The sequence below is a fragment of the Ictidomys tridecemlineatus genome, chromosome 2 (assembly GCF_052094955.1).
Source record: "Ictidomys tridecemlineatus isolate mIctTri1 chromosome 2, mIctTri1.hap1, whole genome shotgun sequence".
NCBI classification, from domain to species: domain Eukaryota; kingdom Metazoa; phylum Chordata; class Mammalia; order Rodentia; family Sciuridae; genus Ictidomys; species Ictidomys tridecemlineatus.
The window spans coordinates 77,481,973-77,554,061 of record NC_135478.1 but is presented as its reverse complement, the minus strand read 5'-3'; the positions used below and the strand labels follow the sequence as shown (position 1 = coordinate 77,554,061).

The window sequence follows — 72,089 nt, the reverse complement described above, 5'->3', positions numbered from 1 at the left end:
TTTATTCTTCTACATATTCTACCATGCTTTTTCTGTGATAGAGTCAGAAGCTCATGGAGACCTGTGAAGCCATGGGCCAAAATTTAATGCTCCCTTCTAACTTGTTCCTGTTAGGTATAATGGTCACAGTGAAAAAAAGCTGACAACCACCAATGGGACAGTTACAGAGCACATTTGGGATTCTGGTAGTGCTACCCAGCATGCAATACTGAGGGGAGACCTAAGACGTAAAAAGGGTAAGAGATGGGAACTTGAGAACCTGAAGAATTAATATCTCTGCTAAAGGTACTTACATAGCTGATCATAAATACTAACAATGATATAGTTTTGTGCTTTAGTTTCTAACATATTACCATGTGAATTAAAGACAGGAGAAATTAAGTTCACAGTTTGAATCAATAATGGAAATGAACACAAGAATGCCAGTATGCACATCATACTTGTGACCACAGCATCATAAACAAGAAGGAATAGATGAGGGTAGGAGGAGAGGGAACATGGTAATAGAACTCAGGTAGCATCATTGCAAACTATGTTGATAATGATGTAAAGCATATAGAAACCACTGTAAAATTAAATTTCAAATAGAGATAAAAGGATATGAAAGGTAACAAAAGTGGTATGATGGGAAAAATAAAACAATCACAATAGAAGCTGCTAGTGGAACAGTGAGGAATCTAAAAAAAAGGATAAAACACATGTAGAAAACAGCACATTGACAGAAGTGTATCATTATCTGTGATGACATTAAATGGAAAACATGAGTCTTGGTTTCTCAATACCTAAAAAGCCTGCATCCACACAAAGTTTCACACAATTTCTCTACACTATTGCATGTGGGGAGATAGGCTTGGGTTTGACGGATTCTCTTCTAACAGAAACAAAGCATTTGGTACATGAACTTGACTTGCCATGACTTCCTATGCACTGTCAATGCCATCAATCTGATACACAGGACAGGGCACATTTTGGCACCACTGGCACAGAGTGAGGCTGGACATACTGAAAATAGGCTCTCCAGTGACAGAAGATTTGGGGTCCTCAGGAGTGGGGCTGCTACTCTGTGAATCCTCAACAAGCAAGTGTCAGTGGGAGGGCATTCAGAGAAATCCAGAAGAGAAGCTGGGGTTGCTTAGAGTTCAGGATCACTCCTGAAATGGGGGTGAAAAAAAGGAGTCCAACTATAGTCCCTGAATGAACATCAGGAGAATTTAAATTGTGTCTGGGGTTGCAGTGACATTACAGTGATATTCTGAGGGTCTGAGTAACACAGGGTCACCCCCAGGACACTGGAAATAGCCAAGGCACAAAAAGGACCTCACCTGGGAAATGAACTGAAGGAGGCTGATTGTATGTGTAAGCATGGCAGACCAGCTGGTTGAATTTCATAAGGGAGAGCACACTAAACTCAGATGCTGTAGGAGGGAGCACAGTGTGAGAAGATGGGGCTTCTAGGGTCTATTTCCTTCTCCCAGCATGACTGCATGTGCCTCCTGCTAATCTCAGGGAACTATTTACCACTGTCCAGAAGTCAACACTGGGAAGGCTTCTCTATCCTAGGGTCTTCCAAAGATGCCTACACAGTCTTTTCTGGCATTTCCTCCCACCTCCAGCCATACATACTTTTCCTCAGGAAGAATTTCCTATGTGGTCTTGCATGAGGGAAGGGGGCACTTGGTCACTTCTCCCTGCATGGACAGGCTCCCTGAGGAGAATCTCAGATTGACACTGACTTTCACCTGCCTCAGTTCATAGCCCTGAACCTGGCATTCACCTTAGTTTAGAGGCAGGATCCTCTCTGCTTGAGGAATACTTGACAACTCATTTTTAAAGTTCATCCATGGAAACTGTGACACTGATGAACTTCATAGAAAATAAGGGACCTAAATTTGTTTTGTCTGTTAGGACTAGATTGTGGTGCTTTTTAACATGTCACATAAAGCATGGAAAATTTAAAAATAAGAATAAATGTGGCCACTTATGGTTCACTGCAGAATGAGATGTGTCAAACACAATGTTTGAGACTAAAATTGGTGGTAAATCCACAAAAGTAGGCAGTTGATTAAGTAAAAAATATATAACATGTGAAATGCATAAAAGCATGTCAACAAGAACAGAAATATGAAATGAAATGCCAAAGATGAAACCAAAGTCCATGTAGGAGATACTGAGAGGACTATGAGGAATGTGAGAGTCCATGGTGACCTTATGCTGAGTCACTTGTCATCAGTGGTCTCTCAGCAGGGAGTTGCCTTACCCTTGAACAGGAACAAGAAAGGGCAGCAGCCCATCTGAAGTAGACCCAGATGAAAAGCAAACAAACAAATAAATGAACAACAACAACCAAAAAAAAAAAACAGCTCAGAAGAATTGGAAAAGTGGCAACAGGGTCAACACCTGGAAAGTGACTCTAACCAGCAGTCAGGAAAGTCAAGGGGATAGTTTGCCCAAAGCAGCTTGAAGCAAGTTGAATGCTGAACCTCCAACTCCTCAGTCTCTTCTTTTGTCCCCACAGCTGATTTGATGGGCTTCCTATTAGTAGTATGCCCAGAGGATTCATAACTTCCATGTTGACCAAACACACACTTACCCAAAAAATCTAGAGATGAACAAGAGTGCTCTCAGGGAGCCCGGCTGTAACTGTGCATTTGAGGAAAGAAACCAATGAAGAAAGTTGTCCAGCAAAGGCATCTCAGGGACTCTTATGGTTTGGATATAGGGTGTGCCACAAATACCATGGGGGAGGCAATGCAAAAATCTTGAGAGGAAAAAATGAAAAGGTTGTGCGGTGTAAACTAACCAAGGTTAAATCCAGTGATATAGGTGTTAACTATATGCAGGTAGACTGTGGTGAATGAGGTTGTCTTGGGATGAGACTTTGGGGTTTCTATTTTGTTCCTGGTTTCCCTGGGAGACAGAGGTCTCTCTGCTTCGTGATTGTCATGATTCAAGATGTTTTTCTTGTCTATGTCATTTGGCCATGATATTCTGCCTCAGTTTAGAAACAGCAATTGAAATGGCCATATATGACCTGTCAAATCTCAGAGCCTGAGTCAAAAAAAAAATTCCTCCTTTCATTTTTTCTTGTAAGATTTTGATAACAGCAAAAACCTACCTGACTAGTCATGAACCAGAAAGGCCATTCTATATTCAGAAAGCTGCTCTAGGCTGCTAAATTCCATGGTGAATATCCTGATACCCCATCTAGTACCCCTCATTCCTTGCGTTTTGTAAATTGAGCCAGATGCCCGAGTTATTCTGGGTTATGAAAGAGTTGAAGCGTCAGAACCATGCTGGAGGTGAATCCAAGGACATTTGAACAACCGGACCACTCCTCTCTATGTAGCAGCCTAACAGATACCCATATGCAGGCATGAGTCACACGATTGAAGGGATTCACTTCTAGTTTCCATGACTTGTATAACAGAAATCATTCCTCCTACTACCAGAAATATACATGTGATCAATTTTGAGAAATACACTGAAGCTATCACATTTTTAAATAAATATGGCACCATATTCTGTGTGTGTCAAGCAGAAACTCATTGCCACTTCCATGATCACTCAGTCTCCACCTATACATAATTATGATATCCAGGCTTCATGTAATAAGATGATCCATCAAACTGCCACCCCCCAAAATGTGCATCTTTTCCAAGCAAGAGAATACAATACACTTTTTGACCTCAAGTACGTTCATTGTCCTCCACCTATGATATCCTGTAAATTAAATATTGAAATAAAATGTTAACTTTTTTTTTTTCCTTTTGAACCAGGGATTGAACTCAGGGTCACTAGACCACTGAGTCACATCCCCAAGCCTATCTTGTGTTTTATTTACAGACAGGGTCTCACTGAATAGTTTAGTGCCTTGCTTTTCTTCAGGCTTCTTTCATAACATGATCCTGCTTCAGTCTCCCAAGCAGCTGGGATTACAGGCATGTGACACCGGTCTTGAATAGTTACATAATTTTAACACACCTATGTTAGTTGACACTAGAATCAATCAGAGGAAGGAAAACATATTCAAATACATTCTCATTAAAATAAATATTTCCATAGAATTCTAATTCCTGTGATTATCATTGGTAATTTCTCACTTGTCTATTCTAATTCCCTTCACCACCAAAAAAAAAAATGCTTTGGCTAGTGTTGATCTCTAGCTAGTACTGCCAGGTGGTAGGCACAAATCATCACTCCATACAACATAGGTGCACCAGTAGCCCTGCTGAGTTGGATTGTCTTGGTATTCTGACCTTAACTGCAGTCCAAGGAAGGACTAGAGAACATGCTTCTTTCCATGCATTGCCTCCTTATTTTGAGTCAGCAATGGCAAAATAATTCCCCTAATTATCAGGAACAATCATGACCTCATAGCCACAACTTGGTCTAATGATTCCTTGTCATGAGTAGCAAAATAGAGGCTTAAACCCAGGTTACAGCAGTCATTCTTTTGTCCTGTGTTTGGAACTAAGTCCTCTTCACTAGATCAATAATAGGGTTCAATTACTGAAATGGGAAGTAAACATTGTGCTAGTGAGTCACTAGTGTGTGGAGTCATTCCCAGTCCCAGGCCCTCATTCTAGCTTCAGGAATACTGCTTATTCCAAAAACATCATGTATTGGATATGGGTGTAACCACTCACCAAGATTCATCTTGACTCCTCAAAAGCCAGTCAACCTTTCTGTCAGACATGGTGTTTTAGGACATTGGGGAAATGTAAGAGTAGTAATGGCAGGAATATGACTTGATTGCTCCCCTTTATTGGCTGTGACATAAGCATTGTGCTCAGAAGCCCCATGTTGAATACCATGATGGTGGTTAAGGTGTTCACTAAGTCCATGAATAACAGTTTTGGCAGAAGCACTGCAGGCAAGGAAAACAAGCTCCCTCAAGGGTAAATGCATGTTTCACTGAGAACTAATGACAGTCTAGTAAGGTCTAGTGTCATCAATCTGCTCTGAGATACGTGGCTGCTTCCCATAGGAAATAATCTTATGTTAGAACTCAGGGTTGGATTCGGCTGTTGCCACCTGGTTATAGGCAGTTCACCTCTGTGAGTGGAAATCTGTTTTCATGACCACATGAATACTCTCTCTTCATGAAAGCATGGACATTGTGTTCATGACCTGCTTGGGAAAACATGTCTAGGGAAGGAAGCCACCTGAGACACATCAATTGAATTAATTCAAGAACCACCTCATCATCAGGATCATTTCCTTCTCTGTTCACTCTTTGTTGATTATGACCTGGCACCAAAATACCTTTATGACTTTGCAAACAAGAGTTTATTTTCTTTATGGTAAAACTGTGATGGTGAAAACGGTCACTTAAAAGAAACACTGAATTTCTGTGAACATAAATGTGGAAATAGAAGAAGCTTGTAACATTGAACAGTGAAAAACTGCTTTTTTATACCCCTATATTAGATTATTTATATAACTTCTGTCTCTATATATGAATACACAACCAGTGTAACTCTGCATCATGTATAACCAAAAGAATGGTAAATTATATTCCATATATATCCAAAACCACTCTACTGTCATGTATATCTAAAAAGAATAAAAATTTTAAACAATTATACTATATAGATTTAGAAGTGTTGTGTTAGTATACTACTTAAATTATGAAACAAACATTCATTTTCTTCAATGTTAAATTTATTCTAATAAACACAAATCAAATTTACATGACTGGATGTAAATATCAAAGGGTAAATATTATTTCTGTTAAAAACTCAGTGGTTAGAAAATTAGCAATCATACTTTGGTTATTTCATTAAGTAAATCTACCTTAAAAAATGTAAATGAGAAAACAGAAAACAGATAATACATTTCTGAGAAAAATTTACTGTCTAAATTGACATGTAACAAATATATAAAACTTATTTCAAAGAAATGACACGAGAAAAAGAATATGAATTATATCATAAATAAGTGTTCATCCAATCTTTGTTAAAATGATACTTCTTTGCTATAGTGGGTTATATAACATTATTAAAATAATTATGCATGCCTGTTTAATGTGGTTAAGAGACTTTGCAAAATCTGCTTTCATGGTATTATTATTAGACATTTTTGGACCAGAGTCCTCAGATAGCAGTAGTGTCACACTCACTTTTTACCCAAAGCCTCACCTCCTCCCATAGGACATACATATGGGACTCCTGAAACAGTGTCTGGTACTGGGAAGTTGGAAACATGGGGCCTTTACCATGTGCCCATGCAGGGTACTGGGTGGGAGCCCTGCTCTTGCTCCTTCCCAGAAGCAAATTATCCATGATGCTAAGTCTCGTTGACCTTCTCACTGGCAAATCACACAGTTCTGGCTTCATATTAAAGTGATGACTGATGTTGTTTTGTACCTATCAGCAACAGGCTTTGCACCATGAGCTGCTCTTCAAAAGATGTGTAATTCTCTACAGAAGGAGACATGACAGTTCCCAAACTCCCATGGTCTACATTGTGATTCTCCTAGGAAACTTTTCCTAAATAGCAGATTTTGTCTCCTACCACAAGTCCTCTATTAATATATATATATATATATATATATATATATATATATATATATATATATATAGAGAGAGAGAGAGAGAGAGAGAGAGAGAGAGAGAGGATAAGTTTAAGTTTGTCCATACAGCTGGGGACCAGAACCACTGTGGCATATGTCACAGGGTCTCCTCACACTGGAATACATACACATTCATCAACATTCACTGTAGCTCATATAGAAGCCTCCATGGGCCTCAGCTCTGTGCCCAGAGAAGGACCCAGTGCAGAGAGGTACACTAGGTCCTCAGCAGACAGTTCCCAGGTTTACCCTCACCCATAACTTCTTTCTGGAATTGGTGCCAAGGCATAGGGTAATGTGATCTGTGGAGACTGGAATATGGTCAGGGGAAATGGTAATCCCAGATAACCTGATGTAGTTGGTGAAAGACAAGAAGCTCTTGAGCATCCTGTCCAAATTCTGAGGGAGCTTCAACCACCTCGATAGGCTGCCAGAGAAAGGAATTAGCAGACTACATAAAGTCACGTACACACATTAAATGGTAGTACAGAAAAAAAAAAAGGAGTGCAAAATTTCCTAATTCTGTGGGGCCTATTATTCAGTTATGAGAGAAACTAAATGTGTCTGTAGAGAATATTCTGATTTTTGTGACTCCAAAATGGTGTGACCACTTTGGAAAGCAGACTGGAGATTCCTTAGAAATTTTTCAATGGAATCACCATTTGACCCAGCTTTCCCACTCTTAGATGTATACACCAAAGACTTAAAATCACACCATAGTGATGCAGTGACATCCGTGTTCATAGCAGCTTAATTCACAGTAGCTAAACTGTGGAAACAATCTAGATGCCCTTAAACATTTGAATGTATAAACAAACTGTGGTACATTTGCAGAATGGAATATTACTTAGACTTAAAGAAAAATAAAATATAGCATTGACAGATAAGTGGACAGAGTTGAGAATATCATGGAACAAAATAAGTCATTCCCCAAAAGCCAAAGCCCAAATATTTTCTCTGATAAGTGGATCAGGCCCATAATATTCTGGGGGAAAGTCAAGAGAATAATGGGAAATTTTGGATTGAGCAGAGGAGAGGAGGTGGAGGGGAGGGTGTATGGGGACAAGATGGTTGAATGAGAAACACATTACTACCCTTTGTAGGTATGATTTAATGAATGGAGTGACTCTGCATCATCTACAACAAGAGAAATGAAAATTTGTGCTCTATTCATGTAAAAAAAATCCAAAATATCTAGATTTTAATTTTCTTGGTAGGATCTTTGGCCCAGAGGATTCACAGCCAAAGAGCTACAGGCAGAAGCTGGAGGCAAAACAATGGCCGGAGGCAAAGTCTCAAAGATAAAGAGAAGGAGGAGCAAGATAGAGCAAACTGAATTGGAAGCATACACATGAAGATTCAGATGTACTAATCACTGTGGAAGTTGATAAGAATAGAGCAAAGTAAACTATAGAGGGCCATTGAAGAATTGAGGAAAATACTGGTACCTGCAGCAGAATGGGAAAAGTGTTCAAACTGAGTTAAAATTATAGAACCTTTATTTTATCCATCCTTAATAAAATTTTGAGAACAAAGTACATCCTCTTCCTCCTTCTCCTTCTTCTCCTACTCCTCCTCTTCCTCCTCCTTCTCCTCCTTCTCCTCCTCCTCCTCTTCCTCCTCCTCCTCCTCTTCCTCCTCCTCCTCCTCCTCCTCCTCCTCCTCTCCTCCTCCTCCTCCTCCTCCTCCTCCTCCTCCTCCTCCTCCTCCTCCTCCTCCTCCTCCTCCTCCTCCTCCTCCTCTGCATCAGATTCTATGTCTTCTCTGTGGATCATGGCCATGATGGTGATGATTTGTCCTTAGAAAAAGAAAAGGCAGAGTTATAGTCAAGGTGAGAACTTGAGTTGCTCCTTCTCCTGGTGTTCTAGAGCCAAAGTCAAAGCTCTCCATTTTTCATCTTGTCTGCACTCCTGTCTCCTGGCCTCCATCACCTCACCTCTGCAATGAGAAATAGATCTAGGATCCCAAGAGCTCTTTTCACGTTCAAATTCTGCCGCTGTACTCAGTAGGGATGTCTGTGTCATCAATTTTACTCCAAGAGGCTGCCACAGTCTCTCTGATTTTCTGGACTTACGCCTCTTGAATACAAGCACATTCAGATGTTCCTCCTAGTCCCAGGGCTTGAGAATTAGATGAAGACTGGAGGTTAGAAACATGTTCAAGGAGGAACTTCTCCCCACTCTTTTACAGGAGAACACAGTGACCTGTCCAGGGAGCACTGAAACAATTTTCTTTAAGTCCCTCCCAGTTGGGAGTTTATTTTAAACCAGGAGTAGACAAAACATAGAAGAGAAAGTGCTGCTCTAAGAAGAGAACATACAGAGGGAATTTGTGACTTTTTATTTACTGCTTAGCACTAGTGAGAGCTTCAATTACAGTTTCACAAAGTCACTTTATGAAAGTGTGTTCCACTAGATTCCTTCGGTTGTGCATCAAACCTAAAGTGCATATTAATTCTTTCATGCAAAATGCCAAAAAATAGCCAATAATAAAAGCGAAGCTACTTGATGCTTAGATGAGGCAAATTCAGGACAGAGTGGGGCTTGTATAGAAGATTGTGTATAACTATCAAAGCAGAAAAAATGTCTTCTTACAAACAGGATGATCAAAGTCATGATGACTATTAACTGTTATTTTTATAAAAGCAATACATATTTCTGTTTATTTCTATTTCATGCCCACTCCTCATTTTCCACATGAGTTAGGTGAACTAAACTCCTAGAAGAAAACTTCCCATTTTGTCATACCCTTAGGGCTGTTCCTACCTGCAGTCTCTTCCTCATCACTGCTGGATTCATAATTTTTGCTCCATGTCCAACCTTTAGAGACAGAAAAATCAGCAAGAGCATTACTTAAGATTGTCTCTTGCATTCTTTGTCACAATTAAGCTCATGATGGTAACTTGGGTTCATAATATTTGTACTGCACAGAATTGTGTGATTGAGGCTTGGTCCTTAGAATGGTCATGATGACAGTTGTGACACCTGTATGAGGAAGGGTTGGCTTGGAGGTTATGAGGTCTTTTAAGGGTATGAGACTCAGAAGTAGGAATATAGTTTTCTCAAACCCTTGTTAGATCCTGGTTATATAAGAAGAGAAAATGAATCATCTGATCACTGCTGGCTTCCTATCTCCCCATGTGATGTCTCCCTCCTGCACCTGCATCCATGCTGACACCACCAATCATGCAATGCAGCTAAGAAGGCATTCACAAAAGCCAAGTGTTTGCCAGCACCATGCTCTTGTATCTCCAGAACTGTAAGCTAAACCACCTGTATAAATTATTCAGTCTCAAGGGTTTTCTTATTAGCAAGAAAAACAGAGTCTTACTAATATTAATAGTCAGGATCACCCTGATCTCTGTTGTGGCTTCTTAGACCCTCTCTTAGCTCTGGGGAGTCAGAGGCCTCAAACAGGATGCTGCAAACAATTGCAAACCTTCAAGATTGAGAGTGGAACTGAAGGAGTCAAATTTTAACTACTTCCTTCCATTGGCACATTATTACTCTCTCCTTGAAACAGACCAAGCTGACATGCAAACTGTGATGCCAACAGTTTCAGGAATACAAACTCACAGAACAAATACTGTGCCATCATCACAGCAGCTGCTCACAAGAGAGTGCTCTCTGCCTTATGCACATGGGTCTGCTGGCCACTTGAAATGTGGAAATTGGATGAGACTTTGAAGGTTTTTAGTTAAAAATTAAATAAAATTAAAAATATATTTTAATAATAAAATTAAAAATATCCAAATAGTGATTGCTATTTTGTATGGCCAAGACCTGGAGTTTGAAAATGAAGCAAGTATGAATTTCCTTCCCCTGGGTTTCCTTGGACAGCTGTTTGCTAGCATAACCTCACTCCTCATTTGTAAGTAGATTATAGACTCATGCAAAAGGGCCAGGAACTCTCTGAGGGACTGAGGACTCTGCATCAACAAAATCAGCATTAAAATCCAGATGGCTCCCCACAAGATGAGGCTATCCCACCTAGAGCTGATGAGAAATGTGGGTGCAGAGCTTGGACACAATGCTATCTTCTAAACTTCCCTAAGGATTCTGGCTGGTTATGGTGAGATCCCAGGTGGATAAGTGGCTCACTGTGGAGCCCCACATGCTGGACAAGTGAGGTCTTAGCACAGAGGGGCATTCAACAAATACTGATAGGGACTAAGATGAAGACACTCTGCCCAGGGATGAGCTCAGAAATGAGGAGGAATGACGAGCACAGTGGTTCCACCCTCCCAGTGACCAGTCAGTGTCAGTATCCATATATGTGTGATTAGGAGGACCTGGATAGCATTTGAGACCAACAATGTGAAGACCTATCAGAGACACTGTCAATGTGATATCCTGCGGGGCACACAGGAAGCAGCACAGACCTAAACTGTGGGATCAGACACCACTGTTGAGCTGAGCTTGATCTTCACTGGAGCCCATCTTTAGCTCTGTAACTAGATGAGCTGCAGTTGCATTGGTCATCCCTGATGAAAGTCCCTCCAGTTTAAACATGTTTTCCATAAAGTGTTGTCTACCAAACGACCCAAAAGGGCAGGTTTCAATGTCAGTTGGAATATGCAAACAAATCCCTTCCTTAGCTACAGGAAACTCTGTCCTGTGCATCTTCCCTGTCTCAGATTCCTACCATAAGTGAGCACAGTGTGCTGGTGGACCTGAGAGTCACTGTTAAGGATTGACCCTGTCCAAAACTTTGTGCTTAGAATAGGATAGGAAAATGAATTCTGACACCTCTCAGAGAAAATGTATATGAACGTGAAAAACTGTCATTAGTGAAGTGTGATGAACAATCAAGTGCCCTGTCTAAATACAGGGCCTATAGACAAGTGAGGTTTGTTATTAAGTGAAGTTGCTACTGGTGCAGTGACAGGAATGAAACTGAGCTTTTTCTTATTGAGTGTCATGAAAATTTTCCAGGTTTGGATGGGATATATTTTGCAGGTTAATTGAGGTATTCTTGGCATGGAATGAACTGCACCCATGGAAAGTTTATCATTTGCTCTATTTACTCATATGCAAAATCATGATCTAATGGACATGGCATTTTTTGTTTAAACGTGGACTTTGGCATCTTGGTGTGTATATATCTAGAGAATCACACAAATGTGCAAAAACGAATGCACAGGCACACTCAGATTCAAGTGACATGGATGTACACAGAGCAACACATACAAATCTCTCATGGAACTAACCACAACATTCAACTCACACAAGTGCTATCAGGAAATATGGAGAGTGGCCATAGTTTTTTATGTTTTTTTTTTTGTGTGTGTGTGGGGGTGTCTGTGTGTTTGTGTGTGTGTTTTTTTTTAAATCAATTTGGACCACAATCTCCTCACTTGTCATTCTCAAGGAGGTAGTGGAATTACTTAGACTCTGCACTCAAAAAGAAGGGAGACGGTCTGACCCTTGGCATCATTTACATTTTGCATCAGGAAGAGAGTGAGGCCAGGATACATACCACTTATGGCTCCTCTTGAATCCTCCTGTGAATACAGAAAAGGAGTCACTATGAATGTCAAGCCATGCTCTGTCCTGTGTGTACAAATCATTTTTATTTTTAATTGGTGACATTAGAAAATCCAATGAGAAAATGGTCAAGTCAAGGGAACTCAAAGGCAAGGACAAAGCAAATGTGCATTCATCAAATGCAACAAGGTTCTATAGGGGAATTTGTGTTACAGGCCTAGATTAGGTGATAAATAAGGAATTCAATGGCCAGGAGGGAAACCACAGCCAGACACAGAGCTTGTTATCATACAGTGTGTTGCTGATATTCTTTCTCATTAATGTTGCCTTCAGTGTGGTCTCAGTTGGCCATAGACACCCCCATGAAAATCTGCACACTCAGAAAATTGTTTATATCATCTCCAAGAAATCATATGATATTACAAGGGAAAGAGAAACTAAAAAGCAACACTTGGATTTCAGAGGAAGATAAGCAAACTTACCATGGCTTTTGATGGGGACTCCTGACCCATGCTTTCCCCATAAATTAACTCCATCATGTCATTTGGGGGAACTAGGAGGATACAGAATGACTATTATTATACAACTTATTGCTTGTGAATTGTTCAGGGCATTTCTTGATATGGACAGCAGTGAAAATACACAGCAAAAAAAGAACAAGAATGAATGAGAAGCAGAGCCTTTGGTTTTCCAGCTAGACTAGAACCACGTGTGATATGTACTTTTGAAATTTTGTACCCCTAGGTGTATATCTTTCTAGAGATGACCACTGAGGCCATTTTAAAAGTATGGAAAATATTTCACATCTCTGTAGGAGCTATGAGTAGAATAATATATTGGAATAACCTGGAGTGTGATATATCACTAATGATGAATACATTTCCCTTTCCAAAGCATTACCGTCAGGAAAATTTTCTGAATTCTTATATCTTCTATAACTTGCATACTCAAGAACCTGGATCTTTTGACTCAGCATCATCTCTATCTACAGAGTAGGCCTAGTAACCAGAATTTAATATCTGGGTGTCATAAAATGTGAAGGAATTGTATCATAGAAATCATGCATTAGTGTGGGTTTTTAGTTTTAAAAAATGGAATTTTGTACTGGGCATGTTAGAACAGAATTTCTGAGGAAGCTCCCACAGCTTCACAAATGCATACACAATTATTACACAAGGACATGCTCAGAGATGCCTCTCCACCTTCATTCACCTAAATGCACACTACGAAAAAGACAGCTGTTTCAGGATCATGGTAGATGGCCATAATCCTTCACTGGTTTTTTGCTTTGTCAGCACATGCCAATCCTCATTTCCAAAAGAAATCTAAATCCAAGATAAATGTTTACATAGAAACAGGAAGGAATGTCTGACCTATCTAAGTATAGAGGTTTTCCTCAGCATGTTAGGGAGTTGAGAATACTTACATTTCTCATTCGCTGCAGAGGCTACCTGTAGTTACAGAAAGGAAGACAGTGTGAGCAGGAGATCATTTTCACAAGTCTACTGTTGGCTGTGGTGACATTAAATAACTAGATGGGAAACAGCAGTTGGGGCACAGATCACAAAGTAAGGCAGAGAGGGAACTTGTGAAAAGACTTGAGCTTTGCATGAGGGATTTCTCAGGTACAATTTGATGACATGCACAAAATTCATTTTCTACCAAGGAAAAGTGCCACTGAGGAAAATGCTCACTACAATCATTTGACAATGGTTGTTCTTATATGTGAATGTCATCTTGAATCATTCTCACAGGGAATAGATGAGCAGTTGTAATTCCACCACCTATGAGTCACCTATACTGAACACTGTCATATTTTCATGCAGGAATTTGAAGTAAAAGGAACAGAACAACAATTATATCTTAGACGAAGAAGGGTCACATTACCTCAGCTATATAATTTATTTGGTCTCCTCCCAAATCCATTGATGCTACTTGCATGATGACCTGATTGCAATCTAGGGAAATACAGGGTCATTGTCAGTACATTGGTTTGATGTTGAATTACTCCAGAGGCTTCCTTACTGTGGACATGGATCTAGCGTGTATGGAGATGATTGTTTAACACACACAGGCTCCATTGCTGCTGGAATAGGATTGTTTCTGAATGGCAAGAGAAGGAGCATACCAGGAAACAAAAATTAAAAATACGGAATAAATGGAAGGAACTACAATGAGAAATGAAATATTCTATAGATACACTAGTAGTTTCAGCATTCCTTCATAACACTTTACAGATCCATCAGGAAGAAAAGAAAAAGTATACTCTTGAATCAGTCAACTCTGTTGTGGGTCATATTACTTCCACCCCAATACATGTTTAAGTCCTAACTCCAGTACCTCCAAATTTTACTGGGTTTGAAAAGAGAGTCATTGTGATCGTAGCAATTAAAGTTATCTTCTTGGAGCAGGGTGGACCTATTCTCCAAATAGGGCATCTGTTCTCATAAGAAGATGGGGCACATTCATGAGAGACTAATGCCATGTGATGATGGAAGCAGAGAGTAAAGTGCTGCAGTTGAAAACCAAGCAGAAAAATGATGGCCACCAAACCAGTAGAAGTTAAAAGTGGGCAGGAAAAATTCTTCCCTAAAGTTTTCAGAAGTAGTATGTTTCTGCTAACAGGTCAATGTGGGATTTCTAGGGAATAGACCTCTAAGATAGTATAGTTGCATTAGTTCAACCCAAGAAAGCTGGTATTTAGATTTGGAAACCCTAGGAATTTACCAACACCATTATCATTCACATTGATCTAATTGGCATTTGTACAAATACTTCACAAAACCATGAGAGAATAAAATCTGTTTTCAAGTTCACCTGAGTTATTCATCAAGATAAGAGTATATTTTGGCCTTAAACATTCTTTGGTGTCTTCAGATATTGTGCAAATTTACTGTCAGGAAAAGGGAAATTGGCAGATTGGAGGAAGGATGCAGCCAGACTTATAAGGCAGGAAGACTGCTTCTCAGTGAGGGGGGAAACTAAAGGAACTCACTAAAACTTAATAGTGAATGGAGAAAAATTATAGAGGCATATAAAGTCAGAAAATTAAGTAAAAAAATAATGCATTGCAAAATGGAAACCAATTTAAGGTAGAGAGAACCTTTATTTCTTGCAGCTCCACAACCTGTAATGCAAAGAGTGCGAATAGTCCTTCCTCTCAGGTGGGCAAAAGAGGGGTTTCACTAAAACTCAAGAGTGGACACTCAGGGAGTCTTAGAGAATCCGAAACTTGGGTACATTAAATAAAGAACCCCCCAAAAACAAAATACTTGGGATCTAAGCTGGTGGTGGCAGAAGCAGCACCTGCTATAGCAGCAGGAATAGTGGCACTGCTAGATCACATAGGGAGGGAACATACACAGAAACAAAATAGACAGATTTAGTTGAAAATCCTGAGGTCAGAGGGGCAGCATTTACTTGGCTGAAGAAGAGACTTCTTTTCACTGTACACTGGTGCAAGAAGGAAGCTCTGTGATTCCCACTGTCCCCAGAGAGCAAAGCAGAAGCCTTCTTGACACAGCCAAGTTGATGGTGCCAAGAAGTTTCACCAGAAGAATTCTAGACCTGGTGAATTTAGCAATGTATCAGCACTCATAAATCAATAGCATTACTATATTCCAACATTGATGGCACTGATATAGAATTCCAAAAACTATCCCTTTTACAATAATCTGAAAAAGCCCCCGAGAATGAATATACCCTAGAGGGTGTAAGATGTCCACAATGAAAACTATAGAAAACTGGAAAAAAATGGAAGTTGATCTCAAAAGGTGCAAAGAACTTCTGTGTTCTTGGATAGCCAGAATTAATATTGTCAATGTGGCCATACTATCAACAGCAATATACATATTCAATGAATTCAATACAATCCCCTTCAAACTACCAATAATGTTCCTTACAGTATTGAAAAACCAACCCGGAAATTCACTTGGGATAATAACAACAACAACAACAATTTACCAAAGCATATCTGAGCAAGAAAAACTATTTTGAAAGCCATCACAATACCCAATTTTAAATTATACTATAGAGATGAGTAGCAAAAACAGTATGGTATTGAACTGAAAATAGATATGAAGATCCACAAAATAGAATATACCACACAGATACAACCCACCTGATACTTACAGCCACCTGATCCCTGAGACAAGGGCACCAAAATATGTTGGAGAGGACATCATGTTTTAAACAAATGGTGTTGGGAAAACTTTATACCCATAGAAATACTGGCAAGGATAGGAGAAATAGTGTACACTGACACAATGCTGGTGAGACTGTAAATTATTAGGACAACTCTGGAAACCAATGTGGGGATTCATGAAAAATCCAAGAATGAAACACACAAGCCTCAGCTATTACATTCCTCTTTGCTTATTCTCTAGAACTGCAAGTCAGCATAATATAGTGATACAATCACTTCAATGTTTGTAGCATTCGCCATAAATATATTTAAGATCAATCCAAGTGTCCATCAACAGTTGAATGAATCAAGTGCACACAATTAAATGGTAACTAGATCTTTACTTCTGGACCTGCAGCACTGTTGAATGACTCAAAGCACATCATTTTGTACACATCAAACAAAAAAAATTGGAACTCTATATAAACTAGAATCATTATTGCAGAGTGGACACAATGACAGGATTTCCAAGGTACCTTTTTTGGACTTTTCCTTGGGCACAAGGATGTTCGGGGGCAACAGGTGGGCCCCTCTGGACCAAGGCCTGTGGATCCCTTCTGTGTGCTTTGATGTTTTCCAGTGCTCACGTGGGAGGCAAGAGCCTGGGAAATGGGATAAAACAGAGTTAGCTGTTGACAACGTACCAGCCAGAAAAGCAATGGGTCATCATTAGTAATTCAAATAATGATTCAAACAGTTTTAATTTTAAGTGACAATTGTAAATATCTGGGGGTATAATTTGAGCTTTGAAGTCAAGTATATATTATACACAAAGAGCATGCTCAGCATCTTAAACATTTCTTGTATTTTTTTTTCCCAGTGAGAAGAACTCTGTCATTTTCATCAACAAAGTTGATAATTTCATTAAGTGAAATAGGTCAGGCACAGAAGGACAAATGCTTGCAAAATATCACTCTTTCATGGAGACTGAAAAATTGATGGCATAGAAAGTGAGAGTAGAATATTAGTACAGTAGGGGAGACAATGTTACAATTGAATATTAGAAAAAAAGTTCTGATGTATTTTTGCAGTCTTTGAGCAGAGTTAAATATCACAAAATCTGGGTCTGGGGTTGTAGCTCATTTGGAGAGTGCTTGCCTAGCATGGGTGAGGCACAGAGTGTGATTGTCAGCACCACATTTAAATAAATAAATAAATAAATAAATAAATAAATAAATAAATAAATAAATAAATGTGTATAAATAACTAATACAAATTTTAAAATATAACAAAATCTATGTTTAATAAAATTTGAAGGAGGGATGTGAATGTTCTTAGATTTCACACTACTGAACTCATTTTTCACCATTGGGGCACCAAAGCACCTATGACAGATTGAGCTTCAGGATGAAATTGCAATGTGTGGGCTCTAAAACCCAACAAAATATTATATGCACAAACACAATTACTAAGGTGGAATCATAGAAAGGCAGAGGAAACAGTGACCATAAGCAGAGGCTGTGGTTATGTGGCTTTTGTTCAAATCCTACCTCAAAAATTACATACCTGTGCAGTTAAATAAACCCCTCTGTTTCTCAATTGTTTGCAAAAAGTGTGCATCTGATCCATGTAATGGTGTAAGGCTGACAATAATTACATCCATGCATCCTTAAGAGGACTGGTGCTTTATATGGGTGCTAATGTGTCCTGTCATTAAATAGGACACTTCATTAAATGTGTGGGAAAAAAAGCCCAATCATTGACTGTGTTTGAATAGAGAGGTGTGAAATAGAAGTCATCCTCCAGAGCAATGGGTGAAGAAAATCTATTCCTCATTCTTTACAGATGGATATCTGTAAAGCTCATGGAGAATATCTATGACCTCCTGGGACTATATGTCAGCCTGAAGGGATGGGTGAAACCGAGTCTGTCCACCACAATTTTGAGTTTAGGTGTTTGTAATTTGGAGATTTTATGTGACTTGCCTAGATTCACAACAGTGATGAGCAGTGGATGTGGGACAGGTATGTAGCTATTTACCTGGGACCAGAGATTCCTGAGCAATTGAGTCCTCTAGTGGATTCCCTAGAACCAGGAACCCATAACTCTTCTCAGACTTTCTCAAATACTCCTCCCCTGAAGCCTCTTTAGTATGAGGATTCAGTAGCAGAAGGTTGAATTATACTAAGAGAAATGTTTCAGTCATAACCCAGGCTTCTGCCTCTTCATCAAAATTACTGACTTAAAAAATGATGATTTCATGCAAATGAAGCCTATCTGAAGGTCAAGAGTAGAGTACACACTTGTAGCCACCCACTCCCAGGGTCTGCTCACAGCCAGCTGCCTCTCAGTGAGCCATCCTGATGAGTAGTTGATGTTCCATATCATCAGGGCTCTGTAGGGCTCACAAACTGTTTGAGAACTTAGGACATTCTAAACCAACTGCCACTTCATTCTTGGCACAACTGCCACTTGATGGATGTTCCAAGAATGAAGTTTCCCTGTGCTTTTCTCACCTGTATGGCTTGTTAATGTGAATTAATGGAGGGAAACAGATACCCTGGAATGATGCTTTGGTGTTTCCATTTAAAAATCTGGCCTGCTCCCATGTCTGCAGACTAATATTCTGGCCATCACCTGAGCATCCAGACAAGGCCTGGTTGAAAACGTGGTTGCTATAGATTCACCAGCTCTGATCTGGCATATTCCTTCTCCTGGGCTTCCACACCTCTTCCTAGATCCTGCAGGGCCAGAGGCCATACTTATCTGCCTACATGGATCCACCAGTAACTACAACCTGTGAACCTCCACCAATGAATCCTCCTTAAAGATCCCTGAGATCCTCATTTCCTCCATTATCAGATGACCCTCCTTTGACCTCACAGCACTGTCCTTTCTGCCTCCTTCCCAGTAGCCCCCGAACATCAGGGATCCTGTAGTCATCAACCACTTGAAAACTTTCCCTGAAATCTCACTCCTCTTTCCTTTCTACAAATGTCTTAATTTAGACTTCTCTAATATTATTTTTAGATCTTCATATACATTCAATTGAGTATGGCCTCTAATTGCACTTTCATGGGATATATATTGCCTTACTTAGCATCCATATACTCTCTCTCACTTTATTTCTTCACCTCATGAAAGCAAGGTAGATGTTCTCCCCCTATTTATTTATTTATTTTAAGAGCACACATGATATTAGCATTAGTAATGGTTCATTTTTCTAAATTTAGAAAAACATTTTCAATAACCAGGTCAATAGTACAAGCAAATATATGAATTGAGTGATAAAACAATATTATCAAATACTTAAATCTTAGGAGAGAACATTCAGGGTCAGAGATAAAAAAAATCAAGAGAAAAATATATTCAGTAAATGTTAACTGCCCTTTGAAGAAACAGACTTAAAAATGTCACTGACAACATACCTTCCCCACAGCAGTTTAGATTTCCCATGGCCGACCAGGAACTCAAAACCTCCCTACTCTTCTCCAACTCTGATACCAACTCACTCACTAGATCAACTGAGTGGAAATGGAAGGTAAGATATGTATCCCACATTACCATGGTGACTGGTCAACATGGAACTTTCATTGTGAGCACATGCCACATTCCGAGCTGCAACTATTCTCTTAGTAAGTGTATTTTCATGTCCAAGTGTGTTATTGGAGAGTGTGTGATTATTGCTTTAAAAACTGAAACCTAGACCCATACATTAATATTCTGTATTTATAAAAATATGTTAATTCAGGAAAAAGGATTTTGCTCTTCAAATATTTTGATCATATAATTATGGATTGAAAGGGAGGCATAGCTATGATTTTGAGAATCAAAATAGATTCCATTTCTGCTTTGAATGCCAAACCTACAGATGTCTCAATCTTTCTGAATCTCCAGACATTTTTAGACAGAAAAATGTAAAACTTCTTTTTGATTCAGAATGAAAATATACACAAAGAATTGTATTTTAATAATTGGAGAGATTTTCTGGTGGGATTTCAAGATTACATCCCCCTCATTTGAAATTTGAAAACAAAACTCTTTTCTATTTAGTAGGATCTAATCCAGTCATTTGAATTAATCTTCTTCTTCCATGACTCCTGATGATGAATCCGTTTTTTTTTTTTTGCTTATCACCTGACCCTGTCATCTCATACCACAAGAGGTCATGCTTGAAGATGCCCATGATGAGCTCTAAACAAACAAGGTATGCAATACCTCCACATTGTAAACACTCTCTGTGCTAAGCCCAAGGCCAACATCATTCTAAATGAGAAAAACAGAAAGCATTTTCTCTAATGAAACTCAAGCAAGGCTGGGATGTCCTCTTTCATCCCTTCTATTCAATATAATCTTTAAACTCAAGTCAGAGGAATCAAGACAGATGAAAGAAATTAAAGGGATATGAATAGAAAAAAGAACTCAAATTTTCACTATTTGCTATGACATACTTCTATATTTAGAAGATCCAAAAAAATTCCCCAGAAAACATCTAGAACCAATACATATATTCAGCAAATTAGGACATAAAATCAATACCCATGAAACATGCATTTCTATACATAAGCAATGAATCTACAGCAAGAGAAATTAGGAAAACCTCCTCATTCACTCTCACCTCAACACAAAGCAAAACCCAACAAACAAACAAACAATAACAATAACAAAAAAAACTTGGGAATCAACCTAACAAAAGAGGTGAAAGACTTCTACAATAAAAATTAAACAATACCAAAGAAAGTAATTGAAAAAGATCTTAGAAGATGGGAAGATTTCTCATGCTCTTGGATAGGCAGAATTAATATAGCCAAAATGGTCATAATACCAAAACATTTACAAAGATTTCATGCAATTCCTATTAAAATCCCAATGACATTCTTTTTTTAATTAAAAGCACCAGGCTAAGACTAATGCTCTCCCACATGGGGTCTCTCCCCTGGGGCCTCTCCTGACCCTCTTTCTGGCTTTGACTTATGCTTCCCCTCAAGGAAGTCATTCTCTGGGGACTTTCAGGACCTTCTTTTTGCATAGGAGTTTTTTTTTTTTTGTCTCCCAGGTTGCATCTACCTGGGAGGTTCTCAGGATATTTATCCTGGCCCCAACAACTCAGGCAACTCTGGTCACACCAGTAACTCTGGACACATTGAGGAGCCATTCCCTACTGGCACCCCACTGGAGCCCACAAGCGAGGTGGATAGGTCACTATAGGAAGCAATTGTGGTGCAACTGCTGCCAGTGCTGTGGCTATTGCTCCTGCTGATCCTGATTTCATTATTACAGAGGCTTGTAGAGGAGTATGGGAATCCCACTGGGATTGGCACTGAATGTAGAGTACAGACATTTGCACATGGGGTTGCATTGCCTGGGACTAAGGACATGGGTGTCATGGCACACAAAGCAAAGATGCTGGGGCTGGCATCTGGGCTTCCAAATGTGGCATGCCTTGTACTCCAGGTGCCACCTCCTCTGCCTGCTCCTCTCCTTCCAGGGGCCATGCCACAGCACCATGCTTTTGGGCTCCCATAACAGGTACAAACTTTGGGGGCAATGCTGACCTACCAATGCTGACCTCTCAGCCTGAAATAGCCTCCCACATAGTACTTCATGCTCATCCATCACCTGCTGCAAGGCAACCTGAGTGAAGCTCAGCTGAGAGGTAGCATCATCATGCTCCTCACACAGCCATTGCAGCTTAGAGGCCAAAGCCCAGCAAGCCACCTCACACTCCTCACTCCTCCACCTGATCCTGCAGCTGACAGACCTGACTCCCCTGCTGATCCCCCTGCCTGGCCACCACTTGCACATGTTATCCACAAACTTCAGTTTTTCTCTTTTACTACTGCCTGTGTTTAATATTGGTTAGTCATTGTGAAACTTAAAGCTCTTTACAAGCATTTCAGTGAATGAATGAATGATACTCATTTCCCAATGTTTAGATTGTGAACCTAGTTTTCATTTGTATAGTAAATTGTTCATTTTCCATGAAGGATGAGGATGGAGCCAGACAGTATCAATTTGGTGACAAAGGATCTTTAGGTATGTAGATATTTGGGCAGGTGAAGTCAGGTATTTAAAGCTGCAGGCGTCCACCAACCTCTGGTGGTCCTGGGGCTAACTTGGAGGTCCTGATAGGTTGGTCTAGGGCATAGGAGATGGCCACCAGGGTGCTCAGGCCAGTCTCCTGTTATCTACCTGACTCTGGAGGAGGCTGAGAACCTCTGGGAATGTTTGCTGTGGTGCCCCTATTGCTGGCCTGCAGCAGGGTTCAGAGAATCTTCTGGCCATATTTCTGGGCCTAGTCTCCTCTGCAGGGTCTGGCAAGGTGCAGAGGGAGAGGCCTGGGTGTACAGAGGGGAGGGATTGAGACAGGACGCCATGGAGTGGAGACCCATGAGGTGCAGAAAGGGGTGAGAATGGTGGGAGAGGAGAGGCCCTGCAGAGGGTGGAAAGAGCCTGAACATGCTCCAGACAAGGAGCTCCTGCAGGGAGGATCACACTCCAGCTCAGGCAGCCATTGACCTGATTGGGGGAGCCATTCACCCAGTCTGTACCCCACACCAGCAGTCCACTGAGGGCTCCTTCACAATGCCCTTTTCATCCAAATGTGGATAAAACCTACAGAACTGGGATGGCTGACCCAGCCCCTCTCAGCCTTGCTCATGATTATGTGTCTGTTTCACTGTGGAAACCTCACATCCTCCTCCCTGTCTCATGATCACTGTCATCCCATAGTGAGTGTGTTTGGTGCTGAGGTCTGAGGCCATCTGTGTCAGCCAGACACTTGTGTTCAGGAGGATGCAGGAGTAAATACTACCTAAGTAAATCTTTACTTCAGGACATTCTTGAAAAACAGTTGTCCAGAGAAACACTGGCTGCATTGAGCTCTCAATTTTCACCCACACAAGTTGTTTTATTATCAAAAACTGATCATCATACCCTTTCCCCTCATATCCTCACCAACAATTATTGTTGCTTATATTCTCCATGATTGCCATTCTAAATGGAGTGAGATGAAATCTTAGAATGTTTTGATTTACATTTATTTAATTGCTAGAGACATTGGATTTTTTTCATATACTTTTAATCAATTGTATTTCTTCTGTGACGTGTCTAGTTCTTTAGCTATTTATTGTTTGGGTTATTTGGTTTTGTTTGTTTGTTTTGTTTCGGTTTTTTTTTGTGTGTTAAGTTTTTTTTAGTTAATTAGGTGCAACCATTATGAAAAGATGTATGGGGATTCCTCAGAAAACTTGAAATGGAACTACCATTTCACCTAGCTTTCTCACTCCTTGGTTTATACAAAAGGACATAAAATCAGCATACCTCAGTAATGCAGCCCCACCAATGTTTATATCAGGTCAATTCACAATAGCTAAACTATGGAATCAACCTAGGTTCCCTTCAACAATTGATCGATAAAGAAGATATAGCAAATATATGCAATGCAATATTACTCAGCATTGGAGAAGAATGAAATTATGGCGTTTGCTTGAAAATGGATGGAGCTGAAGAATATCATGGTAAGCAAAATAAGGCAATCCTTTTTGATAATGTTAATTCTTTCTGTCCAAAAGCAAGATAGATATTTCTGTATCTTCTATGATTTCTTTCTTTAGGGTTCTGTAGTTTTCATTGTATACGTCTTTTACTTTTTTCTTTGATTCCCAATCATCTTATTTTATTTTGAAGTTTATACAAATAGGGTAGTTTTCCTCATTTCAATCTCAGAGGATTTGTCACTGGTATACAGAAGTGCCTTTGACTTATGGGTGTTGATTTTATATTCTGCTATTTTGCTGAATTCATTTACTAGTTCTAGAAGTTTTCTCGTGCAGCTTTTTGGGTCTTCTAAGTATAGGATCATATTGTCAGCTAATAGTACTAATTTAAGTTCTTTTTTTCATATACATATCCATTTTATTTCTTCCATCTGTCTAATTGCTCTGCCCAGTGTTTCAAGAACTATGTTGAAATAGAAGAACAAAAGCCAAATGTTTTCTCTGATAAGTGGATGCTGATCTCTTAAGAGGGAGTGGGAGGAAAGAATGAAGTAACTTTGGATTGGGCAGAGGAGAGTGGAGGGGGTGTGGAGCTGGGAAGGATGGTGGAATAAGACAGACATTATTACCTTGTAAACATTAATGATTTTGTTACTGGTGTGTCTCTGCACCAGGTATATCCAGAGGAACGAGAAGTTGTGCTCCATTTGTGTACAAAGTGTCAAAATGTATTCTCCTGTTATGTAAAACTAATTGGGACCATTTTTTAAAAATTTAATAGCATTGAAAGGCTAGCCATAGATTAGGGCTGAATCCCATGATCATTCACACATTCTGGTTTCTTGATCTCTTTCATGGACCTGACTTTGCTTCATTTGGTGCCATTTTTCCCTCCTCCTAGGGGAGTACACTATGAAATTATCTACATCCCTGTCCCAGAATGTATCTCCACAAGGACAAACATGTACTTGCTTTTATGCTACACAAAGTTTAGTTTTGATCAGATTTAGGAGGCATGTGAGCATTTCTTCTTGGGTGTAAGAATATGGTGGTCCTTGCTCTCCCCTAAGTCCCATGTGCACACTTCTTAATTGTATGAGCTGTTGGACAAACTTGTCCTCAGACACTGAGAACTGCTTTGGTCAGGTCAGCATGTGTCATGCTGTCCATGACATCCTACAGGCTCACAATCTTTTGTTTTCTCAGTCAAGGCCAACCTGTCAAAGGAGGTCCTTTTCCTGACACACTCTGTTCAAATGCAGGGAAGAGAGTGTGAGTGTCTAATGCAGAAACCAGGTTCTCTAGAGACACTGTCCATCCAGAAAACTGTGAACTATTTGCTTCATGGTTACGGATAGAAGTGATATGACTTTCAATTTAAAATCAAAAAAAATTATTATTTTTTCTTTTTCTTTTGGTACTGCAGTTTGAACCCAGGGCGGTTTCACCCCTGAGCAACAAATTCAGCCCTTCTTTTAATTTTTCATTTAGAAATAAGTCGCTTAGGGCCTCCCTAAGTTACTGAGGCTGGCTTTAAACTTGGAATCCACCTGCCTCTGTCTCCTGGTTTACTGGGGTTACAGGCATGTACCACCTCACCTGGCTTTAACAAATCCATTGGGATAACTCAATTTCCAGTCAGTATCTCCACTCTAATTCCATAGCTTGGATGTAGTGGGAAACCAGCTGAGTGAGTGGAGACCAAGGTCATGCCCGTGGCTCAGTGAGTGGTACACAGAATAACACTGGGCAGGTGTTTCCTGTCCCACGTACCCTTCTGTGTCACCATGAGTCACTGCCAGCTGCTCCTACTGCCATGTGCTATGGTACAGAAGTAGTCTCATCTGTGACCTGATTCCTGCTGGTGGACAGGTGGCTGGGTTTTCTATGTTGAAACCTGAAATCAGACCAAGGATAGTGTATGTCATTTGCTATCATCATAATTGACAAGTAAAGGAGCCTGGCATGGTTTCTGCTGGTACTAATGTCCATACTTATGCCCCAATTTGCCTTTAGAGCAGTGTTACTAGCTGTCTTACTGATGGCCAGATACTGAGGATGGCTGAGTCAGGTCAGAGGAGGCCAAGGTGACTCCACAGAGAGAAAAGGAGAGGTGGGATTAACATTGAGAAAGATTTCCAAAGGATTTTCTGCCTGCCTAGTCCAGGCTCACTTCAAGGATGCTCTTGGCTTTCTGGTAGCCCCCTCCCTTCAGTGTAAGTCCAGTGTCCCATGGGCTGACTGGAGGGTGGTGTCATTGACCATGTGAGCAGCAGCCCCTCTCTTCTGGCAGCTATGGCCCCTCAGACTCACAGCAACCAGTAAGCAAGTGTGGGTCTAAAATCCTGAGGATCCTGCCCCCCAAAGGCAAAGCCATGCTGAGCTGAGAGCCAGCTCCAGGTTTATCCCAGAACTCTGGGCTCCATGGGTCGGTTTCTTGAGGAAGAACTTGTGCAGTAACAGAGAAGCCCGAGAAGGAGGGGTGTGCAGACCAGGGTGGAGGTTCCCCTGAGTCTGCCTCCTGAGGCCTCGGCTGGGCTGGCTTGTCACGTCTTCTCTTGTTCCAATCTAAGAGATTTCTGTCCATCATGCAAATTATCCTTAGCTGCAGGCTGATTCTGGAGGAGATTTTTGATAAGCAGCACTTATCCACAGGGGACAGGGAGAGGAGGGACAGCCCTTCACACTCACCCTCAGCCCCTAGGATGATTCTTCATGGTGTGGTCTCCTAGCTTCTGTTGACAAATGCTGCCCAGACTGTGACTTCTTAGATGGACTCTGTGCTCAGGAGGGCCTGGAGGTCATTGGGATTATCAGGAGATTGAAGCACATGCAGGTAGGAGGACACCTGCATGACCCAGGTGCTCTTTGTTCCAGTGCAACAAGCTCTTATAAGAAATATTCATGATCGTTTTTGTATAACAGTATTCTGAAACAGAGGTCATATAAATGTGTATTACCATCTGAAGCAAGGTAGATACATTTTTATAAAGAATACTTCTGAGTAGTTATCCTGGGGTCTGATCTTCAGAGAACAGTGGGTGAGATCAGCATCTTTTTGGCTAGGAGAATGGCAACCAGCATGTTTTTTTCTCCTGGTTGATATTTTTCTATCTCTTCTTCCCTGCCCCACCCCCTGCAATTCATCTATACTCCCCTCTTCTTCACTATGTAATATAATAGTAATGTTGCAATCTTTAGTAATTAATTTCTCAACAACTTCCAGATCACTACTATGGTTTTATACTTGGGGTTAGAGGAACTGTGAAAAACAGTTTTAACTAGTTTTTGTTTCTCATAAGGTTGATTAGTATATGGTTTGTTCTGAAGTGCTTGAATAAACAGGGCTTAATGTTTATACCACTCTCTCATGTGGTGCTGATTGTGAGAAGAGAAGAGGACACACATTGAGTGTAGTAAGTATGAGCAAACAGATATTCTCCCAACCAGGTTCTCTTAAGAGAAAGCAGCTCATGAAATAGTTCCTTGTATAAAAGTAGAAGCAATAATCATCCCAGAAGATGAATAGACATATAAGTGAAAAAGTAAAGTATCAAACAATCTCCAAATAGCTCACAACACTGATCAACAACTGATCCCATTGACATCACAGTTAAGGAAATGATGAAGAAAGAATTTAGAAAGTTTGTACTTAAAATGTTCAGTGACTTAAAAGATTTAAGGAATGAACTAGAGATGAAATATAGGAAGTGAATGATCATTTAAATAAAAAGAGAGATTCTTAAAAAGGACCAAATGGAAATCCTGGAAATTAAAGACTCAATAAATCATTTTTGAAGGCAGAATGTCAGGCTTTGAAGATAAAGTATATAATACTGAACATAGGGTCAAAAATAGAGAAAAGATATTAAGTAACCCTGACCAGAATATTGAAGAAATCTGAGATAACATTAAGAGACCAAATCTAAGAATCTTTGGTGTTTTCAAAATACAAACTAAAGGAGTGCACAATTTTTTTCAATGAAATGCTCAGAAAATTTCCCAAACCTTAGGAACAAGGAGAAAATTCAGACTTCAGTCACCCAAAAGAAGCTAGTGGAGGACTGGGGCCCCATAAAACTCGTGGTAAAGTGGTGACAATGTCCAGGAGCAGGTGGCACCAGCAATGGGGCCTTGCTCAGAGCAGAGTGCCCTGGGTGTTAGCCTGCCCTTGGTTCCCTGGAAGAGGACCAGTGACCAGGTTGAGAATGGCAAAAGCAACAGAAGCAGATGCTCAAATGCTTCTCTGTATTTTTTAGCCTAAGCCAGGGGCGGCCAGGCCATGTGGCCCAAGTAGCTGGATGGGGTCAACTGCACACCATGGGAATTCTCTAAAACAGGATATGGAGGCTATTCACTAAGCAGGATAACAAAATTATCACTGTAGGTTTGGACAATGCGGGGGAAACTAGCATCTATAAAAACGTTCTTTTTTTATTTTCAAAATTATAGGTTCTCCTTAAAATTTTTCAAGAAGAAAATTATACTACATTAAAAAAGATACTTAACTCTCACAATATTAATGTAAACCATAGTTTCTTGAAACATTTGAAAACATCATAGAACATAAGCTCTTACTGACAAAAGGATGTTAGTTTTTCAATATTTTTATAATTTCTTTAGCTTTGCTCCATGTCAAGGGGAAGTCTTTTTTTGTGTGTGATTAAAGATGTGGAGGGAAAATATCTAATCAATTTCCTTCAAATAAATATTTTTTAGTTTATATGATAAATTTGGAAGACAAAGGCCAGTTTTCAATCATCATTTTCTATTGTCTGAGCTTCCATTTCACTTATTCTCTTTTTGGCTGTGGTGTCAAAATATGGTTACAGGAAAAGTTTAGCTTTAAAATGGTCACACTGCATAAGAAGTATAATAGTCACTTGGTCTCTTGCATTAGAAGAAGACCACAGAAGCCATAAGTGTGATTTAACAATGTTTGACACATTTTAACTCAAAAAGAGTAGAAAAAGGAAACAAGAATCGGTACAACTCAAGTAAGTATTTGCCATTTTTTTAAAATTTAACATTCAAAGTTTGTTCAAATATCATCTTTTCAGCGTGGTATTCAGTGACTTCTTGATTTTTAATTGCTAATTCTCATCTATTTCCTGGGGAAATATCTGGTAGAAAAACTGAAAAAAAAATAAAGCAGACTTTTAAAAATAGTAAAAATAGTGGAAAGTAAGGGTTTACATTGATATGAAGGGGGAAAGCATACTTCAATAGTGAGATCCACCTTTAATAATTTTATATGAATAAAATAGTACATATATACTCTACAGTCGGCAGTAAGGTAGAAGAGATAGTGATTAATGATGTACATTTCCTAATGTCGGATATTGGTGGCCAAGAATCTCTTTATTCTTCCTGGAATACTTATACTAACACTGACTTCATAATAGAATTAATGAAAGTGTAAAACTACCAAAGATCAATGAGATTTTTGGTCCTTTTAGAAGATAAGACTGATAAACTCTTAGCCAAATTAACTAAAAGAAATAGAAAGAGTCAAGTCAACACAATCATAGATGAAAAAGGAGATATCACCACAGACAATTCTGAAATTCAGAGGATCATTGGAAACTGTTGTGAAAACTTATATCAATAAATTAGAAAATCTAGAATATATTGCCAAATGTTGAGACACATATGACTGACCAAAAATGAATCATGAGTATCTGGAAAATTTGAACAGACCAAGATGAAGCAATATAATTGAAGCAGCAATTAAAGCTTTCTAACAAAGAAAACCTAGGACCAGGAGAAATCTCAGCTGAGGTCTGTAAGACTTTAAAAAAAGAACTAATGCCATTTCTCATCAAAATTTTCGATGAAATAGAAAAGGAAGGAACACTGTCAAATGTCACTCTATAAGCCAATGTCACCCTGAAAACAAAACCAGACAAAGACATATCAGACCAATATACCTGATGAAAATTGACGTGAAAATCCAAAATAACAAATTGACATGCCACATTTAAAATCACTGAGGAAGATAGTACAACATGATCAAGTGTATTTTATCCCAGGAATGTAAGGGTAGTTCAACTTATGCAAATCAATAAATGCCATTCACCACATGAATTATGTGATTATTAAGTATAAGAATCATGTGATTATCCCAAGTGATGCGAGAAAACTATACAAAAAAGTCCATCACCCATTCATGTTGAAAATACTGGAGAAACCCTAGTGTTTAAAACACTAGGAATGGAAGGAAATTATTACAATACTGTAAAGGCTATATATGACAAATTCAAGGCCTACATCATACTTAGGGATAAAAACTGAAGACATTTCCTCTAAAATCAATAACAAGACCGGGTATCCACTTTCATCATTACTATACACTATAGTCCTTGAAACTATCACCAAAATAATCCAGCAAAAGAAAGAAATTAAAGGGATACAAATAGGAAAACAAGTCAAGTTATCTCTGTTTGCTGTTGACACGATCCTATATTTAGAAGTCCCCAAAAACTCCACCAAAAAACTTCTAAAGTTGATAAACAAATTCAACAAAGTAGCAGGATAAAAGGTCAGCTTACATAAATTAATTGCTTTCCTCTTCTCCAGTGATGCATCTGCAGAGAGAGAAATCAGGAAAAGTATCTCATTCACAATAGCCTCACAAATACTTGGGAATAGAAACTGGGGTTAGTAGCTCAGTGGTGGAGCGCTAACCTAGCATGCATGAGGCACTGGGTTTGATCCTCAGCATTAAATACAAATATATAAAATGTATTCATTTACAACAAAAACTATTTTAAAAATACTTGGGAATAAATCTTATTCCAGCTAGCCAACCAACTTATACTGCAGACCTGCCAATTTACATATATCTCTGATGCCCAGGTACAGGCAGTGTCAGAGAACAGATAATTTGGTAAGACATTGACATCAAACTTCATATACTACAAAGATAACACTCAATATTAGCTTGACAATTTGCAAGAATTTTTTGTCTTACATTCATGCAAATTTGTTAATTATATTATGAAAATATACATTAAAGCACTTTTTTTAATCTATATACTTCAAAGCAACTACAATCACTCCTTGAAGTCCATACAAGCTCAGTAGCTGAAAACCAGCCAGACCCCAGTGTGTTTGGAACCCTGAGATTGGTGGGGGCGGGGTGGGCAGCCTGTTTCGGGCATGTCTGCAACGAGCGCCATCTGGAGGAAACCAGCCGCCACAGCGCTTTCAGTAGACAGGAGCAGCAAGGCTGAGATGCCTAGGGCCAGCAGGCAATCCAGCAACACTGTTGCCTCCCACTGACCCTTTTTCAGCTGCACAAGGGCTGCAGGGGAGGCTTGGGCAACCTCCGTGAGAGTAAGAAAAATGCAAGTGCAGTTCTCTGCGTGGCTTTTGAGCTAATCATTAAAGAAATTTTGAGTTTTTCTAAGACAGATGGGATCCTACTAAAGAACTTATTCTGATACCTGTTGCTGAACTAGGAAATCTGGACTGGGAATTAGCTGTGCTAGGTGATCCTTGTCAAGGATAGGAATTAAGTGTTTTTTTTTTTGTTGTTGTTGTTGTTGTTTTAGGCTCTTTGATCTCAACCTTGTTCTGAACAGATGTTCTAAAATTAATAAACATACACTTTATTCCTGGATCTACCTGTTTAGCAATAATGGGAGATCAGAAGATCAGATGCCACCCATTTTTTTTCCCTGATATTGACCCCCACAGTTTTCCTCCTGGTTCTAAATTTTGTTTGACAGCAGAAGATTTTCAGGAGATTTATTCATAATGCGGTAGATGGCACTATATTGCCACCTGTTTCTGCATAGGCACAGCTCACAATGTAATTGACTATATTGATATAATATGAAACACATACAAGCCAGGTGAATTTTGATAAATCTTGGTTCTCTGCTGTACCACTTTGAAAATTTGGCAAAGAATTATTCCATAGAATTGAGCTATGAGAATATAAACAATGTTGTTCTGCAAAATAGATTCCAGATACAGGTGGACAAAGAATCCATATTGTCAACATAGACTGTGAAGGATTTCTCTATTTTGAAATACTATTATGAATTTGTCTTATTTGTAGTTCATAAGCCACAATAATGGTTTTAGGATATATCACTCAGAAAAGTTTAATAAGAACAAATGCTGAGATAAACAACTCAAAATCAACTATCAGTGATTACAAGACATCAAATCAGTGGTGTCTTCTTATTCCTAATGTAAAGGTTAAATTTAAGTTTTTCTCTCCTGTTAAGTTTAAGTTTTGCTTTTCTGTAAGTTTAAGTTCTGTTTTCCTGGAACCCGAAACTTATGTTAAAAACAGTTACTTATGTCAAAATGTACCCTGACCCAACACCCCCTGACAAAACGCATGATTATTCTGTAATGGTTATTTTGTAACAATCCCACTCTTACACCCTAACTGCCATATAAGCTTCCCTGTTTAAACACTGTATAAAAACTCTGCTTAAGCTGTACTCTGGGCTCCAGTTTCTCTCAGGAGAGCTCTGGGCCCTAGCATGCTGGTTCCCCCCCCCCCCGCCCCCCGAATAAACCCTTTGCTTTTGCATGAGACAAGTCTCTTGGTGGTCGCTTCCTCCGACGTTTGCCCGACCCTAACACTAATAATATGTAGAAATAGTGTCTATTCACTTTAAGTTACCAATTCTTTTGTTCCTAAATAAAGTATGCAATGCAGATTTCCATTGCACAAGTAAAGATGGAGGAAATAACCTTCATATATACTTTTTCACTGAAGCCCACAATTGTCTTTCAGTTGGAAAAAACTAATCTCCAGTGTCTTCATGAAACTGTCACAAGTCTGCCATTGTAATGACTGATTGTATTGAAGTCTATAATAATCGCCTTTGTATTGTTTTATATGCATTTCATATGCTATTTTTGGAAGTTTAAGATTCCATTACATTCAACATGTGGAATTGTCATTTTATTTGCTTTCTTCCAGAGCAATCTATATATAAAATATAAATTTATTCATTTTCCTTCCAAATTATTTGATTGTATTTTTTTCTGGTTCACCTGAATTTAGAGAAGAATCAGCTACTTAATTTGTATGAAATATTAAAGTTAATCAGTAAAATATAATTGGGTAATTAAGTCTTTTATGCACATTAAAGAGAACACTTTATGAAAGCAAACTCATCATGGATCACTTTGAAATGATCTCAACATTCTAAGTAAGACACAAAAGTCTTTTTAAAAGTAGCACTACAAGAATGGAAAATAAACATCTGCCCATTCGAAATGTATGATTTCAAACTAAAAGTGAATACACTTTGTCCAGTGTGATGTTTACAATAATGTATTTTTTAAAATTTTTGGATTACCAGGATCATGAAAGGAAGCACTTTTTTAGTTAATCATATACTAGTAAAAACTGTCATAATGTTATTAATGTGGAAAATCTTGACTATAAAATTCAGGGATCAATTATCCCCTGTGGTGTGTCCTTAAGAAGAAGGCATTCATGTCATTTCATATTAACACAATTTTGTTCCTTGATAGATGGAGCTTAAAAATTACATATGCTGCCATAAATTACTACCTTTAGCAGATCTTTATTAGGTGGAGTTTTTCTTTCTCTCTTTCTTCCTTCCTTTCTTCTTTTTTTATTTTAATGTTTGTAATTCTGTTTTCAATCTCTTGGAGAGTAAAGGTGAATAATGTTTTAAACTTTTCTTGGAGAAAAGAAAGAACTTTTATTGAATATATTTATAGACGAGTATGATTGCTTTAAATTATCTCTTTGGCAGTTGGATTAGAGGGACTTAATGTGCTGGTAACATAAGTGTCATGGTTTTTATAAGAAAATTAATTGTGAATCATGAGATCTGAGGGCGGGTTCTGCATAGAGTGAGGGAGCACTTTGATCTTTATTCCTGGTTTGCAGGGTAGGGTTCCACGAAGTTAATTTGACTTGTCAATTTAGAGAAATCTGAAACCTGAGGTTTTTCAAAACAAAATAAAACTATGATATTTTTATGTCCCTCAGTACTTGGCAGGCATATATTTGGTAGAAATTCTTATCACTTATTTGAAAAAAAAACCTTGAAATTAACTGCAAAATGGGAAAAAACAAAATTATTTTTAAGAAAAAATAAGGAGCATATATATTTAAAAACATCCGTTGAACAGCAAGGAATGCATGCTGGTTTTGAATAATTTTAAAAATGCCTTTTATTCGCTCACTAGTGTTTTCTCAACTTGTATCAAACCAAAAGATCTTTTTCTCACAAAGTCAAAAACAGATCAAAACTTATGGATTGTTTTTGTTACCTTTTTTTTTTACTATCAGGTTTTATCCTTTAATAATGTTACCTACATTTTCAAATTATAGAATAAATATTAGTTAACTCCGAAGTTAGATATTTTATTTGTTTTAATTTCTCACTCATGAGTGTTGATTTTAAATGTTCTACAAATATTTGCATCACTTTTTTTCTTGTAGCTTTTCAGTTAAGATATTCTAAACTCAAAAATGTGGTATCAATGAATAATAGAAGAGTCATTGGAGGACTTACTTAATTCTGTATTTCTGAAGTTTAGTCCTAGCTGCTAAACTATGAAAGCCTCAACGTTTCTTTCTTAAATTAGCTTTAACCACAAATGAATAATTTTCAAAGTGATGAGGTGTTGATTTATGGGTGGCAGGACCATTCTGTCTTGGTATTTTCTAGGCTGGGGCATAGGCACAAAAGACAACCTGACCAAAAGGAAAATCAGGGGCAGACATCTGTTCAGTGATCATGATCCTGGATTCTAAGGGTGGTGATTCTCCACCCCTTTGCCCAAGTGAATAGGTCAGAGGACATAACTTATTAAGGCTGTGTTAACCATGTTTGTACTTACTGCATAGGTAAGTTCCTCCTCCCAGAATCTGGATGTCACAACAGCATCAAGTCCTAGTGAGGCAAATAGAGAAATTACACACTCATCACAGAGTGGACAAGACAAAGAAGTTGGCTATAGGTCTTCTTGTACACATCCTGGGGATGGCTCTAGAACTAGGACCAGGTCCCTGTAACATAAAACCATCTACTCACGACATAGGGACCCTCTTCTAGCCTATGCACATAATAAAACCATCTCTGCCCTTGTGTGCATCTGAGTGTGTGCATATATGTATATGTGTGCATCATTATAAAGTGTGTGCCCAGCTGTGCCTCCCGTCCTGGCCTCATGCCCTCCCCTGACCCTAGATGACCTGTACAAATCCTGCTACAACAAAAGCAATACCTATGTTTAGCATAATTTTCTTAATTTGAAAGAAATGTTCTCAGTTATCCTGTCAATAGAGTCTCCTTGGGCCTCAACTATATCTACATGTATGGCTTTTTAATATTGTTTTCAAATTAAATGATATAATAATAGAAAGGGTCTCGTCTCATTAATTGAAAAAAGTCTCCCGTAGATCTCAGTGAGTGAGATGATTCTTGGAGTCTTGACCTTCCTCTAGAGAAATTTGGAAAATGAGATCAACAAATAGTTGTTTTTATGTGTGGTGGGAGAACACTTCCCCCATAGAGATGGGAAGGAAGTCCCCAGTTTGAAGAAAGGACACACTGAGTTGATGCGGAAGTCCTCCACTATGCACTGCAAATGTGTGTGGTGGAGTAAAATAGTTGTAGCAGAGGTGATAATGAGGAGGAGGAAGAAGATGGTGATGGTGATGGTGATGGTGATATACACACAGTTGGCCTGCTGTGCCAGAGCAACACCTGTTCTGATGACATTGCTACTACTGCTATTGGAGGAGAGGAAAGCATCAGTCTTGATTCTTGCATAAAATGTGAAGGTGGTAAATGCACCAAACTGTGTCACAAAAATTTCTGTAGCCCTGGATACATTAAAGAATAGCTATAGTTTATTCAATAGGCTCCACTTTCTATTAAACACAAGGCTGAGAGACAGATTTTCATACTAAGACTCAGTTACAGGAAATACACCAGTGTCCTTCCATGCATGGGACAGAAGCTACCTCTCTGTGCTGTGCAGTACAGGGTACAGCTGGCACAGTGAGGCAGCACTCCTGTCCACATTACTGCAGGTGACACGAGGCTTTTGGTGTCATCTAGAGGGAAAGGCAAGCTCTTGGTCTCCTCCATCAACAGATAGCAGCAGAGGTACTACTCCAGGTCAGAGGGTAGAGCTACCCAGGAGAGACAAAGAGGAGGCCAGGGTGGGAGTTTACAACAGAAGATTAAGAGTCAGGCATTGAACTGGAAGTCAGGAGAGTCCATCCTATGCCCTGGACTATAACCTGAGTCTGAGGGCCGAATCTCTGGGTCCCTCCAGGACATAGAACAAGACTCACCTAAGAAAGGCACTGGAGGAACATGGCCTCAGGTATCAGCCTGAGTAGATTTTGTAGGGCTGAAAATCACACAAGACACAAAGCTGAGGTGCAGGTACCTTAGAAGGGATCTCTGGAAGGTAGGTGTATAAATATCCCTTAAGGAAATAGGATCCTTTCACTGAAACAAGTTGAGGCCCATGATCATACCTGAGGCCCTGAGGCAAATAAGATTGTAGAGCACTCTGCAGAGTCTCCTTAAGGAGGCTGTGCATGCTTTATCCAGGGAACGGACCCAACTCTCCCCTCCTCCACCTGTTACTGAACATGATCAAAGACCCTTAAGGGATGATGTGAATGGCCATGGAAGGAGAGGCCAGGGATGAATGGGAAGGCATCTCTGCCAGTTCAGCAGCAGGCTTCCTGAATGTGCCTTCAGAGCCAAAAACATCTGGATCTCCTGCTCTATGCTGTCATAATGGTCCACAAAGCTGCTGTTCCCATTAGATGGGAAGGCATATTGGAGGAGCAGAAGAGTGTGCTCACAGATGCAGGTCCATTGCTGCCCTCCACGGGTGGTCTTAAAAACACCCTGGATTGCTTCAGTGCACATCTGCTCAGCAGAAGTGTCTGCCCCGCCAAGGTCACTTCCATAGGCTCCCTCCTGGTGGTGGTGCTTCCTGGAGGTGCAGCAGCTGTGGCATCCTTTGGTGGCTTGGAGAGGTGGTAAGAGTCCAAGCTCCTTGGGATGAGGTCTGTGTCCCTGGGGACTGCTGAGTTCCTCTTGCTGGGTGTTCTCCTGGGAGCTTCAGGGAAAACACTTTTCAGTGAGGTGCCCAGGCTTCTAGCAACTTTCAGCCCCTTCTTGCTGAGCTGGGCTCTTTGTGGCTTTTCTGCTGGCCTCCTTCCTGGTTTTCTCCAACTTACACAGCTGGATGGCCTCTTGGATGCCATCATCGCTGCTGGAGTTAGATACCTTGTGCTGGGGGTCCAGGGTCCTGGAGCTGCTGCCCCTCCCATCAGCCCCGCAGTTCCTATTGCCCGTGCCCCTATTCTGTGCTGCCTGGGATTTGGGGACAGCAGGCCTGTGCTGCCCAGGTTCTCAGCTCTGTGGTAACCTTAGGCCTGAGGCTGCTGGGTGCTGTGCTCATCTTTGCTCACTGGAAAGTTCATGGAAGACAAACTCCTAACAGGCTCCATCAGACTGTGGCAGGCAGCACATGACAGGGGGCTCCTGGGAGGATTTCAGTGTGGATTGGGCAGAATTTTCATTGGAGTCTGCTTTCTTATCTACAGACCTGTCACACTTTGGGTTTTCATGTTGTCTTTTCTCATTCAGAAATGGTTCTATTTCTGCCTGGATGCTCTGCTCAAAGGAGTCGTCACTGCTCAACTTGACTGGGGAGGCTGAGCCCTGTTTTCCACTGGCCTCCATGGGGCTTCCAGGAACATTGCATGATGCCAGGGTAAGTTTGGGGGGACACAGAGCTGGCAGGGTGCCACTGTGTGGAGGGTCTGTTTTGCCTCCGCTGTCCTCCCTGCAGCCCTGCCAGGCTGGGCCCCAGTGGGCATGGGCTATTGTTCTAAGGAGAGCAAGAACCAGAATCCTTGTACATAGCCCTGCACAAATGAACACTAACATGATGTTTTTATTTAACAGATGTGTCTTGGTAAATATGATTTTTGTAGCTTTTTGTAAATTAGTTATACTGCTGTAAAAATTATTTTTGGAAAATATTGTCTTTTGATTTTGGAGGGTGTTCCTAACTGCAGCGTTCTGTGGTCCACTCAGGAGCCATTGCTAGACATGCAGTTTGATTCTTAACCTCACAGTGAGGGTCACCCTGGATGGAACTCTGGTCAGTTGGTAGTTCAGATGCTCAAGGCTGAGGAGGCAGTGGCCGCCTTCTAGGAAGCACTAAAATGCCCTAGTGTCTGTCAGAAGCTCCCAGAACAATGCTTTTAATAAAAGACACGATGGGTCCCTGGCAGCCAGAGCAGTTCCTCTTAAAATTGTAATCACATCCTTGGATTAGTAAAATGTTTCTAAGCACAGTGACTAGAAAGCAAACTGACCAGCCAGTGTGTGCCTCTTGAGACCCCATTGAGACAGTGGCTCTCTCTGCAGCCCAGTCCTTCTGTGTCCAGTGTCTTGCAGTCACTAGGTGATTCTAACATCTACAAAAACCTCTTTTTGTAGTAGAGCTGCTGTTCTCCTCTTTTGATCATGATTCTAAGAGATCACACCGCATGTGCATTTTAACTGTCCTTTTCTTGATTTGTGCACAGAAGTGAATAAGTACAACAATTGGGTGGTTTGTTCCACAGACAACTTGGCCAGAGCTCAGTGCTCATTTGCCTTGCATATCCCCACACCTGCCATCCAGGAGCTGCAGCCCAGTCAGGGCTCTGAGCGTTGACAGAGCCCGTGCTGTCAATGCCTCCTGCAGCCCACCTCCTGGGACAGAAAGGTGCTGGTTGTAGGCCATGGCCTCTGGTCCCCTGAGTCAAGGCCAGGTGTTGCTGCCTTGGTTTTCTTACCTTCTGCCCTGTGGTACTAAGTTATCCATGGTCACTGAGGGAACAGGGTACACTGGCCACTGATATCCTCCAGTCACCTCATGTTCTGCAACTCTAATTCAGCTGTGAGGCAGTCTACCATGTATCCAGAGGATGTTGTTGGTATTCTAATGTGAATGTGAGTCTTGTACACCTCCTGCACCCCTGGGTATAAACAGAAACCCAATTCTGTACCCAAGTGCAGACCCCCACCCACAGTGACCATCAGCTGGGTTAAGCTGCAGTCCTGATTATCCCAATGTGCCTGTGATAGCTTCCTTGTGGTGCATTCACTCATTTAAGTGCTTATGAGAAAAACATGTAATCCATGTTCTTTTATTTAATTTTTTGAAGAGTACTTTTAACTCTTAGAAACAAAAATCTGCTTGTTTTTCCATAAGCGCTTTTTAAAAAGATGAATAAATCAAACATCACACACACAAAAAGGGTCACAAACAGGCTACTTTTGTTGATTAAAATCTGGAGTATTTCTGCTGCTAGACTCTAAGCAGCCAAAGGGCACAGATCTTGCCACCCTCCCAGGCCCTGAGCCACGCAGGATTTACTTGGGCCAGTGCCCCTACAGGCAGTAGGATGAACCGGCTGAGTACTCATTATATATACACCCTTGCTGAGCCCACATGTGTTTCCTTGTTTAGTCAAAGTGATTATTGTCAGACATGGATCTCATCTACTTCTGGTTAATGCTGTGATTGTAAGGCTTCTCTGGTTTCATGACATTATTTCTCTGATTAGAGGGATGCCTTACTACTTTGTAGAGCTTAGCTCTGTGCAACCTCAATGCTGACATAATTCCCAGAAACCATGGGGACTCAGTGCATTCCTTAGGCAAGTCCGTTTTTTGGTACTTGGACTATTATGTACAACACTGAAGCAATGGGAGGGGAAAATAAGAAATTCCCAGTGACAGTTGACAGTCTACTGTGGTAAGGAGGCTCCCAAAGAGAGGAACAGACACCACCTATGAAGTTACATTAGATAATGTGAAGAATCAACGAAAGCAGAAGATTGCTTAATAAAGATAATGCCAGTTATTAACTCATTTCAAAAAGAATTAAATTTAGCAGTGTCACATTGCAACAAAATCGCAATCAGTGGACACAAGTGAATGGGATGACCCAGAGTGTAGGAGGACAAGGTGGGTTTTCTACTGAGTAAGATTTTATCAGTGGTCTCAGCTGCCCAGCTCCATCCTGGATAGGCTTCAGGAAGGTCAACAGCCTTACTGAGCTGGGCCTAGGGCATATGAGAGCTCAGTAGGGTCAGCACAGTAGTCATGGGTCAATTCCTGGAAGGAATCTCTGACCTGGGTCCCTAGAGACTAAGACTGATTCTATGCCCAAAACAGCAGATGGAGGAAGTTGAGGCTCCAACACTCCCCCTTTGCCTTCTCTTGAACCCCATGGCTCACAAGAAGGCTCCCCAGTAGTCCCGAATCAGGTGTTCCATGAGAGGAAAAAGTTGGCATTATCACCAAGTGCTAGTTGCTCCCAGAATCATGAGAGAGCATAAGATGATTTGAGGGGACCAGGTGTGCTTTGGACATCAGGTATTTGAGCTCTGGGAAATTTCCAACTTGGCCTGGCTCCCCATCCTAGTTCCATCTTTCTCTGAACAGATGACATGGTCAGTCCTGTCCCTAGTCTCACCCTTTACAGGACCCTAAATAGAACCCACCCCATACCCTGACTTAGCCCAGGCAGAGCCTCAGGATGGAATGTTGGAATGGGACCTTTATCCTCAGGCACCCTCTTGTCTCCTCTCTTACAGGCTCTGTGTCTGTCTTTGTGCTGACACAGCTGGCCTTGGTGTCAGTTGCTCTGAGACAGATGGACATCATAGTCAGCTCTGGAGACAGCCTTGCCAATGAATATGCTGGGCACTGGTACCAGCAGAAGCAGAAGCCAGGTCTGAGTCCTTTGTGGATCATCCAGCCCTTGGTGTCCACAGCTTCTTTGGTGTAAGCAGAGGCAGCACTGCCCATGGGGCCCAGGTCCATATGTTGTAGAGCTAATTCTCCTGGTGGTAGCGCCAGTGTTTGTCAGCCTTGCCTTCAGAGTTCAGCTTCTCCTCCCAGGTAGCAACCAGCAGGTTTCAACACCTCCTGCTCCATGCTAGGCCTGCAGAACAAGGAGGGCACCAACAGACACAACAGGAGTGCACAGGGGTGAGTGGACCTGTCACTGCCACCTGTTCCTCCAGAGAATGCCCCCTAGAGGCTCAAACAACAGAACCCAGAAGAGCTTAAGTCCCCAGTTCTCTGTGATCATGTCTTGAACTGAATTCTTCCACCACACTCTTCTGCCATGATGTTCACGCTTTCCTCAAGACCTAAGGAATGAAGTCAATTGTTTATGGATTGTGATGTGGGAGACCTTTGAGAATCCAAATAAATTTTTTATCTTCTAAATATTGGGGTCTTTTTCTTTTTTTTAAAGAGAGAGAGAGAGAGAGAGAGAGAGAGAGAGAGAGAGAGAGAGAGAATTTTTAATATGTATTTATTTATTTAGTTAGTTAGTTTTCAGCAGACACAACACCTTTGTTTGTATGTGGTGCTGAGGATGGATCCTGGGCCGCACGATTGCCAGGCGAGCGTGCTACCGCTTGAGCCACATCCCCAGCCCTGGGTCTTTTTCTTCATTCTTTCTTTTTTTTTCTTTTTTTTAACAATAGAATGCATTTTGACAGATTGTACACAAATTGAGCACCACTTCTTTCTCTGGCACTACATGTGGCAGAGTCCCTCCAGTAGTGTAATCATACATGTATACAGGGTAATAATGTCTGTCTCTTTCTACTGCCCTTCCCATCCCCACAGCCCCACTTCTCCCCTCAGTTCCCTCAACACAAACCAAAGTGCCTTTCTGATTCTATCTGATCCTCCCAGCCCCATTACGGATCAGCAATAGCTTATCAGAGAAAACTTTCAGCTTTTGGATTTGGGGGATTGGCTTATTTCACTTAGCATGATATTCTCTAGTTCCATCTATTTACGTGCAAATGCCATAAGTTCATTCTTCTTTTAGGTTGAATAATATTCTATAGTGTATATGTACCATATTTTCTTTCTCCATTTATCTGTTGAAGGGCATCTAGGTTGGTTCCACAGTTTAGCTACTGTGAAATGAGCCACTCTAAGCATTGATGTGGCTGCAACACTCTGGTATGCTGATTTTAAGTCCATTGGGTATAAACTGAGGAGTGGGATAGCTGGGTGCTTCTAATTCAAGTTTTCTGAGGTACCTTCATACTGCTTCACATAGTGGCTGGAACAATTTGCTGTCTCACCAGCAATATATGAATGTAAATTTTTCCCACATCCTTCATGACACTTGTTATTGACTATATTTTTGATACATTGCCAATCTGGAGTGAGATGACATCTTATAGTTGTTTTGATTTGCATTTCTTTCATTGTTAGAGATGATGAACATTTTTTCCAATGTGTGTGGATTGGTTCTATTTCTTCTTCCATGAAGTGTCTATTCAGTTCCTTAGCCCATTTATTGATTGTGTTATTTGGCTTTTGGTGTTCAGGTTTTTAAGTTCTTCATATATCCTAGAGATTAGTGCTCTATCTGAGGTTTGTGTGGTAAAGGCTTTTTCCCATTCTGTAGAATCTCTCATCACGTTATTGCTTGTTTCCTTTGCTGAGAAGTTTTTAGTGTCTGTCCATCCCATTATTGATTCTTGATTTTACCTCTTGCACTTAGAAGTCTTGTTCAGGAAGTCAGGTCCTGAGCCAATGTGATGAAGATTTGAGCGAACTTTTTCTTCTATTGGATGCATGGTCTCTGTTCTACTGTCAGTCTTTGATCCAATTTCAGTTGATTTTTGTGCAGGTGAAAGATAGTGGTTGAATGTCATTTTGCTACATACGTATTTCCAGTTCTCCCAGCATTATATATTGAAGAGGTTATGTTTTCTCCAATGTATATTTTTGGCACCATTGTCTACTATGAGATAAGAATATCTATGTGGGTTCATCTCTGTGTCTTGTATTTTTGTGTTATTGTTCCACATGTGTCCTTTGGTACCAACACCATGCTGTTTTTGTTACTGTTGCTCCATAGTATAGTTTAAGTTCTGGTATTGTGATGCCTTGTGCTTCATTCTTCTTGCTGAGGATTGCTTGGTCTATTCTAGGCCTCTTAATTTTCTAAATGAACTTTATGGTTTCTTTTTCTAATTATATGAAGACTGTCATTCATTGGTAGAGATATAATGCAAATCAAAAGTACTCTAAGATTCTCACTCCCATCAGAATGGCAGCCATCAAGATTACAAACAACAATAAAAGTTGGCCAGAATGTAGGGGAAAAGGCACACTCATACATTGCTTGTGGGACTGTAATTTGGTGTAGCCAATCTAGAAGTAAGTATGGAGATTTCATGGAAACTTGCAACATAACCACCATTTGACCATGCTAATAAAAACAGCTTATTACAGGAACACAGACACATCAATGTTTATAGCAGCACAATTTATAATAGCTAAATTGTGGAACCAAACCAGATACCCTTCAGTAGATGAATACACAGAGAAACTTTTATTTATATACACAATGGAATATTACTCAGAACTAAAAGAGAATAAAATAATAGCATTTACAAATAAATGGGTGGAGTAGGAGAATATAATTCTAAGTGAAGTAAGCCAATCCCAAAATACCAAAGGCCAAATGCTTTTTTTGATATGAGGATTCTGACTCATAATCATGATAGCAGGGCATGGGAGGAATGGAAAAACTTTAGATAGGGCAAAGGGAAAGGAGGGGAATGGATAGGGCATAGGGGTACAAATGATGGTGGAATGAGTTAGACATCATTACCCTAAGTACATATAGGAAGACATGAATGGTGTGGAAATATTTTTTGTACAACCAGAGACTTGAAAAATGGTGCTCTCTACGTCTAATATGAAAGGAATTGCATTCTGCCATCATATATAACAAATTAAAATAAATAAATATTTTAATAGAAAAGTGAATAAATAAACAGGGGGAGGCCATCCACCTTATTTTCATGAAATTAAGAAATAAAGCCCACAGCAGCCATGGCAGTGGAATTTGGCGACCATGCCAGTGGCTTTCTCCACAAGGAGGTGGTCCGATTCATTAACAATGCAGCTCTCCTGAACAGTGGTGGCCCAGAGTTCTCCATGGCCTTTTGCTCTCATTCCTGGAACAAGGTAGAGGAGTGGCTTCGCACTGTGGTGGTGGACTCTCAGGTGCCTCGAGACCTCAGAGGGAATGCACCTGAAGTGCCCTTGCCCTGGGCGTGCAAGTGGTGGCCAGGCAGCGGGAGCAGCAGGGGCGTCGTGCCTTTCTGCTGCAGGATCAACTGGAGGAAGGTGAGGCGTCTTGCTGGGCTTTGGTGTCTGAGCTGCAGTGGCTGTATGAGGACCGTGATGATGCTACTACTCAGCTGCACTTCACTCAGGTTGTCTTGCAACAGGCAATGGATGAGTGTGAAGTGCTATGAGAGAGGCTACTTCAAGCTGAGAGGTCAGTCTTGGAAGATCCATTGCCCTCAAAGGTTGTACCTGTTATGGGAGCCCAACAGCATGGTGCTGTGGCATGGTCCCTGGAAGAAGAGGAGCAAGCAGAGGTGGTAGTGCCTGGAGCAAAGGGCATGCCACATTTGGAGGCCCAGATGCCAGTCCCAGCACCTTTGCTTTATGTGCCAGTATACCCATGTCCTTGGCTCCAGGCAATGCAACCCCATGTGAAAATGTATGTGCCCCATTCAGTGCCAATCCCAGTGGGATGCCCATACTCAACATCTATACAAGCCCCTGTAGTAATGGAATCAGAATCAGCAGGAGCAACAGCCCCAGCAGTGGCAGTAGTTGCACCCCAGGTGCCTAGTCTAGTGACCTATCCACCGGCTTGTGGGCTCCAGTGGAGTGCCGGGAGGGAATGGCTCTTCAATGTGTCTAGAGTTACCGGTGTGTCCAGAGTTCCCAGAGTTGCCTTGTCCAGAGTTGCCTGAGTTGCTGGGGCCAGGCAGAATATCCTGAGAACCACCCAGGCATATGCAACCTGGGAGATAGAAAAAGCCCCAAGCAAAAAGAAGGTCCTGAAGGTCCACAGGGAAAGACTTCCCTGAGGAAAAGCATAAACCAAAGCCAAAAAGAGGGTCAGGAGAGACCCCAGGGGAAAGACCCCATGTAGGAGAGCATTAGCCTTTGCCTGGTGCTTTTAATTTAAAAAGAAAAAATGTCGTTGGAATTTTAATAGGAATTGCATTAAATCTTTGTAAAAGTTTTGGTAGTATGGCCATTTTGGCTATATTAATTCTGCCTATCCAAGAGCATGAGAAATCTTTCCATCTTCTAAGATCTTTTTCAATTTTTTTCCTTAGTGTTCTATAGTTTTCATTGTAGAGGTCTTGTACTTCTTTTGTTAGATTGATTCCCAAGTATTCCACTTATTTGAGTCTAGAGTCAATGGGGAAGTTTTCCGACTTTCTCTTGCTGTGGATAAATCGCTTATATATAGAAATGCATTTGATTCATGGGTATTGATTTTATATCCTAATTTGATGAATGTATTTATTGGTTCTAGAAGCTTTCTGGAGGAATTTTTTGGATCTTCTAAATATAGAAGTATGTCATCAGCAAATAGTGATGATTTGAGTTCTTATTCTATGCAAATCACTTTAATTACATTCATCTGTCTGATTGCTCTGACTAGAGTTTCAAAAAGGGCATCCCTGTCTTGTTTCTGTCCTTAGAGGGAATGTTTTCTCTTTTTCTCATTTAGTAATAATATGGGCCTTGGATTTAGCATAGATAGCTTTTACAATGTGAAGGCATTGCATACATTGTTTGTATAGACCTCACCATGTGCATGTTCAACCATGAGTTTTTGTGGTATGAGATGACAGGATAGGATGAGAAGCAAAAGAATGAATTCCACAGCAGGAATAATGGAAGAGGAAGATTAATTCAAATGACTGGATTAAATCCTACTAAATAGAAAATAGATTTGTTTTCAAATTTAAAATAAGGGGGATGTGATCTTAAAATTTCTCCTTCCTGAAAATTTCTTTAACTCCTAAAGGATAACACTTTGTATATATTTTCATTCTGAATCAAAAAGACTTTTTAATTTTTTCTATCTACAAATGTTTGGAGGTTCAGAAAGATTGAGACATGTGTAGGTTTAGAGTTAAGAACCAAGAATGGAATCTTCTTTGATTCTCAAAACTATAGCTATGCATCCCTTTCATCCCATGATTTTTTGATCAATGAAATAATTTTGGGAGTAAATCCTTTTTTTCCTAATTTAACTTATTTTCATAAACAAGAAATATTAATATGTGGGACTAGGTTTCAGTTTTTGAAGCAATTCACAAACTATTCAACAACACACTTGGACATGAAAATACACTTACTATGAGAACAGTAGCAGCTCAGAATGTAGCATGTGGTCACAATTAAAGTTCCATGTTGTCCAGTCACTGTGGTAATTTGGGATGCACATCTTACCTTCCATTTCCACTCAGTTGATGTGGTGAGCGAGGTGCTGTCAGTTAAGGTTGAAGAAGACTAGGAAGGTTTTGAGTTCTTGGTCGACCATGGGAAATCTAAACTGCTGCGGGGAAGGTATGTTGTCAGTGATATTTTCAAGGCTGTTTCTTCAGAGGGCAGTTAATGTTTACTGAATATATTTTCCTCTTGATTTTTTCATCTTCAACACTGAATCTTCTCTCCTGAGATTGAAGTATTTGGTGATAATGTTTTTATCACTCAATTCATATATTTGCTTGTTCTATTGACCTGGTTACTGAAAATGTTTTTCTAAATTAAGAAAATGAACCATTCCTAATGCCAATAACATGTGTGCTCTTAAAGTGAATTACAGGAGGAGGACACCCACCTTGCTTTCATGAGATGAAGAAATAAAGTGAGAGAGAGTAAGGCAATATACATCCCATGACAGGGCAATTAGAAACCAAACCCATCTCAATGTATATGAACATCTAAAAAGAATGTTAGAGAAGTCTAAATCAAGACATTTGTAAAAGAAAAGAGGACTGAGATTTCAGGAAAAGTTTTCAATTGGTTGATGACTACAGGATCCCAGGTGTTTGGGGACTACTGGGAAGGAGGCAAAAAGGACAGTGCCTTGAGGTCAGTGGAGTGGATGTCTGATAATGGAGGAAATGAGGGCCTCAGTGGTCTACAGGAGGAGGATTCATTGGTCGAGGTTCACAGGTTAGAGTTAGTGGTGGTTCCATCTAGGCAGATAAGTCTCTGGCCCCTGGCCATGCAGGATCTAGGAAAAGGCTTGGAAAGCCAGGAGCAGGAATATGTCTAATCAGAGCTGGGGCATCTGGAGAAATGACATTTCAACCAGGCATTGTCTGACTGCTCAGATGATGGCTCAGAATATTAGACTGCAGACATGGGGCATGCCAGCTTCTGACATAGAAACAACAAAGCATCAGCCCAGAGTATCTGTTTCCCTGATTAATCCTCACTAACAGGCCATCCAGGTGGGAAAAGCACAAGGAAACTTCATTCTGGGCACAGCCATCAAGAGGCAGTTGGTTTAGAATGTCCTAAGTTCTCAAAACAGTTGGTGAGCCCCAGAGAACTCTGATGATTTAGATGGTCAACTGCTCATCAGAAAGGCTCACTGGGAGGCAGCTGGCAGTGAGATGACCCTGGGGGAGGATGGCTGCAAGTGTGGACTCTACCATTGACCTTCAGATAGGCTTCATTTGCATGAAATCATCATTTTTAAGTCAGTAATTGTAATGAAGAGACAGGAGCCCATGTTATAACTTGAACATTTTTCATGGTGTCTGCTACTGAAACCTCATGCCAAAGAGGCCTGAAGGAAGGAGTATTTGAAAAGAACTGAGAAGAGTTCTGGCTTCCTGGTTCTAGGATATATGCTAGAGGACTCAATTGCTCAGGGATTACTTGTCCCAGGTAAATAGCTACATTCCTGTCCCACATCCACTGCTCATCATTCTTGTGAATCTGGGCAAGTCACATAAAATCTCTAAATTACAAACACCTAAACTCAAAATTGTGGTGGACAGACTCTGCTCCACCCATCTCTTTAGGCTGATATGGAGTCACAGGAGGTCACAGATATTCTCCATGAGCTTTACAGATATCCATCTGTAAAGAATGAGGAATAGACTTTCTTTACCCATTGCCCTGGAGGATGACCTCTGTTTGTCACCTCTCTGTTCAAACACTGTCAACAATTGAGCTTATTTTTCCACACATTTAATGAGGTGTCCTATTTAGTGACAGGACACATTAGCAGCAATATGAAGCACCAGTCCTCTTAAGGATGCGTGGATATGATCATTGTCAGCCTTATAACATTACGTGGATCAGATGCACACTTTTTGCAAACAATTGGGAAGGGGTTTATTTAACTGCACAGGTATTTAATTTTTGAGGTAGGATTTAAACAAAAGCCACATACATAACCACAGCCTCTGCTGATGGTCACTGTTTCCTCTGCCTTTCTATGATTCCCCCTTAGTAATACTTTTTGACCACACAATATTGTGTTGGGTTGTAGACCTCACACATTGCAATGTTATTCTAAAGCTCAATCTGACTCAGGTGCTTTGCTGCCCCAATGGTGAAAAATGAGCTCAGTAGTGTGAAATCTAATAACATTCAAATCCCTCCTTCAAAATTTATTAAACATAATTTTTGTTATTTTTAATAATTTTTATTAGTTATTCATTGACCTTTATTTATTTATTTATTTATTTAAATGTGGTGCTCGGAATCAAACTCCATGCCTCACACATGCAAGGCAAGCACTCTCCAAATGAGCCACAACCTGAGACTCAGATTTTATTATTTTTAACTCTGTTAACAGACTGCAAAAAAAATACATCAGAACTTTTTTTTATAATATTCAACTGTAACATTGTCTCCCCTGCTCTGCTAACTAATACTCTACTCTCACCTTCTATGATCAATTTTTCAGTTTCCACAAAAGAGTGATATTATACAGCATTTATCTTTGTGTCCCAGACCTGTTTCTGATAACATAATTATCACCTCTTGTTGTTGAAAATGACAGAGAAAAAAAATACAAGAAATATTTAAGTTTCTGGGCATGCTATTAGTGTATAAATATATACTTGAATTCAAAGCTCAAATTATACCCCCAGATATTTACAATGATCATTTATCAATTAAAACTGGTTGAGCTGTTATTTGAATTATTATTGATGACCCTCTGTTTTCTTGCTAGCATCTTGTCAACAGCTCTGTTTTATCACATTTTCCAGGCTGTTGCCTCCCATGTTGGAAGAAACCCCCAAAGGCAGAAGACTTGGTCCAGAGGAGTCCGCCTCTGGCCACCAAACAGTGTTGTGCCAAATGAAAAGTCCAACAAAGGTACTGTGGAAATCTTGAAATTATGTTCATTCTGCAATAATGATTCTAGTTGATTCAGAGTTCCAATTCTTCTTTTATTTAACATTTACAAATTTACATGCTTTGAGTCTTTCAGCAGTGCTATAGCTCCAGAAGTAAAGATCTAGTTACCTTTTAATTTTGTGCACTTGGTTCTTTCAACTGTTGATGGACATCTGGGTTGATCATACAATGTATTTATGGTGAATGCTACAAACATTTAAGTGATTGTATCATTATAGTATGCTGACTTGTAGTTCTATAGAATAAGCAGGGAGGGAGTGTAATAGCTGAGTCCTATGAGTTCCACTCTTGGGCTTTTCAGGAATCTGCACATTGCTTTCCAGAGTTGTCATAATAATTTACAGACCCACCAACATTGTGTCAGTGTACCTTCTTTCTCCTATCCTTCCTGGTATTTCTATGCTTATCCAGTTTTCCCAGCACTATTGTTTGAAACCATAATCTCCTCTCTAACATATATTTTGGTGCTGTTGTCTGGTATCAGGTGGATGTAAGTATCAGGTGGGTTGTCTCTGTGTGGTATATTCTATTCAAGGATCTTCATATCTATTTTCAGTACAATAAGATACTGTTTTTGCTACTCATCTCTATAGTAAAATATAAGATTGGTTATTATATTTTCTTGCTCAGAATTGCTTTGCCAAATAATTGTTATTATTATTATAAAATAATAATAAATATAATAATTAATATAATATTATTATTATTACTGTTGTTATCATCATCATCATCTCAAATGAATTTCAGGGTTAGTTTTTCAATACTGTAAGGAATATTATTGTAGTTTAAAGGAGATTGTATTGAATTCATTGAACCTGGATATTGCTTTTGATATTATGGCCACTTTGACAATATTAATTCTGCCTATCCAAGAACACAGAACTTCTTTGCCCCTTCTGAGGTCTTCTTCCATTTCTTTTTCAGTGTTCTATACTTTTTGTTGTAGAGATCTTACATCCTGTTTGGTAGATTTATTCCCAGGGCCTTTTTTATATTATTATAAAAGAAATGGTTTTCTTGAATTCTATATCAGTTTCATCAATGTTGGAGTATAGTGACAATATTGATTTATTTGTGTTGATCTTTTATCCTGCTACATTGCTAAATTTATTAATTCTAGAATTCTTCTGGTGAAAATTTCTGGGCCTTCTAAATATAGAAGCATGTCACCAGGTAATGAGGACCATTTGAATTTTTCTTATTGTATCCTACTTTTGCCTGATTGTGCTGACATTTCTTCAGAAAAATACATTGAATAAAATTGGCAAAAGTAGACATTCTTGTTCTTAATATTTAAGGAACACCGTTAATTTTTATCTCTGTTCAGTGTGATGTTGGCTTTGGATTTCTCATATATGGCTTTTATAATATTGAAACTAAGTTCCTTCTATTCCAGGTTTCTCCTTTGGTTTTGAAATGAATTGTTTCTCCTTTTTAATCATTAGCTTTTCTACATCTATTTTATGAATCTTGTTCTTAATTCCAACTATGGGTGTGCTAGTCAGCTTCCCCCAACCCACTCTGCTGCCTGTGGAGCAACCTTTCCATGCTTCCTGGGCTTATGGTCTGGGCAGCTATTCACAGCAGCCCATTTTTACACCAGCTCCTTCAAATTCTCAATCCCCTTCAGCTGGTCCTGGGAGGCACCAGACTCAAGGAGGAAAGGACCAGAGCTTTCCTGCCCATCTCTGACTTGAGTTCCCCTGGGGAGAATGCTCTCCATGCCTTTTGCTCTAGCTCAGCCAGGCAAAGCCTAGGTGCTGTGGCAGGTGCCTTTCAGTTCCATGTGTACCTACCTGCTCAGATCTCCCAGCTCCTGGCTCCTGCAGTGGCAGCATCAGCTTGGCTGTGTCAAGGTGGCTCCTGCCTTGCTCTCTTGGGACAGCAGGAATCACAGATCTCCCTTCATGTACAGTGCACAGTGCAAAGAAGCCTCTTCTTCAGGCAAGAAAACGTTGCCTCTATGATCTCAGGATTTTCACACTGAATCTGTCTGTTTTGTTTCTGTGCATTTTCCCTCTTTCTGTGATCTAGCTGTGCCACTATTCCTGCTGCTGCTGCTGCTGCCACAATCAGCTTGGATCAAATGTACTTTCTTTTTTTGTCTTTGTTTAATGTAGCCAAGTTTCAGATTTTCTAAGACTCCGAGTGTCCACTAGTGAGTTTTAGTGAAACTCCTCTTTTGTCCACCTGGGAGGAAGGAGTATTCACGCTGTTTGCATTACAGGTTGTGGGGCTGCAAGAAATAAAGGTTCTCTCTATCTTAAATTTGCTTCTGTCTTGTAATGTATTATTTCTTTTGCTTGAGTTTTTGACTTTATATGCCTGTATGATTTTTTTCCATTCACGATTAAGTTTTGGTGACTTCCTTTATTTCCTCTCTCACTGAGAAGCAGTCTTCTTGCCTTCTAAGTCTGGCACTGAAGAACTGTCGTGGGTGCATCCTTCTTCCAATTTGCCAACTTCTCTTCTCCTGACAGCAAATTTGCACAATTTCTGAACATGCCAAGGAATGTTTGGGGCCAAAATATATTTTATCTTGATGAATACCTCATGTTAACTTGAAAACAAATTTTATTCTCTCACTGTTGTATGAAGTATTTGTACAAATGTCAAATAGATCTATGTGATTGATAATGGTTTTGGTAAATTCCTAGGGTTGCCATGTCTAACTACCAGCTTTCATGGGTTGAAGTGATGCAAGTGTACTGTCTTAGAGCTCTATTCCCTAGGAATCCCACATTGACCTGTTAGCAGAAACATGCTACTTCTGAAAACTTTAAGGAAGGATTTTTTCTGCCCATTCTTAACTGTTACTGGTTTGGTGGCCATCCTTGATCTGCTTGGTTTTCAACTGCAGCACTTTACTCTCTGCTTGCATCATCACATGGCATTAGTCTCTCATGAATGTGCCCCATCTTCATGAGAACAGATGCCCTATTTGGGGAATGGGTCCACCCTGTTCAAAGAGGAAACTTTAATTGCTAAGATCACAATGACTCTCATTTCAAACCCAGTAAAATTTTGAGGTACTGTTTAAGTTCTAACTTAACCATGTTTAGAACTGAAACATGTATTTGCGTGGAAGTAATTTGACCCATAACAGAAATGATTGATTCAAAAGTATACTTTTTCTTTACTTCCTGATGGATCTGTCAAGTGTTATAAAGGAATGCTGAAAACTTCTAGTGTAACAGTAGAATATTTAATTTCAAATTGTAGTTCCTTCAATTTTTTGTCGATTTTGTTTTGTTTCCTGGTATGCTCCTTCTCTTGCCATTCAGAAACAATCATGTCCCAGGAGTAATTAAGCCTGTGTGTGTTAAACAACCATCTCCATACACTCTAGACACAGGTCCACAGTTAAGAAGCCCCTGGAGTGTTTCTTCAGCAAACCAATATACTGACAGTTACTCTATATTTCCCTAGATTGCTATAAAGTCATAATGGAGGTGGTATCCGTTGATTTGGGAGGAGACCAACAAAATTATATTGCTGAGGTAATGTGACCCTTCTTTGTCTAAGATATAAGTGTTGTTGTATTCCTTTTTATTCAAATTCCTGCATGAAAATATGACAGTGTTCATTGTAGGTGACTCATAGGTGGTGGAATTACAACTGCTCATCTATTCCCTATGAGAATGATTCAAGATGACATTCACATATGAGAACAACCATTGTCAAATGATTGTAGTGAGCATTTTCTTTTTTTTATTTTTATTTTTTTATTGGTTGTTCGAATCATTACAAGGCTCTTGACATATCATATTTCAAACATTAGTTTCAAGTGAGTTATGAACTCCCATTTTTACCCCAAATACAGATTGCAGAATCACATCGGTTACACATACACATTTTTACATAATGCCATACTAGTAACTGTTGTATTCTGCTATCTTTCCTATCCTCTACTATCCCCGCTCCCCCCCATTTCTCTTTTTATCCCGTCTACTGTAATTCGTTTCTCTCCTTTTTTTCCCCCCTTTCCCCTCACAACCTCTTATATGTAGTTTTTTATACCAATGAGAGTCTCTTTCCATTTCCATGCAATTCCCCTTTTCTCTCCCTTTCCCTCCCACCTCGTGTCTCTGTTTAATGTTAATATTTTCTTCCTGCTCTTCCTCCCTGCTCTATTCTTAGTTGCTCTCATTATATCAAAGAAGACATCTGGTATTTGTTTTTTAGGGATTGGCTAGCTTCACTAAGCATAATCTGTTCTAGTGCCATCCATTTCCCTGCGAATTCCATAATTTTGTCATGTTTTAATGCAGAATAATACTCCATGGTGTATAAATGCGACATTTTTTTAATCCATTCATCCATTGAAGGGCATCTGGGTTGGTTCCACAGTCTAGCTATTGTGAATTGTGCTGCTGTGAACATCGTTGTGGCAGTATCCCTGTAGTACGCTCTTTTAAGGTCTTCAGGGAATAGTCCGAGAAGGGCAATAGCTGGATCAAATGTTGGTTCCATTCCCAGCTTTCCCAGGAATCTCCATACTGCTTTCCAAATTGGTCGAACCAATTTGCAGTCCCACCAGCAATGTACAAGAGTACCCTTTTCCCCATATCCTCGCCAGCACTTGTTGTTGTTTGACTTCCTAATGGCTGCCAATCTTACTGGAGTGAGATGATATCTTAGGGTGGTTTTGATTTGCATTTCTCTGACTGCTAGAGAAGGTGAGCATTTTTTCATGTACTTGTTGATTGATTGTATGTCCTCCTCTGAGAAGTGTCTGTTCAGGTCATTGGCCCATTTGTTGATTGGGTTATTTGTTGTCTTATTGTCTAATTTTTTGAGTTCTTTGTATACTGTGGATATTAGGGCTCTATCTGAAGTGTGAGGGGTAAATATTTGTTCCCATGATGTAGGCTCCCTATTTACTTCTCTTATTGTTTCTCTTGCTGTGAAAAAACTTTTTAGTTTAAGTAAGTCCCATTTGTTGATTCTTGCCATTAACTCTTGTGCTATGGGTGTCCTGTTAAGGAATTTGGAGCCCGACCCTACAATATGTAGATCAGAACCAACATTTTCTTCTATCATATGCAGAGTCTCTGATTTGATATCCAGGTCCTTGATCCATTTTGAGTTAACTTTTGTGCATGGTGAGAGGAGGGGATTCAGTTTCATTTTGTTGCATATGGATTTCCAGTTTTCCCAACACCATTTGTTGAAGATGCTATCCTTCCTCCATTGCATGCTTTTAGCCCCTTTATCAAATATAAGATAGTTGTAACTTTGTGGATTAGTCTCTGTGTCCTCTATTCTATACCATTGGTCCACCCACCTGTTCTGGTACCAGTACCATGCTGTTTTTGTTACTATTGCTCTGTAATATAGTTTGAAGTCTGGTATTGCTATACCACCTGATTCACACTTCCTGCTTAGAATTGCTTTTGCTATTCTGGGTCTTTTATTTTTCCATATGAATTTCATGATTGCTTTGTCTATTTCTACAAGCAATGCCATTGGAATTTTGATTGGCATTGCATTAAACCTATAGAGAACTTTTGGTAATATCGCCATTTTGATGATGTTAGTTCTGCCTATCCATGAACAGGGTATATTTTTCCATCTCCTAAGATCTTCTTCTACTTCTCTTTTTAGAGTTCTGTAGTTTTCATTGTATAAATCTTTCACCTCTTTTGTTAGGGTGATTCCCAAGTATTTTATTTTTTTTGAGGATATCGTGAATGGAGTGTTTTCCCTCATTTCCATTTCAGAAGTTTTGTCGCTGATATACAGAAATGCCTTTGATTTGTGTGTGTTGATTTTATATCCTGCCACTTTGCTGAATTCATTTATTAGTTCTAGTAGTTTTTTTGTAGACCCTTTTGGGTCTTCTAGATATATAATCATGTCATCCGCAAATAGTGATAATTTAAGCTCTTCTTTTCCAATGTTTATGCCTTTAATTTCTTTCGTTTGTCTAATTGCTCTGGCCAGTGTTTCGAGAACTATATTGAATAGAAGTGGTGATAGAAGACATCCCTGCCTTGTTCCAGATTTTAGAGGGAATGCCTTCAATTTTTCTCCATTCAGAATGATGCTAGCCTGGGGCTTAGCATAGATAGCTTTTACAATGTCAAGGTAAGTTCCTGTTATCCCTAGTTTTTCTAATGTTTTGAACATAAAGGGATGCTGTACTTTGTCGAATGCTTTTTCTGCGTCTATCGAGATGATCCTATGGTTCTTATTTTTAAGTCTATTGATATGGTGAATAATATTTATTGATTTCCGTATATTGAACCATCCTTGCATCCCAGGGATGAATCCTACTTGATCATGGTGCACAATTTTTTTGATGTGCCTTTGTATCCGATTCGCCAGAATTTTATTGAGGATTTTTGCATCTAGCTTCATCAGAGATATTGGTCTGTAGTTTTCTTTCTTTGATGTGTCTTTGTCTGGCTTCAGAATCAATGTGATGTTGGCCTCATAGAATGAATTTGGAAGAGCTCCCTCTTTTTCTATTTCCTGGAATAACTTGAAAAGTATTGGTCTTAATTCTTCTTTAAAGGTTTTGTAAAACTCCGCTGTATACCCATCCGGTCCTGGGCTTTTCTTGGTTGGTAGTCTTTTGATGGCTTCTTCAATTTCATCCATTGATATTGGTCTGTTCGAATTGTGTGTGTCCTCCTGACTCAGTCTGGGCAAATCGTATGTCTTAAGGAATTTATCGATGTCTTCACTATCCTCTATTTTATTGGAGTATAGGTTTTCAAAATAATTTCTAATTGTCTTCTGTATTTCTGTAGCATCTGTTGTGATATTGCCTTTTTCATCCCTTATGTTAGTAATTTGATTTCTCTCTCTTCTTCTCTTCGTTAGCATGGCTAAGGGTCTGTCAATCTTGTTTATTATTTCAAAGAACCAACTTTTAGTTTTGTTAATTTTTTCAATAGTTTCTTTTGTTTCAATTTTGTTGATTTCCGCTCTGATTTTAATTATTTCTTGCTTTCTGCTACATTTGCTGTTGTTTTGCTCTTCCTTTTCTAGGGCTTTGAGATGAAGTGTGAGCTCATTTATTTGTTGGTTTTTCCTTTTTTTGAGGAATGACCTCCAGGCGATGAATTTCCCTCTTATAACTGCTTTCATTGTGTCCCATAGATTCCGATAGGTTGTGTCTGTATTTTCATTTATCTCTAAGAATTTTTCGATTTCCTCCTTTATGTCTTCTGTAACCCTTTGATCGTTCAGTAACATATTGTTCATTTACCATGTGATATTGAATTTTCCCTTCCTTCTTTTATCATTGATTTCCAGTTTCATTCCATTATGATCAGATAAAATGCATGGTATTATCTCCACCCCTTTATATTTACTGAGGGTTGCCCTATGGCATAATATATGGTCTATTTTTGAGAAGGATCTATGTGCTGCTGAGAAAAAAGTATATCCTCTTGATGATGGTTGATATATTCTATATATGTCAGTTAGGTCTAGGTTATTGATTGTGGTATTGAGTTCTATAGTTTCTTTATTCAACTTTTGTTTGGAGGATCTGTCCAATGGTGAGAGAGGTGTGTTGAAGTCGCCCATAATTATTGTGTTGTGGTCTATTTGATTCTTGAACTTGAGGAGAATTTGTTTTATGAACTTCACAGCACCATTATTAGGTGCATAAATATTGATAATTGTTATAACTTGTTGTTTAATGGTTCCTTTTAACAGAATATAATGTCCTTCCTTATCCCTTTGGATTAATTTAGTCTTGAAGTTGATTTTATTTGATATGAGGATGGCCACACCTGCTTGCTTGCGAGGACCCTGTGCGTGATATATTTTTTCCCCAACCTTTCACCTTCAGCCTGTGTATGTCTTTTCCAGTCAGGTGTGTCTCCTGGAGGCAGCATATTGTTGGATTTGTTTTTTTAATCCATGTTACCAGCCTATGTCGCTTTATTGGAGTGTTTAAACCATTAATGTTTAGAGTTACTATTGATATATGGTTTGTACTTCCAGCCATGTTTGATTATTTATCTCTTTTTTTTTTTCAATTTAGTTTGTTTCTCCATGATTTGCTTTCCCCCCTCTGTCTGTCTTTACTGAGGTACTTCCCACTGTTGGATTTGGTTATTGTTTTTCATTTCTTCCTCGTGGAGTGTTTTGCTCAAGATGCTTTGCAATGCTGGTTTTCTGGCTGCAAATTCTTTCAGTTTTTGTTTATCGTGAAAGATTTTCATTTCGTTGTCGTACCTGAAGCTTAGTTTTGCTGGATACAGGATTCTTGGTTGGCATCCATTGTCTTTCAGTGTTTGGAATACGTTGTTCCAGGATCTTCTTGCTTCCAGCGTCTGTGTTGAAAAATCCGTTGTTAACCTTATTGGTTTACCCCTGAATGTAATCTGTCTCCTTTCTCTTGTAGCTTTTAATATTCTCTCTTTGTTCTGTATATTGGATATCTTCATAACAATGTGTCTTGGTGTTGGTCTACTGTGATTTTGTATGCTCGGTGTCCTGTATGCATCTACAATTTGTACATCTGTTTCCTTTTTTATTTCTGGAAAGTTTTCTGTAATTATTTCATTTAGTAAATTACTCATTCCCCTGGTTTCAATTTCTATCCCTTCCTCTATCCCAATGACTCTTAAATTTGTTTTTTTTATATTATCGCATATCTCTTGTATGTTTCTCTCATGATTTTTAACCATCCTATCTGAGTTAGCTAGACTCTTTTCAAGCTGATATATTTTGTCTTCATTATCAGACGTTCTGGCTTCTAGTTGCTCCACTCTATTAGTGATACTCTCATTGTAATTTTAATTTGGTTTATAATTTCCTTCATTTCTAAGATTACTGTTTGATTCTTTTTTATAGTCTCTATCTCCTGATATAGATGCTTAACTTCTTCTTTTATCCTTTTATGTAATTCCTTCTCAATGTGTTCTTTCGCTGCTTGAATTTGCTGTCTTGTGTTCTCTTTAAGGTTCCATTCCATCTGTCTAAGGTGTTCCCTGAGTTCTTTATATGACCACTTTTCTGATGACTCTATGTCGTCCTGAATATTTGGGCTGTCCTGTGTTGTTTGTACTCCTTTTCTTCCTTGCTTTTTCATACTGCTCATTTTGCTTTTTGTTCTGTTTGACTGTTGAGTTACTGTCTACTCCTATAAATTTATTTGATGTAGTTATCGGCAGGTCTCCTTTCAATGGAATATTGTTAGAAGTTCCTCAGCAGGTCCCATGCAACTGTATTTATGTGTCTCTCTTATCCTGTTACTGTGGAGGTACAGAAAATGCTGCCTGCTCGCCAGCCGCCATGTTGGAACCCCGCCTACAACTGAAGTGATCTTCAAATTGGAGCCAAGAGCAGTCCCATGGATGGATGAAGACTATCCGCATCAAACCAGAGCATCCCAGATGTCATGTGTTGTCCCGAGTTTTGTGGAGGATCTTGACCTTGTCCCTCCCGCCCTGAGTTTGAAAATTCAGTGGTGAAAGCAAAAGAAGGGTTTCTGCACATTGGCCATATCTACAAGGGGAGCTCAGGCTCACTGTTGGGGGCGTGTGGGAAAATAGATTTTCAGGGGGCTGCAGGCCGTGGGTTCCCGCCTCCGCCACTGTCCGCGCCCCTAGTGAGCATTTTCTTCAGTGGCACTTTTCCTTGATAGAAAAAGAATTTTGTGCATGTCATCAAATTGTACCTGAGAAATCCCTCATGCAAAGATCATGTCTTTTCACAGATGCCCTCTGCCTTACTTTTTGATCTTTGCCCCAACTGCTGTTTCCCATCTAGTTAACTAATGTCACCATAGCCAACAGTAGACTTGAGAAAATGATCTTCTGCTCACACTGTCTTCCTTTCTGTAACTACAGGTAGCCTCTGCAGCAAATGAGCAAAGTAAGTATTCTCAACTCCCTAACATGCTGAGGAAAACCTCTGTGTTTAGATAGGTCAGACATTCCTTCCTGTTTCTATGTAAAAAGTTATCCTGGATTTAGATTTTGTTTGAAAATGAGGATTGGGATATGGTGACAAAGTGATTATCCAGTGAAGAATTGTGGCCATCTACCATGATCCTAAAACAGCTGTCTTTTGGGTGGTGTTCCTTTATGTGAATGAGCATGGGGTGGTATCTCTGAGCATGTCCATGTGTAATAATTGTGTATGTGTTTGTGAGGCTATGAGACCTTCTTCAGAAATTCTCTTCTAACATGCCCAGAACAAGCATCCATTTTCTAAAAATAAAAACCCACACTAATGCATGATTTGTTTGATATAATTTCTTCCCACTTCATGACACCCAAATGTAAAGTTGTGGTTACTAGGCCCTCTTTGTAGATAGAGATGTTGCTGAGCCAAAAGTACAGGTTCTTCACTCTGTAAGTGAAAGAAGCATTAAGAATTCAGGAAATTATCCTGATGGTGATGCGTTCGTATAGGGAACTGTATACATCACTTAGCGATATAACACATTGCAGGTGATTACAATATATTAGTAATAACTAATCTCCTACAGAGATGTGAAATATTTTGCATACTTTTAAAGTGTCCTCAGTGGTCATCTCTAGAGACAAACATACCTCTAAAGGTACAAAATAAGAAACACACATATCACACCTGGTTCCAATCTACTGGAAACCCAAACGCTGTGCTTCTCATTCATTCTTGTTCTTATCTTTGCTGTATATTTTCACTGATGTCCATATCAAGAAATGCCCTGAACTATTCATAAGCAATAAATCAGTGTACTAATCATTATTCTGCATCCTCCTAGTTCCCCCTAGAAAAGCTTGTGTCATTTGGTGAGAGTGCATTTGCTATGTGTTCCCTTGATTTGCCCACATTCTCAGTGGATTTTTTAATGTCACCAGTAAACAAAAGATTTGAGCACACGGGACAGAGCATGGCTTGATCTTCATAGTGACTCCTTTTCATATTTACAAGAGGATTCAAGAGGATCCATAGTTGGTATGTATCCTGGCCCCACTCTCTTTCTGTTGCAAAATGTAGATGATGCCAAGAGTTGGAGAGTCTTTTTTCCTTTTGAGTGTAGAGTCTCAGTGATTCCACTACCTCCTTAAGAATGAGAAGTGAGGGGGCTGCAGTCCAAATTAATTTTAAAAAAATCTATGGCATTCTGCATATTTCCTTGAAGCACCTGTGTGAGTTGAGCAAAGTGGTTAGGTCAATGAGAGTTTTATACATGTGTCTCTGTGTGCATTCATGCAACATGATTCTGAGTGTGACTTTGTATTCATTTTTGCACATTTGTTGTTTCTCTAGATATATACATACAAAGATGCCAATGTTTACATGTTTAAACAAAAAAAACATCTCCATTAGATCATGATTTTGTATATGTGTAAATATATCAAACTGTAAACTTTCCATGTGTGCAGTTCATCCACACCAATACCTCAATTAACATGCAAAACATATCCCATCAAAACCCAGAAAATTTTCACGACACTCTATAAGGAAAAAGCTCGGGTTCATTCCTGTCACTTCACCAGTAGCAACTTCGTTTAATAGCAAACCTCACCTGTCAGTAGGCCCTGTATTTAGTCAGTGCATGTGATTGTTCACAACACTTGACTTGAAAAATTTTCAAGTTCATATACATTTTCTGTGAGAGGTGTCAGAATTCATGTTCTAATCCCCATTCTAGGCACAAGATTCTGGACAGGGCCAATCCTTAACAGTGACCTTCAGGTCCACCAATGCACTATGCTCACTTATGGTGGGTATCTGAGACAGAGGAGATACACAGGCCAGAGGTTACTGTAGCTAAGGAAGGGCTTACGTTGCATGTTCCAACTGACACTGAAAGCTACCTTATTGGGTCTTTTTGTAGACATTTCTTTGTAGAAACATGTTTTAACTGGATGGATTTTCATGGGGCCTGATCAGCACAACTGCAGCTCATCTAGTTACAGAGCAAAAGGTGGGCTCTAGTGAAGGTCCAGCTCAGCACAGCAGTGGTGTTTGATCCCTAGTTTAGATCTGTGCTGCTCCCTGTGTGGCCTGCAGGATATCACATTGACAGTATATATGATAGGTCTTCATACTGTCAGTCTCAAATGCTGTCCAGGTCCTTCTATTCATACATACATGGATACTGACACTGACTGGTCACTGTGAGGATAGAACTACTGTGGTCATCATTCCTTCTCATCCCTGAACTCCTCCCTGGGCAGAGTGTCTTCATCTTAGTCCATGTCTTCATTGATAAATGTAACTCTATGCTAAGATCTCCCTTGTCAAGCATGTGGGGCTCTACAATAAACCAGGTATCCACCTGGGATCTGACCAGGACCAGCCAGAATCAGTAGGTAAGTTAAGAAGATAGCATTGTGTCCAAGCTTTTCACACACATATCTCATGAGCTCTAGGTGGGACGTGCTTGACCTTGTGCAGAGCCATCTGGATCTTAATGTTGACTTTGTTTATGTAGATTCCTCAGGCCCTCAGAGAGTTCCTGGCACTTTTCACTTTTGCATGACTCCACAGTCTACTTATAAATGAGGAGTATGAGGAGTGAGAACATGCTAGCAAACTGCTGTCCAAGGAAACCAAGGGGAAGGAAATTATTGCCTGCTTCATCTTTCAACTCCAGATCTTGGCCATCCAAAATAACACTATTTAAGATTTTATTTTAATTTTAAAACAAAACTTTCAAAGTGGCCAGTAGACTCATGTGCATAAAGCAGAGAACATTTCCTTTTGTCTTGTGAGCAGCTAGTCGAATGCTGGCACAGTATATATTCTGTGTGTTTATGTTTATATTCCTGAAACTATTGGCATTACAGTTTGCATGTCAGCTTGGTCTGTATCAAGGAGACAGTGATAATGTTCCAATGGAAGAAAGTAGTGAAAATTTGACTCCTTGCAGCTCCACTCTCTCATTAGAAGGTTTGCAATTGTTTGCAGCATCCTGTTTGAGGCCTCTGACTCCCCAGAACTCAGAGAGGGTCTGAGAACCCAGAACAGAGATGAGGATGATCCTGACTATTAATATTAGTATCACTATGTTTTATTTTTCTAATAAGGAAACCCAGAAACTGAATAAATTATACAGGTGGGTGTGTTCAGCTTACAGTTCTGGAGATACAAAAGCATGGCACTGGCAAACACTTGGCTTTAGTGAATACCCTCTTACCTGCATTGCATGATTGGTGGTGTCAGCAGGGATGCAGGTGCAGGAGGGAGACATCACATGGAGAGACAGGAAGCCAGCAAGAATCAGATAATTCATTTGCTCTTCTTATATAACAGGATCTAACAAGGGTTTGAAAAATATATATTCTTATTTCTGACTCTCATACCGTCAAATGTCCTCAACACCTCTAAGCAGACCCTTCCTCACACAGATTTCACAAATCTCATTGTGGCCATACTGAGACCAAGCCTCAATCACACAATCTAGTGTGGGATAAAAAACATCCAACCCTAGCAACCATCATAAGCTTAATTGTGTAGAAGAAAGCATGAGTCAATCTTAAGTAACTCTGTTGATTGTGTCTGTGTCTCTAAAGGTTGGATATGGAACAAACATTATGATTCAAGCAGTGATGAGGAAGAGACTGCAGGTAGGAACAGCCCTTGGGGTATGACAAAATGGGAAAGGTTTCATGGTAAGATTTGAGTTCACCTACTCATGTGGGAAATTAGAAATGGGAATAAAATAGAAATAAACTGAAATACGTGTTATTTTCATAAAAATAAGACTTAGTAGACCTTCTGACATCGTGTTCATAAGAAGACAATTTTTGCTTTGCCAGTGAAACACAATCTTCCATGTTAAGTCTCATTCTGTCCTAAATTCGCCTCTAATAAAAATCAAGTAGCTTGGGTTTCGTTATTGATTATTTTTTTGCATCATGCATGAAAGAAATAAGATCTGCACTTTAGGTTTGACCGACAATGGACACAATCTAGTGGGACATACTTTCTGGAAAGCACTTTGATAACGTGTAATTGAAGCTCTCACTAGTGATAAGCAGTGAGTATGAAGTCACAATTCCACTCTGAATGTTCTCTTTTTAGAGCAGCACTTTATCTTCTGTGTTATGTCTATTTCTGGTTGAAAATAAACTCCCAAATGTGGGAGACTTAAAAGAAAATTGTTTCAGTTCTCCTTGAACAGGCCACTGTGTTCTCTTGAAAAGAATGGAGAGAAGTTCCTCCTTGAACATGTTTCTAACCTCAAGTCTTCATCTAATTCCCAAGTCCTGGGACTAGGAGGAAAATCTGAATTTTCTTGTATTTAAGAGGCCTAAGTCCAGAAAATCAGGGAGACTCTGGCTGCCTCTTGGAGGAACAGGATGACACAGAATCCCTATCAAGTACAGTGGCAGAATGTGAATTGGAAAAGAGCTCTTGGGATGCTATATCTATTTCTCATTGCACAGGTGACGTGATGGAGGCCAGGAGACAGGAATGCAGACAAGAGGAAGAATGGAGAGCTTTGACTGTGGGTTCTACAACACCAGGAAAAAGAGCAACTCAAGTTCTCACCTTGACTTTAACTCTGCCTTTCCTTTTTCTAAGGCCACATCATCACCATAAAGGCCATGGTCCACAGAGAAAATATACAAAGTGATTCAGAGGATGAAGAGGAGGAAAAAAGGACCAGAAATCTGCAAGTAATTGATTTTCTATTGGTTTCTCTTACTTGTTCTTTCTTAAGTAAAGGCTGTAGATTTTCCATGTTTCATCTTTCCCACATTTTATGACTTTTCTAAAGGTGCTTTCCTCATCCAGATCTTTGAGGTCCTTGGACCTTCAATGTCTGTTAAATCTCTCTGCACTAACATTCTTAGTCTTTCCCTGTTTTTTTTTTTTTTTTTCACCACAGGCGACACTACTGAATCATGCTGAGCAATACTGCATTCCCATACACTGAGTTTGAGTTGTAGGGAGCATCAGAAATAGTGAGTTGTTGCCTGATGCATGAGACACAAACAATCTGGTTCTGTTTTACTGACCACTGAATAGCTGGGTTCTCCTGCCTTTGCTGGCTCTGAGCATGCATGAATTTACACAAACACATTTCTTCATCAGCAGTCTTGTATAGTAAAAGTGTCTAGCTTTTGTTCATTTTTTTTGCAATACCCTTCTATCTACAATTTCATTACATGCATATAGCAAAAAGGAAATTATGGGTTTTACATCCTTCATGATAATTTTATATACATGGAGGTTTAAAACAGTACTTCAACAGTTTGCCTAGTAATTTGACACAGAATGATTATATCTTGTTCTCAAAATTTTAATAAGGAGGTATAAAATACAGGTTCAATAATTTTAAATCAAATATCCATCTTTTAAAAAATAGTGTTGCAGCATTGTCTTTGCATTACTTTTAAAACTTTTTTAACTTTTTCTCTCATGGCACAATCTTCTAATACTTCATATATGAGAGGCAATTTTTTAAAAAATTGCAACTTCTGCTCTTGGAAGGGCTCTGTAGTGACTGAATGGCATATGAATTTTTTATTGATTTTATATATTTACATATATGACAGTGGAATGTATTCCAATTCTTATTATTCCTATAGAGCACAATTTTTTATATCTATGTATATTAAGTATGTTCACACCAATTCATGCCTTAACACAATTACTTTCTAATTTTTTTTGCATTATAATTCTTATCCCACATATGTACCACAATTTTTTCATATCTCAGGTTGCATATAAAGTATGTTGACCCCCAATTTAAATCTTCATACTTGTACTTTGAATAATGATGCCCATCACATTCCACCATCCTTTCAAATCCCCTGCTCCTCCTTTTACCTCCCACTCCTCTTTCCTATCTAGAATTCACCTAATCCTCTCATTCTCCCCCTCCCTACCCTACTATGAGTCAGCCTCCTTATATCAGAGAAAACATTTGGCATTTATTTATTTATTTATTTGTGGGTTAGCTAAGTTCACTTAGCATTATCTTCTCCAATGGCATTCATTTACCTGAAAATGCCATGATTTTATTCTCTCTCATTGCTGAATAAAATTCTATTGTGTATATGTGCCACATTTTTTAATCCATTCATCCTCTGAAAGGCATCTAGCTTGGCTCCAATGATTAGCTATTGTGAACTGTGCTGCTATAAACATTGATGTGGTTGTGTCCCTGTTGTATGCTGTTTTTAATTCCTTTGGGTATAGTCCAAGGAGAAGGGATACCTGAGTCAAATGGTGGTTCCATTACCAGATTTCCAAAGAATATCCATATTGCTTTCCATATTGGCTGCACCAATTCGCAGTCCACCAAGAATGTATGAGTGTAGATTTTTCTCCACATCCTCACCAACATTGATGTTGTTTGTCTTCATAATAGCTACCATTCTGATTGGAGTGAGATAATAACTTAGAGCAGTTTTTTTTTGAGAGAGAGAGAGAGAGAGAGAGAGAGAGAGAGAGAGAGAGACAAAATTTTAATATTTATTTTTTTTTAGTTTTCGGTGGACATAACATCTTTGTATGTGGTGCTGAGGATCGAACCCAGGCTGCATGCATGCCAGATGAGCGAGCTACCACTTGAGCCACATCCCCAGCCCAAACTTAGAGTAGTTTTGATTTGCATTTCTCTAATTGCTATAGATGATAAGCATTTTTCAAATATATTTGTTGATTGATTTTATATCCTCTTCTGAGAAGTGTTTTTTCAAGTCCTTGGCCCATGTGTTGATTGGGTTATTTGAGTTTGTTTTGTTTTTTTGTTTTGTTTTGTCTTGTTTTGTTTTGTTTTGGTGCTTAGCTTTTTGAGTTCTTTATATATCCTAGAGATTAGTGCTCCACCTGATGTGTGAGGGGTAAAAATTTGCTCCCAGGACGTAGGTTCTCTGCTCACCTCAAAAATTGTTTCTTTTGCTGACAAGAAACTTTTTAGTTTGATTCTACCCTATATATTGATTCTTGCTTTTAATTTTTGTGCTATAGAAGTCTTATTATAGAAGTTGGGGCCTAATACCACATGATGAAGATTAGGGCCTACTTTTTTTTTCTATTAGGAACAGAGTTTCAGGTTTCATTCCTAGGTTCTTAATCCATTTTGAGTTTAGTCTTTTGAAGGTAAAAATAAGGGTTTAATTTTATATTGTTGCATATGGGTTTCCAGATTTCCTGGTACCATTTTTTGAAGATGCTCTCTTTTCTCCAGTGCCTGTTTTTGGCACCTTTTTAAATATAAGATAATTGTAATTTTGAAGGTTAGTCCCTGTGTCCTCTATTCTCTATCACTGGTCTACAAGACTGATTTGGTGTGAAGAGCATGCTGTTTTTGATACTATTGCTCTGTAGTATAGTTTAAGGTCTGGTATAGTGATGCCACATGCTTCACTTATCCTGCTAAGGATTGCTTTACCTATTCTGTGTCTCTTATTTTTCCCTATGAATTTCATGATTGTTTTTTCTATTTCTATGAGGAATGTCATTGGAATTTTGATGAGAAATGCATTAAACCTGTATAGTGCTTTTGGTAGTATAGTCATTTTGATAATATTAATTCTGCCTAACCAAGAACAAGGTAGATCTTTCCATTTTCTAAGGTCTTCTTTGATTTCTCTCTTTATGCTTCTGTAGTTTATATTATACAGATCTTTCACCTCTTTTGTTGTTGATTCCCAATTATCTTATTTCATTTTAGGTTATTGTAAATGGGGTAGTTTTCCTCATTTCCTTCTCAAAGGATTCTCACTGATATACAGAAATGCCTTTGATTCATGGGTTTTGATTTTATATACTGCTACTTTGATGAATTCAATTACTAGTTCTAGACATTTTCTGGTGGAGTTGTTGGGGTCTTCTAAGTATAGAATCATACTGTCAGTAAATAGTGCTAATTTAAGTTCTTCTTTTCTGATGTGTATCCCTTTAATTTCTTTCATCTGTCTAATTGCTCTGGCCAATGTTTCAAGAACTATGTTGAATAGAAGTGGTGAGAGAGGGCATTCCTGTCTTGTTCCAGATTTTAGAGGAAATGCGTTCAATTTTTGTCTGTTTAGAATGATGTTGGCCTGAGGATTAGCATAGATAGCCTTTAAAACGCTGAGATATGTTCCTGTTATCTCTAGTTTTTCTAGTGTTTTGAACTTAACTGGATATTGTATTTTGTCAAATGCTATTTCTGTGTCTATTGTGGTGACCATATGATTTTTACCTTTAAGCCTATTGATGTGGTGAGTTATATTTTTTGATTTCCATATGTTGAACCAAACTTGCATCCCTGAGATGAATCCCATTTGATCATGGTGCACAAACTTTTTGATATGTTTTTGTATTAGATTTGCCAGAATTTTATTGAGAAATTTGCATCTATGTTTATTAGACATATTGGTCTGTAGTTTTCTTTTTTGATTTGTCTTTGCCTTGTTTGGAGATCAGGGTGATATAGGCATCATAGAATGAGTTTGGAATAACTGCCTATTCTACTATATCCTGAAATAAATTGAAGAGTGTTGGTATTAGTTCCTCTTTAAAGTACTTTTAGAACTCGCTTGTGTAAACATCCGGTCCTGGGCTTTTCGTGGTTGGCAAGCCTCTGATGGCTTCTTCTAATTCATCACTTGATATTGGTCTCTTTACATTGTTTATATCTTCCTGACTCAATCTGGGCAGATCATATGACTTAAGAAATCTGTCAATTCCTTCAATGCCTTCGATTTTATTGGAGTTTAAGATTTTAAAATAATTTCTAATTATCCTCTGTATTTCTGTAGTGTCAGTTGTGATATTACCTTTTTCATCATGTATGCTGGTAGTTTGAGCTCTCTCTTCTCTTCATTAGCGTGGCTATGGGACTGTCAATTTTATTTATTTTTTCAAAGAACCAACTTTTTGTTTTGTCAATTTTTTCAATTGTTCATTTTGTTTTGATTTCATTGATTCCAGCTCTAATTTTAAAGATTTCTTGTCTTCTTCTGCTTTTGCTACTGATTTGTTCTTCTTTTCCTAGGGCTTTGAGATGTAGTGTGAGATCATTTATTTTTTTACTTTTTTTTAAAAAATGAACTTCATGCAATGAATTTTTCTTTTACTATTACTTTAATAGTGTCCCAGAGATTTTGATATGTTGTGTCTATGTTCTCATTTACTTCTAAGAATTTTTTAATCTCCTCCTTGATGTCTTCTGGAACCCATTGTTCATTAAGTAGCATATTGTTTAGGCTCCAAGTGATGGAGAAAATTTTGTTTTATATTTTGTTGTTGATTTCTAATTTCATTCCATTATGACCCAATAAAATGCATGGTAGTATCTCTAACTTTTTGTATTTGCTAAGAGTTTCTTTGTGGCACATTATACGGTTTATTTTAGAGAAGGATCCATGTGCTGCTGAGAAGAAAGTGTATGCACTTGGTGCAGGTTGAAATATTCTATATATGTCAGTTAAGTCTAAGTTATTGATTGTGTTATTGAGTTCTATAGTTTCTTTATTCAACTTATGTTTGCAAGATCTATCCAGTGATGAGAGATGTCTGTTAAAGTCAACCAAGATTATTGTGTTGTAGACAATTTGACTCTTGAACTTGAAAAGAGTTTGTTTGATGATCATAACTGCATCAATGTTTGGGGCATATATATTTATAATTGTTATGGTTTATTGGTGTAGGGTTCCTTGAGCAGTATGTAATGTCCATCTTTATCCCTTTTGATTAAATTTGACTTGATGTCTACTTTATTTGATATTAGTATGGAAACCCCTGCTTGCTTACACAGTCCATGTGAAGTGGTATGATTTTTCCAAACCTTTTACCTTCAGTTTGTATATGTCTTTTCATATCAGATGAGTTACCCAGAGGCAGCATATTGTTGGGTCTTTTATTTTGTCCAATCTACAAGCCCATGTCTTATTTTTAATTGGTTAGTATAAGCCATTAACATTTAGGGTTAATATTGAGACATGGTTTGTATTTCCAGCCATATTTGTTTATTTTTCTTATTTAAGTTGACTTGTTTTTTCTCTTTGATTAGTTTTTTCCTTTACTGCATACCTCCCTCTGTTGATTGTCATTGCTGTTTTTCATTTCCTGCTCATGAAATATTTTGCCAAGGATGTTTGGTAGCACCAGTTGTCTAGTTATAAATACTTTTAACTTTGGATTATCATGGAAGTTTTTTATTTCATTTTCAAATCTAAAGCTTAATTTTGCTGGATACAAGCTTCTTGATTGGCACCAATTATCTTACAGAGCTTGATATATGTTGTTCCAGGATCTTCTGGCTTTCAGAGTCTGGGTTGAAAATCTGCCATTGTCCCAATTGTTTTTCCCCTATATGTAATCTTATTCCTTTTTCATGTGGCTTTTAAAATTCTCTCCTTATTCTTTATGTTGGGCATTTTCATTATACTGTGCCTTGATGTGGATCTGTTGTGATTTTGTACATTTGGCATCCTGTAGGCTTCTTCTATTTGGATTTCCAATTTATTCTTCATGTTTGGAAAGATTCTGGTATTATTTCATTGAATAGATTGTATATTCTTGTGATTTGGTCCTCTATGCCTTCTTCTATCCCAGTAACTCTTAAATTTTAGCTCTTTAATATTTAACTCTGAAATTTCAAAATCGTTTTTTGAACTTTTCTTCTTTGCATTACTTTTAAAACATCTTCTTAAGTTTTTCTCTCATGGCATAATCTTCGTATACTTCAGATTGAGAGGAAATATATATTTAAAAATGCCTTCTGTTCTTGGAGGGCACTATAGTGACTGAACAGTACATGAAATTGTAATACTTTTCAAATCACTTTACCAATGACTTGCCTGACCGAGTTCATGAATGTTGCATCAGCACACAGTTCATTCAGAGAGAGTATGAATTTTCTATGAGAAGAAAAGTTTCCTAGAAGTCTTTCACTGTAACTCCCCCTGTCAAGGGCCATATGTCTCTCATGGAAGCCTTCTTACCAGTCTCTTGGGGTAGACGTTGAAAGATGATCAGTGCTTGGAATGATTTGGTCCCTAATACTTTACTATTATTCAGTACAGGTTCTAGAACCCCTTTCATCCACACAGGGGTGGAGTTGGTGGACAAAAAGCTGAGCTGGAAGACAATGTTTTATTTGTATTTTGTTTGCCTAGATGGTAAGACAAATGAACAAACAAGTCCCTCATCTTGCTGCACTGGCCACAGGCAAGCAAAGGCAATGATCACTAAAGTGATCAGCAGGCAGGATGGTCAAGTCATTATTGGGCAAAGAGTTCAGAGATAGAAGTTCATAGGTTAGTTGCCTATGAACTCCACCTTCGGTCACAACCCTTTGGAAAAGATGGAGACACATATTGTGCCCTCAAACTTTAGTAGACACTGCGCCTCACACAACATTTAGTTCAATAGGGCACTCAAGGACTGAAGTGGCTGGTGCCAACATGTAAGGTGTTTGTAGGGTGTGTAGATCAACCCAGCCTCTGGCCCTGGAGGGACAATCACAGCAGTAGCGTGAGGAGTTCCTTTTGGCATGACAGAGGTCTGTATTTGTCTGATCAAAGGCATTATGGTAGGGTCAGCTGGAGAAGACTACACAAGGTCACTGGTGAAAGAAAATGTGCAGCTCCAGGTATGATCCCAGTAGAAGCTAAGCTGTTGCCACCAGAGAAAAGGCAAGGTTGGTGATTTAACGTTGGCATCTCTGTAGGTGTCATTCAGAATCAGAAGCTCATACCTGCTGTCTTTAGTTTTACTTTGCTCTATTCTGAGCATCTTCTACATTGATTAGTACATCTGAATCTTCATGTATATGCCCTCAATACAGTTTGTTCTATTTCCTCCTCCTTCGATTTATCTTTTACTGACCCTTTGCCTCAGACCATTGTTTTACATCCATTTTCTGTCTCAAGCTCCTTAGCTGTAAATCCTCTGAGGCCAAAGTTAAAATCTAGATATTTAAATTTTTTGAATTTTTTTGCACAAATAGAGCACATCTTTTCATTTTTCTGGTTGTACATGATGCAGAGTCACTCCATTTGTTAAATCATACCATAAAAAGGGTAGTAATGCCTTTCACATTCCACCATCTCCCACACACACACACCCTCCCCTCAACCTGCTCTCCTCTGCTCAATCCAAAATTTCTCCTTCTTTCCTTGAGTCTTCCCCAGAATATTATGGACCTGATCCACTTATCAAAGAATATATTTGGAATTTATTTTGTTCCATGATAGTCTCCAACTCTGTCCATTTACCTGCCAATGCTATAATTTCATTCTTCCTTAAGGCTCAGTAATATTCCACTCTGCATCTGTACAAGTTTGTTTATACATTCAACTGATGAAGGGCATCTAGGTTGTTTCCATGAATTACCTACTATGAATTCACCTGCTACGATCACTGATGTCACTGCATTACTATGGTGTGCTGATTTTAAGTCTTTTGCATATACACCTAGGAGTGGGAAAGCTGTGTCAAATGGTGGTTCCCTCAAATTTTTCTAAAATATCTCCAATCTGCTTTCCAAAGTGGTCACACCATTTTTTTAGTGGCAAAAATTTGAATATTCTTTTAAAGACACATTCAGATTCTGTCATAACTGAACAATAGTTCCCACATAATCAGGCAATTTTGCACTCTGCTTTTTTTTTGTACTGCCCTTTAATGTGTGTACACGTCTTTAGGTACTCTGCTAATTTCTTCCTCTGTCAACTGCTAGAAGTGGCTGAAGATACTGCAGAATTTGGACAGGCTGCTCAAGAGCTTCTTGTCCTTCACCAACTGCATCAGGTTATCTGGGATTACCACTTCTCCTGACCATATTCCAGACTCCACAGATCACTTCACCCAATGCCATGACACCAGCACTAGACAGGAGAAATGGGCAGGGGTAACCCCTGGGCACTGTCTGCTGAGGACTCAGGGTGCCTCTCTGCACTGGCCCCTGCTCTGGGTCCAGAGCTGAGCCCCATGGAGGCTTGTCTATGCACTACAGTGAAAGTTGAGGAATGTATATATATATTACACTATAAGGAGATATAGTGACATATGCCACAGTGGTTCTGGTGACCCAGCTGTATGGACAATCTTATGCCCTAGATGTATGCTAATAAAAGAATTGGTGATAGGAGACAAAATCTGCTGTTTAGGGAAAGCCCCACAGAACAATCTTAATGTAGACCATGGGAGTTTTGGAACAGTCATGTCACCTGATGT

At 39.3% G+C, this 72,089-nt stretch overlaps 2 pseudogenes; one reads left to right on the top strand and one right to left on the bottom strand.

The window, feature by feature from the left end:
• The first annotated feature begins 30,843 nt into the window (after positions 1-30,843).
• Positions 30,844-31,767, top strand: LOC101970992 (carnosine N-methyltransferase pseudogene; annotated as a pseudogene).
• A 38,289-nt stretch (positions 31,768-70,056) lies between these two features.
• Positions 70,057-70,891, bottom strand: LOC110597413 (KH domain-containing RNA-binding protein QKI pseudogene; annotated as a pseudogene).
• Between the last annotated feature and the right edge of the window lie 1,198 nt (positions 70,892-72,089).